The sequence below is a fragment of the Anas acuta genome, chromosome 1 (genome assembly GCF_963932015.1).
Source record: "Anas acuta chromosome 1, bAnaAcu1.1, whole genome shotgun sequence".
In the NCBI taxonomy this organism is placed as follows: Eukaryota; Metazoa; Chordata; class Aves; order Anseriformes; family Anatidae; genus Anas; species Anas acuta.
Window position 1 is genome coordinate 18,636,829 of NC_088979.1, and position 71,472 is coordinate 18,708,300.

The window sequence follows — 71,472 nt, forward strand, 5'->3', positions numbered from 1 at the left end:
AAGAGTCTTGCTAGACAAACCAGCTAGAGGCATAATAGAAGTGAAAGTCATTGGGGAAAAGATGGGAGTCACTACTAACACCATAGCAGCATGGGATAAATGTGTGTGTCAAAATAAGAGCCAAGTGTAAGCGTGTGTCTGGCAGAAGGCAGAGGAAGACCTCCTGCTGATTTCAAGGCAGCCAGCTTTTCACCCACTTGCCAGTGCGGGTCCTGACCAGCCGTGTCTTCTGGACTGTGAGCTTCCTTTGAAGGCACGGGGAGCTCTGCATGGAGGTGGGTTTCAAACATCCAGATCTCTGACAGCTGCAAGTCAGCAAGCACGCCACATGAAGAAGGGAAGCAGCAAGGTAAGTAAATAAAAGGAGAGAGCTAACTGACCTAGCTTAACTGTTCAGTCATCCCAGTATTTTAAGACCATCTACACAGCCATGAAAATTTAATCTAGAAGAGACAATACTGTGGTACAAAAAGTTTATTTAGTCAAGATTTTGTAAACATTTGAGGTAAATTAACATTTACATCAACTTGTTCCTTACAGAGTTTAATACACAAGGCACTTCTTTGAAGACAGCACTTTTTAACCGTTTACTGCTTTTATGGTTATTACAAGTCCCTGATGGCCCAGAAAACTTGTTATGTTTGTTGTCAGGTTCTGTCATGTAAAAGACAAACACCCAGTAAGCAACAAGAAAGCTCTGAGTAAGCTTTCTAATGCTTTACAACCCTTTAATTGTGAGAAACAGCGTCAATGGGAACAGGAATATATTCTCCATCTTAAAGTACGGTCACATTTCTTGCATAACTCTTCAAGGACTAAAACTTCTGGAATTTGATTGGCATTTTACAATGAACTTAAAATGCAAATTTACAATTTCTTTTCCACATCAGTGTTTTTTGCTTATGCAAATAGTCCCATTACCTTTAATGATCTTATTTGCAAGAGTAAAAATAACTTGGATGAAATTGCATTTGCAGGCTCAGAACCATATTGTTGGCTGGAAAACAAAACATTTACCTTTTTCGAAAATCTTCTACGGGTAACAGTGCAGTGTTTCTCCACGAGTAGTTTGTTTGGGATTTAAAAGCAGGCTGTAAATTTAGCTCTTAAAAGACATATGCCACAGCTAGTTTTTGTCATTAAACCTCTACACACACAAGAAGGCGTATCAATAATAATGAACTTAATTCAATAATAATGAATTTACTCGGTAATAATTAAGTTTATGGTGAAAAGCATCTTTTTCCATAGTGTGCTCCCTATATATCCAGCTCCCATCATTTAAATATACAGAGAAACTGATGCTATAGGTCAGTGATCAGGTTTCCTTTTCTTTAATGGTACTGCCTTATGTCTGAAGAGTTCCTGTGTTAGAGTAAGACATTTCTGACATTTCGCTTTTAGGTTTAAGATTTTGGCAGAGTCATTTTTTTACTTCTCATACAAATGTAAACTTGGAAAACAATTTCATCCAAATGTGCAATCTGAAATCAAAAACTGAATGTAAACTTCAGAAAATCAAAAATTACAAGAGCACACTTTTCACAAGAAAAATCAAAGTAAATGAAACAAAAACAACTGGGAAAAAAAAAAAGCCAGCCTGTTCTAATCCATGGTGTTAGTGTATGTATTAAAAATAAATAAATAAAATGAGCTGGGGGGCTCAATGCTCTGCTTTTGCAGACAACCTTTTGCAGACTGTTATCACTCACACGAACTCAGTGGAATGCAACAATTCGCATCGGCAGAGGGGGTGGTCCCATGAATCACCGAAAAAGGACCCAAGTATTCATCTGAGTTTTAAAGCTTGCCTTAATTATTTTACCGATCCTACACTTATGTATTCATACCAGAAAATAATCTCAAGAGCTGCAAAATGTCAGACATTTAATTAGCTCCAAGTGCCTTTGTAAGTGACAAATACACTGAGCCAAATCAATCCCTGGTACCACTTTGCACACAACTGGCTTCCAAATTACACCAGAGAAGAACACAGCTCATCTGCTTCATCAGTGGATACTACCTACTGTCAAGAATTTAGGATTTTTCAATGCCAGCATGGACCAACAGATTCAAGGAGCACTTATTTTATCTATAAAAAACCAAGAGATTGATTTTCATAGGCAAAATATACCACTTTTATAAAGGGAAGGGTCTAGCAGGCTGTTTTCATTTAATCAAAATAGAAAGGGAAGAAATGTGTGGTTTTAAATCATCTGTACTTGGTTTTCTTTTCTATTAACTGACAGCTGCGCTAATTAAAAAAGCTCAGTGACAGAAAACAGATCAACGTGCCCATGGCCAAGAAACTATGTATTTATGTGCGATATGGATATATTTTTACTACATCTGTGTAAAACTATTATGAAGAATGTAATGTTGCCATCAGTGATTTGGAAAATGTGTTTCATAGAATCCCTGTGGTTGGAAGGGACCTCTGGAAGTCATCTAGTCCAACCCCCTTGCTCAAAGCAAGGTCAACTAGTAACAGGGAGATGACTTACTGCGAAAAGAGTAGCACATCATACACCTGGTAGCCTGTTCAAAGAATATCTCTTTTTTTGTTGTTTTGTTTTGTTTCTTTCTTTTTCTCTTCTTCGTAGTTTACCTTAGATTATTATTTTTTTTACTTTAGTTAAGGCAATCTTCCCACATTCTATTAAAAGAGAAAAAAAAAAAAAGAGTTGTTTTGTTTAGTTGATTGATCAGGCATGATTCTGTGCCTCTTCTGCAATAACTGGCTTCAGGTTAGGGGTGTGAATACAATCTTTCAGGACTGTGGCTTGAATGGCCATGTGAGCAGACTAAATCAAAGTGCTATTTTCTACCAGCCCCCTCTTCGGAATTAACTAATGTATAAGAGTAAACAACTTGAAAATTAACAGCTATTTTTGCCAACAGACTCTGTTCTGCAAGTTAGTTGGTGTTTGTACAGTTTTTCCAGAATTACGGAAGATAGAAAACTAATCTTTTTTAATACCAAAACAGGGCAAATACCTTTGATCACTGAAACACTCACCTTTTGATACATTAACTAACACCTATGTACTGAAAATATCTTATTAGACACTAAATAATTTCTATCTGTAATTCTTACTCAGGAAAAAAGTGAAAAGGATTAGGCCTCATCATAATTTTTCCATTAGTTCCAATTAAGATCTGTAGACTTATTGTAACACTGTGCATTAGGACAAATCCGGAGTTTGGTCTTTATGCTTTACTCACATATGTTGAATTCAGCGATAATTCATGAATAAAGCTTAATTATTCAAAATCTGCCAATGGGATTTTTTTCCAACAGATCCCAAATGTGACACAGGAACTAAAAGGAGTGGTAAGCACAAAAGGGGATTTCAGCCAAAACAGTTACCTGGGCTTAAACGAAGAAAAAATTACTGGACTCCAAATGAAATTGTAGGCAACCAAGAAGCTTGACACTGTAGAGTTATTTGGTGGAACTTAAACAAGGTGATCCTAAAAGCACAACCTGTGAGTTGTAGCTTTGCTTTCTCAGACTAGTATTGCCTTTATGTGGGGGCTGCCCTGTCAGATTTCTCTTAGGGACTGCAAAAGACTTGCATTTCTCCCCCTGAACCTTACAGAACAGAAAGAAAAAAAGAAAAAAAAAAAAAAAGGAAAAAAAAATCTTTTACAGCTTTCTGGCAGTAGTTACTCTGCCTGAAAATACCATATATTCCACAACAGCACCCAAACTCTGCAGGCCTAACCACACACATTAATTCAAACGGGCAGACTAGGTATCAGTGGATCCTAAGTTAAAACTCTCTCTCTTAATTCTTTATATACAATATGGATGCAGTCCTGCAAGGGACACTCGCTACGGGCTGCAGTAAGTTACAGACTGCAAGATGCAGGGCTCCATCAAACAAAAAGTCAGGTTTGCTCTCAGGCCTCGATATAAAAAAGCACATATTCCAGGTGGTCTGGGTTACAGAAACACACTCCGGAGAGACTTTGGCTTCATTCTTCAGAAGCATAAAGAAAAGGAAAATACAGCCCGTGGGTTCTGGTGTACTACAACACGGAGATGCATTCTTGCAGCAATTGAATTATTTGGCATTTACCAAAACTTAAAAACTGCTACTACAGCTGCTAATAAGGCTAAAATTTGTGAGAGCTAAATTCTGCCTTTGTTTACATCTAGGCAACTGCATCACCTCTACGTTCAGCACAGTTGCAGGGATCCAACACAGAGCAGGATTTAGCTTTTAGCTTTCTTGCAGAAAGGCGTTTTATGGCTTATAACACAGAAAACTCACAAGAGCATGCCCGAAGCTGAACACCTAATAGTAGGAATCTTTATTGTACTGCTGTACTGACTTTTAATGCAGTGTCTGCCCCAAGATGAGTGGCAGCAGAAAGGCTTCTCACCCACTTGACTAGAAGCAGGTCAAGAAGTCACAGGACAGCACACCCAAGGGTTGCAGAACAGCGCCTCTGACCACGAGAAACTCTGTCTATTCAAAAGGAGTAAAAAAAAATCTTTCATTTTGAGTGGTGGGAACATATTTTAATTGTTGAATAAAATCAACACATCGAGGAAAACATTTAACAGCAGAGTAACTGGCAACTGTAAGTGTTTGCTACAGGGTGACCCTGCTTGCCCGAGGAAGGGCGGCACTGCCAGGCCAAATACTCTGACCACGCGAGGGGCTATCCCAGTGTGTTTGACTGCTCTGCTCCAGTTACAGTGCTTCCAGTAGACAGCAGCCATAGGACCGACTCTGAGCTTCAATTCCTTTGGATTTTGCTTAGAACAGAAGTTGGGCCTAATCCTGTGTTGCTTTGTACCCAAACTCTCACCAGCCTCATCAGGCACGCAAAATTCCAACTGATTTCTGCGAGAGCGCTTGTTACAAAGGAAAGGAGGACTAAGTCAGTGAAAAGGAAAGCTGCACCTTAGAAAAAAGTACCCAGCAGTTTCCTCCATCCATTTTTAAGGGAAATGCGCAATTTTCAAAAGCAGGATTTTAATGTCTTTATCTAAGGCCCCAAATCTACGCTCCTTCTGGCTCCCAAAACTCCGTGTGAATTTTAGTTTTGATTGAATAAGGCCTGCAAGATCCATCCCCAAATCTTGCTCCTTGGTAAAATGAATGGATATTCTGCAAGTGACTTCAGTGGGATCAAAACAGACCCTTTAGCCACTAGCATGTTGCCCAGATATTTTAGCCACCTTTTCTGCAATACAATGTTGTCTAAATCTGTTTTTAGGGACTTGTCAGACACTACAGATTGCTGTTAAAGGACAGGGTAGATCATAACAGGAAATAATGTTGCTTTGGGACTTTCACCATTAGTTAAGTTTCTTTCCCCTTACATTTTCTTGTAAGATCAAAAATCAAACTAAAATGAGTAAGTACACATCCAAGTAAGTTTAAACCTACAGATCAAAATTACTCTAAAAATGTTTAAATACTTAAAAATATGCACTCAAGTTTACTTCTAAAAAGCTTTTTTCCAACAAACTTAAACTGGTATCTAATAGTCTAAAATGCAGAGCTGTACTTTATCCTACTGTTTGTCCACGGGCAACGTATGGGGCCACAATGTCTTGAAATCATAATCCTTGCTTTCTGAAGAGAAATTGTTCTGTGTAATCATTTCTGAGGTGTGTGGTTTACATTCCTGTCCTCTTCTAAGCATGTCAGAAGCCATCTAAAATTATAATCAAACATGCTGAAATGTGTTTGTGGGCTTAAAAAAAAAAAGGTGTGATCATGGTCGGCAAACACTGGATAGAAGGTCAAACCGAACACTTCCTAACAGGTCAAGAGTGAAAAAAAAATAAATTAAAAAAAAAAAAAAAAGGAGAAAGATGAACTTCAAAATGATAAAATCTATTACAGGGGTTACCTAAACTTTGCCCAGCCAAGAGGATCACACTGGCAACTTGCCATGAGCACAAAGGCTTCATTAAGCTGTGTTATACGGAAGAGACTGCCGTCGCCTTGGTCTTTAACATGGCAAGTTGTTCCATAGAGGTGACGGGTGCCAACAGGCAATATGCCATCCTGGGGTTTGCCATCGGGCTCTATTAGGATTTAAGAGGAAGAAAATAAGTCATGGTGTCTGCTCACGAACAGCTTGTGTGAAAAGGCTGGAAGGCAAGGGCGTGAAGGAGATGATGGGCAGGCACATGGGCGCTAAGGGTATCAATGTTCTCAAATCAAAGTCAGCCTCGGGGCACAAGACCAGCTCCCATCGCCGCCTGCTACCTGTGCGGGCCTCCACTACGGCTGCCCTTGGGAGATCCGCCACGGGCATTAAAGAGAGCGGGGTTGGTCCCCTGGCGCTTCGGCCACCCCTGACCTATCAGAAAATGTTGCTATTTTTCCCCACTACAACTCAACAGAGTGCAAAAAAAACAGCAAGCGTCAAAGTGTGAAACCCAAGCCTTTACCCCGCCCGCGCCGGGCCTGGCCCCCATGGGGGCAGCTCCCCTGCCCGCTCTGCCTCCAGCCACCGGCCCCGCTGTGCTGAGGCCACCGCGCTACACGGCCAGGTCGTCTGACCTGGCTCTGCTGCTGCTCGACTTACTGGCCCTGCTCAAGCGCCGCGTGTCGACCAGCAGCGGTGGCTCGTGCATCTCCACCGTGGTGCAGGCGGCCGAGACGGGCCGCTCCTCCGCCAGCTCCTCCTCGCCCTCCACGTCCCACTTGGTGCCGCTCGCCCCACTCAGGCTGGTGCTGCTGCCGCTGCTGGCCGCTGCCACGGGGGGCCCGGTGGAGGGTGGGAGAAGCTGCTCCAGTGGCTCTTCTTGCTCGGGGAGGGGACGCCGGACGCTGCTGGGGGTGGAGGAGCCCGGCGAGCTGGAGGGAGCCTTCCCCTGCTGCTCGGCTGCCATGTTGACCCAGTTCTGCTCGGCTGCCAGTGCGTGGTTTTTGCTGTTGAAGTAGTTGACGACGGCCGGTGTAGGCGTGGGGATGGGCGTCGGGATGGTGACGGGAGTGGAGACGGGTGTGGGGGTGACGGCACGGTGCCTCTCCTCGGGAACTGGTGGAGCCACAGGGTAGCTTGCCACCGAGGCCGTGTTGGATGGGGGCCGCGCTCTGGGAGCAGCCGCGGCGTAGTACGGTGCCATGGTCACCGGGGCCAGCAGCGGCGTGACAGCACGGGTGTCCGGCAGAACGGGAGGGGGTGCGGTGGTCGTCACCACCACGGGTGGTGCCGGCGGTGGCAGGGACACAGGTTTGGTCTCCCCTGTGACCATGACCGGTGTCAGCGTTGTGATCGGCATCTCCAGGCTGTACTGGCTCGTCATGCCCTGCTTGAGCTTCTTCCACCCCAGGTGATATATCTCAAGCATGTTGAGCAGCAGGGAGACAGAGGCCACCACCAACATGAAGATGATGAAGATGGTCTTCTCGGTGGGCCGTGAGATGAAGCAGTCCACGGTGTGTGGGCAAGGCGGGCGGCTGCACTGGTAGACTGGCTTTAGTTCAAAGCCATATAGGAAGTACTGGCCCACAATGAAGCCCACCTCAAAGAGTGTCTTGAAAATGATGTTGAAGACGTAGGTACGGAGCAGGGCGCCCCCCATACGGATTCTACCGCGCTCGTCACGGATTGGGAGCTTCTCCTTCCCCCTTTTGGCAGGAGGATCCTTGGAGTTATTGCTGCCTCCACCACCACTGCCAGACATCGCTGCTCCTGGGTAGTTGCTGTCCTTGACGCTTCCCTTCTTTTTCAGTTCCTCTTCTTTCTCTTTCCTCTTCTCCTCCATGCGTACAATGTGCAGCACATGGCCCAGGTAGATGAGGGTTGGAGTGGAGACAAAAATGATCTGCAGCACCCAGAAGCGGATGTGAGAGATGGGGAAGGCTTTGTCATAGCACACATTTTCGCAACCAGGTTGCTGAGTGTTGCACGTAAAGTCTGACTGCTCGTCTCCCCAGACCTCCTCAGCAGCGGCCCCCAGCACCAGTATCCTGAAGATAAACAGCACCGTCAGCCAAACCTTGCCAATAACCGTGGAGTGCTCCTGCGCGTTCTCCAACAGCCTCCCCAGAAAGCTCCAGTCACCCATCGTTCCAGATTTCTAACCTACAATAAGAGCAAGCAGAGCAAGTTAAAGCATCTCATCATTACAAACCCTGCGTCCCAGGCAGCCAGGGGTCTGGGAGAGCACAGGATGCTCTCACCAGCCACTGCAGGTGTGTCTACACACAATGGCAGGCAAGGCACACTCAGAACTAGAATTTCTGCTACATTTAAATATTTGAACAATGCCATTTCTCTGTTTCTTCCACCTGAGATGCCTCTAGCTGTTCTTGCCTATTTTTAGAAAGGAACAGATGGAAATTAGTTCATTTAATTAGAATATTCTTACTCGTAAAGTGACTGCACTTGTATCACAGTGTGATACAAAGTTTGGCTAACAATCTCTTTTTGTTATCAGGATTTATTTGTTATAGCATTCAGGGGACAAGTAATGTCTCATGTCTCTGCTATTTTAACCCTATACAAACAGATGATTATTCAAAAACTATCAAAGTACAGCTTAATTCTATGAGCACACCATCAACACTGATGTCCTCCAAGCTTACTCGGGTTTGAGTCTGTTTATTTCTGGAAAGAGAATTATTGGAATATCTAAAAATATTGGGGGAAATGACAAATTATGAGAGGAACGGTGGAAAGGTTTCTATACTGTTTTCCCTAATGTCCTTCCACTTGTGGTTAATGTACTGCAAAGTCAATAAAATTATTTCTAAAAAAAAAAACACCACAGCTCAGGGCACTTCAGCAATTGTGCACAGAGAAATAAAACGACATTTTCTTACTTCTGTGAGAACCTGGCATATATTTTCAGTGGCTTCCAATAATTCATATATGATGGGCTTCCCATGTTCAGTTCTAGGCAGTGACACAATTCTGATTTGGAAAGGCTTAAAGATTTTATTTTAGTTTAGTTTAATTTAATTAGATTCCTTGTCAGCTGTCTTCAACTGAGAAACAAGCTATAATTTGCTAGCATCGCTTCTGTTATCCCTGGCTTGTTTTCAGTTGGAACATGCTGGAATACACAAAGTATATATATAAGAAGTACATTTCATTCTCCTAACAAACACGCTTCTACCTTTTAGATGTCAACCTTCAACTGAAAACAAACCACAAAACTTTACTTTCATCTGTCTTCAATATTTTCAGGAATAATTAATTGTAATTACAAATCAGATGCAACAATTAACATGCAAGAAAAATCACTATAAAAAACTCATCCTGCTATCCTTCCTTTAAAAATTTCAGCTTACTTTTGTTGGTATAACTGAATTACACTTTGCAATTTTTAGCTTTATACTTATCTTTTTTGTCTAAGTACCTGCAAAAAGAGTTCATCATTACATGTAGGAAATTACCAGTGAGAAAACTATTTTTGGTATTTAATTTATTGTGATTTCCAGCAACAGTGTTGCTGAATTTCAAGAGGAAGCATTTCCAAAGTCAGTACTGAACTTCTTTGAAGCTCTCAGTTAAGGTAGTTATTTTGTTAATTTTCTATATTGTTCTTTTTGTATAACTTGATTTTACTACAAGGAACTGAGGTACCTGTAATTGCAGAGCAGTATTCTTCCACGCAAAAAGCAACATTTTTGGAAATCCTGGAATGCTAATACACTTTATCTTCAGAAAGTTAATTCAGCATAAACTTCCCTAACAATAGATCTTTGATATCCTACAAAAACACATTGCCTTTAATGTTATAGAATTCCTTTTCCAGCACAGCATGATAAACTGTAAACTATGGTATTAATATACTGATTCTGAAACGCTGATTTTGTGCAGGAATGCTTCTGGTCTTAAAACAATTTCTAATCTTTCTTCTTTTGGAAATACATTCAAGGTGTTTCTAAAGAATGTATTTTTCTCCCTCAAAATATTAACCCATGGCTGCATAAACTTTGTTAGGATATTCTATTTCTTTAACACTAATTTAGTATCTTTATATGATTTTTATTTTTTATCCTCAATCAGTTTATCAGTTTATTTCTATCTTAATGTTGTTCAGCAATTTTCTTATTTTGACTGCAAAAGTTGTTGTGTAGCAACAGCAAAAGGAATAATGTGATATTGGATGGATTAAGGAAATTTAGCATAATACCAAATTCAGCACTTCATTTGTCTCCTATCCTTTGCATTATTCTGTGTCTATCGTTTGTCTCGCTCTTTGTTTTCTGCCCAGATAAACAAAGAGGAAGGTTTAAGTAATAAGTAGTCAAAATTAAGTTTTGTTCTTTTGTTACTAATATCTGTAATAGAAAGCTTCTGGGTGGGGAAAAGTTAGCATGCCAAATTTTCTCTATCTTCAAAAATGTGGTCCATTTTCAGCACTGTCCCCCTTGCTTCCATTAGGCTAGGTACCGCAAACTGTTCTTGACAGACAGATACTGCTTGCTGTTGTTCCCCCAAATGAAGTCAACCTGCCATCCTAAAAAATTATAAACCCTGCAGTGTAAGGTGAACAGACAGCAATTGTCGTTTTTTTAATATTGACACATCAATAAGTAATGTTCACTACAATTAAAGTAGGATTTTTTGTGCTTTTTGGAAGAATTATCTACTGACTAGTGGAAGAACAAAAATAATAAGTTGTAAAAAGCAAAGGAATCAAATTTATTCTCAGTCTTTCTCCATCCACTAATACTACTGAAGATGTTTTTTTCCCTTTTTGCTACAGGCCAGCAATGCCCAGTCTGAGATAATTCAGGACACCAAAGGTATGACACAATGATGCACTTCTCAAAGGATACACTTAAAAGGGATTCTAATTGCTTACATTAATAAAAGATTTATATCAAAGTCTGAAAATCCATGCAGTACACAGAGAAAAAGTCCTTAAGAAGGGAGCGGATACTTCCTAGCATCTAAACTGCACGGAGGTGAAAACCTCAGTGTTCATCTTGGTACCAACTGCAGCAATCATTGCCTTCACCACAGATCTGTATCACCTATACCAAAATATGGGAAGGACACAATTTCCAAAGACAGTGCGAAGATACTTAGCTCCAATGGCTAGAGGGTTTGAAGAAATCCAGGTCCTTTATCTCCCTTCATCATTAACAGATACTTCAGTGAGTAATTTGTAAAGCCAATGTAACGCATCCGAAAATAACACCAACCATTTTAAAGGGGTGTTTTGATATAAATAATGATTAAATGACATCAGACTAAATCCAAGAGCTCACAGACCTCACGGAATATTTGAGTAGTCACCATTGAGTTCAACAACAAAATACCTACATTTAATTTTAAACAGACACTACTCAGTATTTCAGCTGAGAACATTTCCAAGCTTGCTTTTGTAGTATTAAACTTTAGCTGTACAGTGCTGCTTCCAGCACTGTTGATCACAATTTCAAATACAAAGACAGGAAATTGCCTAGTCTCATATATGGTTTGTGAAGGGAGACGTTCTTTCTTCTGTGATTGGAAAAAACACAGTTTAAAAAAATGAAACATCTTTATCTGTATTTAATGAAATTATTGGGGAAATACTTGCAAAAGAACGACAGAGAATCTGTCTCAGAAAGCAACTTGATTTAATAGTACGAAAAGCTAGGATTTCATGCACCTTGGGTTTGTGTCATAAGAACTGGGAGCTGTATATTGTTTGTGTCACTTAAAAAAAATCATTCTGCTGAGACAGAAACTGAAAAATAGTCTATTCATAAAAAATGGCATGGAATTATCTTTAAAAATCAATGTTTTGCCATTGGTTACCAAGTTTAATACAAGTACAAACAGGCTTTGTGGATGTTGCATTTGTTTGTGTGTGTGACAAAGAGAATGATCAAGACAGAGAATAAATTTTAAAAGCCATGATGTCAAATATACCCCTCTACAGGAGAGAAATAATTCTCATCTGGCATTTATAACTTGCCAGTTACTACTTCTCGTTGTGTTTCTGACCCTGTCACAAAAGACGTTTATCACTGTCAAGTGTATGAAATATGATAGTTTATTTATAATTCTACTCATACATGTATGTTTATATAGGCATATATATGTACATAAATACACACAAATAATTACACAGCTAGGCTGCATATACTACCAGATTATGACAGCTGGTGTGTTTATGATTTTGTAATATTGGTATATCTAAAAAAAGTCCTTTAGTAATTATTTGAGACCTAACAAGTCTCTGTCAGAATATGAATTCAGCCCTCATTTTCTTTCATTTATTGTGGTAGTCCATAACTTGGAATTTGGGTTTTCATCTTCAAAATTATCTAGGCTTTACAAACCAGTATGAGAAAAAAAAATGCTGTTAAAAGAGAACACAACTTGCCATACTTCCTTGTTTTTACACTAAAAGATCAAGTAACTATGTATCATTTTTTTATCTCTGGCAATTCATATCCAACGAAAGTAGTAGTCACTCTGCACAAAGTTTGCAGTAGGCTGTGTCATTCCAGACAAACTGGAAGATCTGGAGGGACAGAATGAGCTACTATAATTCCCAGTGAAAATCTAATGGTATCTGGTCACGTACATATATGATACACAACAGCTGAAGTTTCATAATTTGTTTTATAAACTTATTTTGAATGAGGGCTTGAAAGATATCTTTCTTATGCTCACAGTGCAACAGTTTCAGAGGCTTCTATTATCACTTTCATTACATTTTAAACACTTGTGAGAAAAGAATCGCCTGTCTTAAACCCACTGCTACACTGGAGCCCTTTCCTTAAATTCTAGGCAAAACCTCTTGACTTCAGTGAAAGTTTGTCCTGAGTAAAGCAAAAGTGCAAGGAGCCCAGGAGGAGAGCTACGCTCCACCTGCTACACTCCTCTGTTCCCCGGCATAGCAAACCTTTGCTCAGATTCACCGCTCAGAGGAAAAAAGATAGGAACAGAACCTTTTCTTCCCCAGCATACTGAAATGCCATCTAAGAGCTCTACTTTGGAATTAAAAGATGGTGACTTACCAATAAAACAGTCTGAAAGGTGAGAAGAGTGTGAAGCTACGGAAGAGTGGGCACTACGGAATAGCCGTCGAGCGTGAGGGGGACAGTCCCTACATCCCGAGTGAGTGAAGCATGAATGAGACAGATCTGTCAGGTGTCCACATACGAGCAGCCACACGGATCTAAAAACTGCACAGTAAGGAGCGTCCCACCCCCTGCCCCAGATGTACAGAGGAAAGATGAGCTTTTCTGGCAGTTCAAAGATTCAAGACCCTTTTTCACTGCAGAGAAGCAGGCACCCAGAGGACAGGTTGAGGTATGATGGGACTTCAGGCACGTTACAGGAACTGCAAGGCAGACAGTGCCAGATAGCCTGTTCAAACTTCTTCAAGTGCATTTTTGTCTTATGGAAACTAATTACTTTTTTTCTAGTTTAATTCTGAAGTGTTCTGGTGGGATTTTCCCTTTTCCCAAGTTCCCTTAAAGGGAAACTCTAGTTGCTCTGGCTATACAGTTCAATTCCTTCTTCACATCTACATCAGGCTCTTACATAACTAACACGCACTCAGGATTCCTAATAACACCCCAGGCTTATGTGATTTCTTCAGCAAGGCAGGGATGAACCCAAAATACCTCTGATACTCTTTTTGCCTATGGGGGAAAAAAAAATGACACAACTTTCCTTCCTGCTAACACGGGCCAACTTTTGCCTAATCGAGCTATAAATATCTTCTGAAGAGTTTTAAAGAGCATTTACGCATTTAAAATACCTTGCGTCCCTTTAGAGTCCCAAGTGAACAAGTGAGCAACTGGCATGATTTTGGTTAATTCTCAGGCCACAGGTGTGACCGGAGTGAGGCAAAAGCCTGGTCTCTGTGTGGCCCATACAGGTGAAACCCTTGATCGGCCAGGTAAATCAGAGCTGAGCACATGAACTGCCAGAAGCATCTTGGGTTATGTATGTTAACTTTGTCATTCTGTGTGGTACAAGGGTCGAAGTAAGTCTGTCTCCGCGGTACATTTTGGATTTCATTGCTCTCCTGGTGTAAAACTGGCTTGCAACGCACACTGATGCTCAAAAGTTAGCAGGAACCCTTAGGGAAGAAACAACATCCCCTACACACACACCCTTGCTCGGCAACAGCTGTGACAATCCCTGACACACACAGAAATCCGGCTTCCCCCTCTCCCCTGCGTTTCCCGCGGTATTTTGTGAGCTCTGGACACTTCCCCCCGTTACCAGTCCCCAGCCGGCTCCCTCGGCGGCTCAGCCCGGGACCCCCCCCTCCGCCCTACTTACGCGAGGCTGTTTTAATCAGCCAAAGCCCAACTCCTTCGGGGGAGCCCGGACAGCGTCCGATCATTGCTCGTTTAAGCGGGGGGCACAGTAACCCCCCAAATTTTAGCTCGGGCTGTGGAAGAAAGCAGGGGGGGCGCCGCTCCCTACCTGCTGCCTGGCCGTGCCCTCAGCCGCCCGCCCGCGGCGGAGCCCCCGCGGCAGCAGCGGGTCCCCGTCCCTCCCTCTTCCCCCTCCCCTCGCCCGCCTCCCTCCCCAGCCTGGCTCCGGAGGTCCCGTCCTCGTCCCGGGGCCGCTCCGTGGCTGTGGCCGGTACAGCGATGCCGCCGGCGGCCACGGCTCCTGGGCAGAGGTGGAAGCGGGCAGGGCGCCGGGGCGTGAGGGGGAGCGACCGCCGCCATGTCGCGGGGCGCAGCAGCGCCTCACGGTGGTGTACCGCAGCCCGCCCGCAATGCTGCGTTAGGTATATCCGAAATAAAAGTTATTCACACAAAAGGAGTTTGTTTTGTTTCCCTCAGACCAAGTCCGAACCCGTAGATGGAGGCTCAGGGAGCAAAGTGCCTCCCGCTGTAAGCGCAGAGCAGGTTTGAGACCACCTGATGGAACCAAACACACACAAGTCTATGGGACCTGATGCCGTGCATCCCGTGGTCCTGAGGGAACTGGCTGATGGAGCTGCCAAGCCTCTCTCCATCGTGTCTGAAATGTCCTGGCAGTCAGGCAAAGTCCATGGTGACTGGGAAAAGGAAAACAGCACTTCCATTGTTGAAAAGGGTAGAAAAGAGGACCTGGGAAACTACAGACAGGTGAGCCTCGCCTCTGTGCCTGGGAAGATCATGGAAAAGATCCTCCTGGAAGCAATGTCGAGGCACATGCAGGACAAGGAGGTGATCTGGGACAGCCAGCATGGCTTCACCAAGGGCAAATCGCGCCTGACCAACCTGGTGGCCTTCTGTGATGGAGTGACTGCATCGGTTGACGAGGGAAGACCTACCAATGTCATCTACCTGGGCTTCTGTAACGCCTACAACATGGTCCCACATGATATCCTGATCTCCAAATTGGAGATGTATGGATTTGATGGGTGGACCATTCTGTGGATAAGGAGTTGGACTGAAGGTTGTACACAAAGACCAAAGGTGGTCAATAGCTCTATGTCCAAGTGGAGGCTGGTGATGAGTGGTGTCCCACAGGGGTCTGTCCTGGGACTGGCACTGTTTAATATCTTTGTCTATGACATAGACACTGGGATTGAGTGCATCCTCAGCAAGTTTTCAGATGACACCAAACTGAGTGGTGCAGTTGATACCAAACAAGGAAGGGATGCCATCCAAAGGGACCTGGGCAAGCTTGAGAGTTGGGCCCACATGAACCTAATGAGGTTCAACAAGTCCAAGCACAAGGTGCTGCACCTGGGTCAGGGCAATCCTGAACACGAGTAAGACTGGGAGAAGAACTCACTGAGAGCAGCCCTGCAGAGAAGGACCTGGGGGTTCTGGTGGACAAAAGGCCTAACAGGAGCCAGCAGTGTGTGTCTGCAGCCCAGAAGGCCAACTGCGTCCTGGCTGCATCAACAGAGGGGTGGCAGCAGGTGGAGGGAGGGGATTGTGCCCCTCTGCTCTGCCCTAGTGAGTCCCCACCTGGAGTGCTGCGTCCAGGGCTGGGGCCCCCAGCACCAGAAGGATGTGGGGATGTTACAGCAAGTCCAGAGGAGAGCCATGAAATGATCAAGGGGCTGGAGCACCTGTCCTACAAAGAAAGGCTGAGAGAGCTGGGGCTGTTCAGCCTAAAGAAGAGGAGGCTCTGAGAGGACCTCATTGCATGTTTTCATTACTTAAGGGGGACTTATAAAAAGATGGAGAATGACTCTTTGCTCAGTCAGATAATGTCAGGACAAGGGGAGTGGTTTTAAAATAAAAGAGGGCAGATTTATATTAGAACTTAGGAGGAAACTCTTCACGCAGAGGGTGGTGAGGCACTGGAACAGGTTGCCCAGATAGTCTGTGGATGCCCCATCCACATCCCTGGAGGTGTTCAAGACTGAGTTAGATGTAGCCCAGAGCAACCTAGTGGGTGGTGTCCCTGCCTATGACAGTGGGGTTGGAGTTAGATGATCTTTAAGGTCCCTTCCAACCCAAACCATTCATGATTGTATGATGAAGTAAGCCTTCCCACTGCCTGCATGTCCTGTATGAAGAGCTCACAGCCCTACAAGCTGGGGTGCTTTGCAGGCAGCGGTTATGGTCCCGTGTCAGGCCAGATCCTTTCACTGACAGAACGGAAGCAGCATTGCATCAGCTCCTTGCAGTATTTCAAGAGGCTCCTCAAGTTCTACAAATGGCAAGGCTGGGTCTTCAGGGTTTGAGAGCTTATACCTGTGATTGAGCCTATGTTAGGAAAAGAAAGAATTAGGCTTAGTATTTTTTAAAAGTGTTTTTCAAAGACTCTCCTCAGTCAAGAACATCTGTTGTGCTGTTGTGTGCAGACCATTTAAAGAACCCAATTTATTACAACTCTGTCCAGGTGTAAATCTTTAAATCTTTCAGCTAAAAATTCTGAGGAGGAAGAGCTACCTTGACCTAAGCACTAATAGTGGCACTTTGACAAATTACTATCACCAGAGTTGGGTGATACATCCAAAACACAGTGCTGTCACGATTGTCAGTGTTGTAGTATCACAGTGTGGATCCTGAAGCAGTGGGGCAAGGGTGGGAATCCCAGCCCCTGTAATTCCTGACATTACAACTTCCTTCATGCAGTGAAGCCCCTGAGCTGAAAGGTTTGATTTTAGGAAAAAGAAGAGAGAGATCTCACTTCCAACCACCACTCCAAAAGGTTTAATACTATGAAGCACTTGGTGTTTCCATGATTGCTTTCTCAGTATCTTGCAGGTGTGAAGTGGTATTTCCCACCAGCTGTATAAACTGGCCTTAACACTCTTTTGTTAGAAAAATATTCTTGATCAGGAGAGCAGTGAGGTTCTAGAGGAGCTTTTCAGTACCACCACCAAGGATTTTTAAGATAGAATTCAATACGTCTTCAAATGGGGATAATTTGATGCTGTGGCTGCCAACCATGGGACTACCTATCCATGAACAATTTCCTTTCCAGGAATTCCCTTCTGTGTTCTTACAAGAAGAGTTTTGGGCTGTCAACAAAACTCTCTGGGATAGCTGTAGAAAATTCACAGGCAAGCAGGCCAAATCCCCAGGGGAAACCTGAAAGGAGCAGCTTTAAAAATAAAGGACTAATTATGTAGTGGTGAGTACACAAGCATGAAGGCATGTTGAGGAGGCATGAGGGGTTATTTTTTAGTCATGTACCAGAATGTGAGGATCTGAAGCCAAATTAGGAGGGAAAGAGAAAAAATAGGACTTGTCTCCATGAGGAATTTGTTCAGAAGAAAGATATGCTTGGGTTTAAAAGTAGGTGTTAAGAAGTGTCTCTTCCCCTGGACACTCTGACAGTAGGATTCCCAAGAAGGGGCCGTCCTGCCAACTTCCTCATCAGCACTTGTCTTTAAAGGTTTAGAGCACTGCCAGAGGCCACTTCAGTGTGCGCCAAATCCCTAAGTCCTTTTTATGTTCAAAGGCCTCTCTCCATTGTTATTAACACTAGATAGCATCATAAAACTTAAGTCCATATTTATTTTGTTACATTAAAATGCATATTTACATAATTTTCCTCTTCCATCCAGGCCTCCACACAGGTGGCAACCCTGGTTCCTTTAGCAGAAAAAGTGGGATTCAAGGTGGTACTTGGCTATCAGCAGTGCTGATAGTACTTGTATCCACACAGCCTCAAAAAGAGCTATGAATGCCTTCATTTCTGCTCGTTGTGGCACCCTGCATGATATGCCAATAAAAAGAACTTTGCTTGACATGCCACTGTGCTACAGAAGATGGCACCAAAGATACTTAAATGCTGAGAAAGGCTGCTGTTCCCTCAGGGGGCACAGTTTCAAGCAAGAAGTGAAGTCTTCTCTAGTTGTTTTCTACATGGATGAATCAAAATACTTTGGAACCTACTAGCTATTAAATAAATTGGTAATAAAAACATTGGTATTCTGGCTTAATCTCATATTATAGTTACTATTATTATTGTACCAATTAGTAATTAGTGTTCTGTTAGACACTACTGACAAGCACGTTAGAGAACATATTAACAAATTAGAGCTGATGACAGGAAAAGTTATTGTGATTATTTTGTATTATAAAAATTACTTTATATTTGTAATAAGAGTTATTGTGATTTTTAGTTTGTAGGAACAGTTGCTTTCTGGTCATCCTTCTGAGAGCAAAAGCTCCATGTGATGAAGAGGAAAAATTACAACTGTTCAAGCCAGGTATTTGTACAGAGGAAGAATCAAAAAGAGATACAGGATGTGCATAATCTTAAAATAAATGTCACTTTTTGTCACTTGGTCATGGCAAGAAGTTTCTGTTTGTTTTCCAAACTACTGACAGAAAAGTGAGGAAATAAGAGACAAATATTGATATTTGAAATATATTAATGCCTGCCACGAGCCTGTCAGGAAGCAAATTGAGCAGAAAACAGAACAAAAGGCAGAGTTCAGGTAGTTCTCTGTTGAGCTAGTGAGTTAAAACAACACCTACAAGGGCTGAGGGGGGATTGTGCTGAAGCAAGGGACAAGAGGGCAGTAGGTGAGAAGCAGGGCCAGTAGAGAGCAGGGAAGGTACAGCAGCAAAAGAGGTAAAAGGCAGGAACTTTGGCCTTTCTAGTAGTAACCACCTATGAAAATACAGCCAGAGGCTGTGATTTGGAATTGCATTGTGCGTAGCAGCAAATACAACTTAACATATTGCCATTCCCTCCACCCCTTCCGCTCACTCCCTGCAGCTCTTCTTGCCCAACACCATGGCCTACTGCCCCACAGTCACGTCAGCAGAAGCGTTTGTTCATGTGCCCTCCCTGTAAGCCGTATCAAGGAATTGGTCCAGCTAAAAATCAATGCACCAAAGCAAAACACTTGTTTCTGTATCGGCTAAAAGAGTCACCAAATGTGATGCCAAGTGCAGCTGTGCAAACAACCGTGCTGGCATGGTAAAGGTCCTGGAATGAAGGTGCTGTGTTGGATGGGAAGGGAGAGACACAGATGGGGTTAGGGGTGAGTAGGAAGCAATGACATCAACGTTAATATCCTAAGCAAGTGCTACCAGTGGATGCTTCGTAATGCCAAACCACAACCAAAGCTTCTGCACAAGGAAACTGCCCGCCTGATGTTCTTTCCCATTGTACTCAGGGTAAGAGCAAATAAAATGTATTTACCAGGAATATACCTTGAATATACCTTATTGACATACATCACGACTTTGTCACGGCCTCAAACGCCAGATACCTTCCAAAGAAAAGAACAGCAAAAGAAGCGGAAAAACAAGCAGAGCTCATATATGGGAAACTGTCTCTGCAGAGTTCAAGCTGCTGCACAATGCGATGGTCTGGTTTGAACTGAAAGAAACTGGTAACACAAAACATCTTGCTATCACTCTGAAACTTCTGGATGCAGACCGGGCTGCAGGGAACTCCACCCACGGATAGTCAATGGGGCAGGAGAGCTGAAAATTGGTCTGGGTTTTGGTCTTCCTCCTATCACAAGGAAAGCCTGTGTTGTGAGATATAAAACCGAGGCAGAAAGAGCTTTTTACCTACTCTGCTGAGAAGAAAACAAACAAACAATTACCAACTTCACTTATATGAATTGCAATTTTACTTGGATAAAATTGTATGCCACCTTGTATGCTTTTGTCAAGTGGAATTTATTACGGTGCAAGAATGTGATATTGCAATGGCTAAAAGCAGAAAGAAACCCTGCTGACAGAGATCACACTGGACAGACCTGTGCACTGACACGTAGATTTGATTTCATATGAAAAAGACTTTGATTTAGTAGATGAGCTTTGGCTCAGCAAAAAGAGCCTGTACAACTTGACTCTTCAGTTGGGGCCCCCTTACCACAGATTTTAGAAGTTCCCTCTGTCCCATAGCAGAATCCTATAGCTAGACCACCCTCAGCAGATGTTGGACTAGGTTGTCATTTAACAATCTTCAGTGACGATAAGTCCGTCATCTAACTCAGTGCTCAGCCCTCTTCACAGCATGCTTTCTGCAGTGAGTAGCCCACCTCTCATTCCAACATAAGCCTTTTACTTCTTGTCCAGTTGCCAGCAGATATAAAGAACAGCATCCTCATCTTCCTTGCCACAATCTTTTGCATATTTGGGGAGCTCTGTGGACCTTCCTTCAGATGTTTCCAGGCTGGCCCATTTCTTTCAAGCTTTCCTCACAAATTCTGTGTTTTAGATATTTGGTCGTCTATTATTGCCAACTCCAGTTGATACACAGGCTTTTGTAACAGAAGGTGCCCCAAAATAGGATCCAGATAAGGACTTGAAGATGCTAAGAATGCTGAAAGCATTTCAGACATCATATTTTTGGCAAACCTTTAATACATACTGGTATGATATTTTTCTGAGTCAATAACATTATTGACTCATGTTCCATTGATGGTCTACTACAAACTCCAGCTCTTCCCTTCAAAAATTGTTCATTGCTTCAGAACAGTTCTCCATCCTACGACTTTGCAAGTGCTTAGTGTTTCACAACGATAGCCTTTAGTCCTTCCCAACTTCTCAAACTGCGTTGGTTATACCATTTCTCCCAGTGATAAAGATCTCATCGAATTCCAGGCCTGTCTTCCCAAGTACCTGCAGTTCCTCCCAGCTGCATAGTTTATCCCACTTGGTGGAGCCTCACACTTTGACAATGAATCAACTATTAACAACTATTTTACTGCTATATACAAAAGCTTTTATCATGGCCTAGGCAGAAATCATTCCTGACAAATCCATGTTGCAATGTCACCGTCTTCTATCAGATAACAGTTAGATAATGATTCAGTCGGGTTGTTCCTTGGTGTCTGGGTGCACATGTGCATGGATGTGTTTGGTTTTGTTAATTTGTGCTGGAGAGATTGTGGCAGCTCCTTACACCGTATATTAAATGCTCAGTCCTTGGACAGGACGCAACATCCAGGGCAGGGACATGACTAACCATAAGCAGGTATTACGAGAATGATGCAACACACAATAGGTTTGAAATCTTTACCACACAATGATTATAAAATATTTTTTCTGGCACCTGTCATTGCAATGACCTTAACAAACAATGCCTGATTAGCCATCCCTGCTCCCCATGAACACGACATAGTTATCGTCTTTATCTTTTAGTTGGGAAAACTCAGGAACAAGGGGCATAGGGGCTAAGTCCGTACTAGGACTGCTATAATACTTAGAATAATAAAAATACTAATCAAGTGAGACAAGTCTTAGGAGAAGAGCAATGTTGGATACTAGACAGAAAATTTTACAGTCTCCCTGTCAAAAGAAGGTGCTGCAGTCTTGCTAATGGGTGGATCTCTTGGAGGAGTAATTTTTGTATTCTCTTAGAGATTGAACCTCAGTCAAAAAATATCTGCATATCTATGTTTTTAACAACATTTCACGATTCTGGCTTAAACAGTTCTAAAACTGCTATTTTCTTTCACAGCTGACAAGCCTGTATTACTGTAATTGCCAGGAGGACAGCAAAGATATATGCTGCCTAAGCCAGTAAGTGTGCCCAGCACAGCTTGCTCACTGAAAAATGCTGCCTGCTTCGGACCGGCGTGGCTGCAGCATTTATCAGGCGGGGCACTGTGCTGGGCTATGAGTGACATGCTGAAATGCTGTTTGGTTTTAGGAGTGCACAGAATGCACACTGCTGTTGGAAAGCCTGAGAGCAAGGCTTTATGTGAAGAGCTTCAAAGACACAATGAAAAAGCAAATAGAAAACATCATTTAAGCACAGTAATCCATCCAAAACCTGCAGTGATTCATAGCTCGGCTGTGTAAGTTCCCTACCTGTTCACTCTAAACACGTTCCCTTAAATGCTAAGTCGTGTTGGTGTGATAGCACTCCTTTACCAGAAAGGCTGATGCAAGCATCTGGCTGCCTGGCAGGATGCTTGAGAGGTTTTTATTTTATTAGATGTATTGCTGTGGGCATAGAGCAGGTGGGTGTAAAAATAATCACTGAGTTACCGCTGGTGATTTTACGGGGAAGAAAGTACATGCAGCTCCTGAAGTACTTTGAAGATCATTACCATTCGTCTTAGCTAATTAAGTCTTGGATAGTTACCATTACTTTTGCTGTTGCCTTAGCTACAAACAGGTTTAGATGACTGTGTACATACTGTGATAGTGAAAATCGAAGGAAAACTGGAATTAACACCCAGATTAGTGACTGCCCTGGTTATCAGAACAGGTAACCACAAAATACAGTGAAATTCGTTATGATTTTGTTGCCCGTAAGCCACATTAGCCTAGGTTGTAGGGGAAGGAATTGTAATTAGGGAAAATGAGAAATTAAACTCCATAGGGCTGTTTTTAGTAATGTGTTCCTGGTGTTGTGCATTTGCTGTTGTATATTTACTTTTTACCAAAAAAAAAGCAACTTCTAACAATGCTGCTGTTTTGAACTGAACCTCCATGGTACAGCAGTGCTCATCTCTGTATGGACCCTGTCATTTGTCTTTTATATTCTTGCTGTTGGATAGGAAATAATACAGTATTATTACAACACTGTATTAGGTATTTTTATACCCAGGAGTCAGAATGCGGACTTCTGGCTTCCTTTTAATGTAGTCTTTCACCCAGGGGAATATTTATTTGTTTTGTTTTGTTTTCTCTAGATGGGTCAATGAGCTAATAGTGAAGTTTGCTTTGCTGCCCTTCTGACAAGCATAGTTGTAGGTTTGGTTTTAAGGGTTTGGGGTTTAGCCTTGTCAAAGCCAATGGAAAACCTCTGGTGATTTCAGTCAAGGTATAATTCTAGCCTGTCCCACTCTTATACTTCCCAGTTTGGACACCGCATTATTTGACACTTTACATCCTTGCTCTGCTGTACTCTAGGCAGTAAGGAGTCAGCTTTCTTTACAGTCAGGACTTCAGATTTGCTGCCTGAAGTCTTCAGCACTCGTGACCTTCATTCTGCAAAGTCTAGGAGCCACATGCCAAAGGTGTAAACACTGTGTATTTCAGGAAAGAACACACACAATTCCAAAACAGCATTGTATTTTAATCGGTATCAAATCTACTTGTAGGTCAACCATGCAATGTAGCACACAGAAATAGGTGCAAAGTGTTTAGTTTCTATTATCTGAACATTTTTTTTCCCTACAAAGCAGCTTTTTAGAAAAATAAAAACATAAACAGAAATCTCAGAGACAATAAACACCTCCTGCTAGAGCTATTACCCTCTGATATTGCAGTTCCAAATGGAACTCCTCTCTTGGCCACTTCCAGCCACATTCCCAATTTCTATCTTTTTTTTCCCTTACATAAAACCTGGTTGCCAAACTGCTAGCTGAAGATACTTAACCTCATCTTGCTGGCGTTACCAGTTGTGGTGCAGCTCGTTTGAAATTCCAGTTAAAGGCACTCTGGGAAAACAAACTCACCCCCCTATGGAGTGGTTAGGTTGTTAATGAGCTTTTTCCAGCTGCATACGGCTAGTACAGGAAGGATTTACACAACATATTTGATTTCTAGCACTGATCACACATGTGGCCTTCCACTAAGGGCTCATGAAGTCAGCAGGATGTAGCTGGTAGCAAAGGCAGTGTAAGTGGTTGAAAACAAGCTGTGGCAGAAGGATAAAATGCTTTCAGTAGCTCTTGGCTATTAAATGTATTATTGGTGCATACGTTTTCTATTGCAGTAAACAGACTTTCATTAGACACGTTAGGCAATACATGGCACGTAGAAGTAATACAGAAAACAGACACCACAAAAGTGCTTTGATCATGCTTTCGGCAGAAAATAAAAATCTTGTTGTTACAAAAGAAATGTAATACTAGAGCACCGGGAACGTAGATAGCTTGTTCTTTGTGCTCATACACAGAACAATGCAGGAACTTTACCAAGCACAAACCTTGTATGTGCCAAACTTTGTTCTTTAGAGTTGAATTAAGGATGTTTTCAGAGACCAGGTTTCCAGTTTCTCATTATTGACTTTCCATCATTTTGTTCATGCTTCCAAGGATGTTGTTCTTATTTTTTTTTCCCTGCTCCCCTGTTAGAGGAAAGATTTCCATCCGCAGTCAAGCTGTAACACTGGATGCAGCACACCAGCAAGGGGAGCCTGCTTGTGCTCCGCTTCCAGGGCACAGTGAGGGGTCACGAGTCTTAATTAAGGCAGCTTTGTTTATCCAACAGTGATAAACTTAAAAGTATTTGAGGAGACCGATGCAAAAAAGAGAACCTAAGATAACGCTCATTCTTTTGGGAGGAAAGCTAGTTATTAAAGCTAAGGAGAAACAGGCAGCTTTCTAGAAGTGAGTTCAACGGGCAGGCACTTGGGAGGTTCGCTGCACTGCTGCATGTGCTGGTGTAGCTGCCTAGGACAGGCATAAAAGCAGAACACGTTTCAAGACTTCTCTGGAGAAAAGACTGACTCACATAGATCAAGTCAGTAAGGTACAATGCACAGCTCAGCAATGTGAACTTTAAGAAAAACACCAAGTTCTCAAGATCCTCCTCATTTCTGATTGGGACACTGCTATTTCAGCTCTGCAAATTGTCTGTAATTCTTGCTGAACATATGGCAACAAGAGGAAGGGTGTTTCAGTCTCACAACGTGGAATGTCAGAGACTGGGAGTGGTTTGGTGCACTCACTCCGAAGGTACCTCAGAGTGGGAGAAGGTTTCATGAAGAAAAGTTACACAGGATGGATGAGTAATAAGGGGGGGGAAAAAAAAAAAACATTAATGGAAGGAGCACCAATAGGTGTAATCTACCGGGTATCATGCTGTAAGTGTTGAAGCACTTCTGGAAAACAAACAGAATGAAACAATGAGGCAATTTTTCTTGATCTTTACTGAAAAAAATGTTAAAGGTACACAGCTGAAGGAGGCCCAGTCAGGCAATAAAGTGTTATCAAATAAAATCTACTGTACTGAGATTCTCCACAAAATGTTGGGGAGGCAACAGCCCTTTTCTTTCACCTGACCAAAAGAAGGAAAAATAAACTTAATTCCTCCCACTGCTGCAGCCCCTGGGAGTGGAGGGAGGAGCACTGACCACCCCCAGCCACATACGAGTGGCTCCACAGTGCAGGAAAAAACAAATAATAAAAAAAAATGCTGGTCCCCAGCAAAGCTGATAGCATTTGCTAAGGAATTCATGTCTCTCCAGAATGCTTAGAGAAAATAGGACACATGCTATAATGATCCTGTCTGTCTTCTCCAGGATCTGGAAGTTCCTCCCAAAAAACCCTTCATCCCACTTTTGACCAAAACTCTTTGTTTTTGGCCTGCCTCTGAAGCTGACACTGTGTTTGTGATTCCCTGCTCTTTTGTGGGCACTAGAGCCTTCTCTGGGCTTTTCCACTCCCCCTTTTTGAGAAGTGACCATTACAGCAGGAGGCAAACTTGGAAAAGCTGCTGCCAAAAGACTTTTCTCTCTATTTGTGGATGCAAGAATACTGAATTAGCCCATAACCTTGAAATTTGCCTCAGTGTCAGCTTCCCAAGCAGGCTATCATTATAAAAATATGCCCTTTTATTTGTCCTTTTCTTTGAGTGTGAAAATATTGCAGATTGTTTTCTGACACCTAAGAAAATTTGAGGGAAATGGGGAGCTAGGACATCCTGGAACTGGGAGATTATTTTAAAGCTGCTGTTTTCCTGGATTGTTTCATGCAGATTTTTGCCACTAGGTAACACAACTCAGCCAGATTCAATGTCATGCAGATCCCGGACACCGCAAGCATGAAAATAGTAAAGGTGGTTTTCTCGGTGGGCCGAGACACAAAGCAGTCCACTACATTGGGGCAGGGCCACGCATCACACTTCACCAGGCGAGGCATCTGGTACCCATCGTACATGTAGTAGAACACGTACATGAAGACCGCTTCAAAGATGATCCTGAAGAAGATGCTGCTGGTGTACGTCCACCACAGGGGACCTCGAATGTGAATCTTTTCGTTCTTCAGCTCTTCTATATCAATTTTCTCACCGTTTCTGAAGCGCCGTTTCTTCTCGTGCCTGGTGTAAGCTACGTGCATGGCCACCAGCAGCGCAGGCGTGGAGACAAAGATCAGCTGCAGGGCCCAGAGTCTGATGTGAGAGATAGGGAAAAAGTGGTCATAGCAAACATTTCTACACCCAGGTTGAAGGGTATTGCAGACAAAATCTTGTTGTTCATCTCCCCAGACTCTCTCTGCAGCCACGACCAGGATCATGATGCGGAAGATGAACAGGACCGTGAGCCATATCTTCCCGATGCTAGTGGAGTGTTTGTTTACACCTCCCAAGATGGCCTGCAGAGATCCCCAATCCATCTTCTCTTCTGTGTCCTTCTACCTGTAAGATGACATCAAACACCAAATAGTCACTTTTCAAGGGGCAAAGAATCATTTCCAGATCTCCTATCAACAAGAGGACTTCCTAGCACTCACTTGAGAATCATAGTATTAATGAAGGTGGCTTGCATTTCACTATCTGTACATTCATGGATTCAAACAGCCTGGTAGACTCTCTCCTTCCATATATTTACAAATATCAAGGTGTGCTTGTCCCAATTTCCTAACAAGGCTTTTGGTAGGCAATAAGTCACACCTTCGAATGTATTTCCTCCCTGCATCCTCTTGTGCCATCCTTCCCTTTGAGATATTTCTCCCTGTGGTTGGCTCTTGTTGCTTTGCCTCACCTCTGTGTTTCCCAAAGCAATAGAAAACTATACCACTGTATAAGTTAATGCCACATCTGGACAAAACAGATGATTTTTATAGAATTTCTTTGCCAACACCACAGCCCTAGAAGACTGGGCTGTACTTGCTTTGCCTCCCAAGTAAGTAACACTTGGCCATCTCTGTCAGAAGCCCTCACTCCTCCCAGACACCTCCAGCAGGCCCCGAAGGCTGTCTGCTGCAGCTCAGACACATCCTTTCCTTGGCAGGGCCTTCATCACTGTAAGTACAGGGTTTGATTATGTCAGTGGTGCCAGAAACCTCAAGCCAGCTCTGTTGGGCCACATGCATAGATAGCACTAACCGGCAGGCACAGGAAGGCACTGCAGAGCCTGCCCTGCCACATTCATCCCTATCTCATCAGAAAAGGAGACAAGCAGAGCCAAAGAGTTGAGAGACAAAGCCCTTAGCTAAAGAGTTTATGTTGATTTTCTAGATGCTATCACACCCCAGTAAAATACACAGGAGACTGAATGTCAGCAAAGTCCTATTTCAGCTTTCCTCCCTTCCTCATACTCCTGAGGAAAATCTATACCTTGTGAAAAAAGAAGCTTAAGTTCTGCAGAAATCAGAGTCCAGCCTCATCTTTCACTGGTCAGCAGCCATTTGGAAACTCTCCCTGAACTGGGCAACACACAAAATCCTTAGCTGGAAGCTCACACAGCTGGGAGCTGCTCTGTGAGGTTCGAGCTCCAGCCTTGCATGGGAGCCACAGAGCCCCTTCTGCCCCGGGGCAGTGCACATGCTTTAGGGTGAGCACGGTACCTTGCAACACCCGGCTGGTGAAGTCTCCAAATCCTCTAGCTCTCATATAACAGGAGAAATAAAAATAAATACAACTTCTTCACGCCACTGCCATTAGGGTATGACCGAGGGCTCAGCGTGCCCCAACGCATACCCTTGGTAAGAGGGCCTCGCTTGTACAGACAGGCCTCGAGGCATGAGGAGCAGGTCACACGAAGAAAGGTTAAATTGGGTAAAAGAAAATAAAAAAGGCTCGAGAAGGTGCCTGCGATTCCTCCCACCGTTGACAATCTCACACTGCCGAGACCACCAAGGCTTTTATGCAGCTTTTGATGATGACCTGAACCCATGGCTGCGATCAGGTACCGGCATCTTTGGGTTAAGATTTCCTCTTATTTGTGTGTAATCGTTAAAATAAATATGGAAAAAAAAATAAGGAGAAAAATACATATATATATACACACACATGTATATTAGTGAAGTATTTTAAAAGGGCTAACAGGGACTGAAGGAAGGTTATCTGAGTGCACACCCCATCGGGATGAACAACCCAGGCTCTAAGAGCGGGCTCACACCGCAGTTTTGAACCAGAGCTGTAAAAATTTGGGGAAAATCAATAATAATAACACTACAGCACAGCTACAAGACACCCCCCTGCCCAGCTGCCCCTTCCCAAAGCGCCCCTTCCCTTCGACCCGGGTCCCCGGCAGGCACCCCCTAACCCCAAACCCGACCCCACGGGCGGGCAGGAGCCGCTGCGGAGCCTCACCTGGCGGGGCTCAGCTCGGCTCGGGTCCGGGTCCGGCGGTGTCAGCGGAGCGGCCGGTGCCCGGCTCGCCGCCCCGCGGCTCTGAGGTCCCTCCCCGCTCACCTGCCGCCGCTTTTAACCCGCCCCGAGCCCGCCTCCGCCCGCCGGGGCCGGGCCGGGGAGCGGGGCCGGGGCTGGGCCTCAGCCAGGCCGGGGCTAGGCCAGGCCGCCCCCCCGACACACACCCAAAACCCGAGGCACCAGCCCCTTTTCACTCTTTCACCCCCACTGCTGCCCCTTCGCAGTCTTCTCAACACCATCGTTCACAGCCCAGTTTTGGTTTCCTGTTTTTGTTTTTTCTGTGGCCCAAAATCCTGTCAGAAAAGAGCGCTCTGCTGCTGCTGCAGAGAGGGTGTGAAAAGGCTGGGAGATGGGGAAGTGCCGTGCCCATCGCCTGTGAGATAATAAAAACTTCTCCAAGAACATTAAAGCGCCGCTGGGAATGGTTGTGTTTATTTTGTTTTATTTGTGTGTGTTATCTGTCCCGCGTATTGTGCTAAGCACGGAGCTGGGGTTTATGAGGCGTGCCTGGAAGTAGGAACGCTTTCATCAGCAGTGATTCAAATGTAATTTAAGCTTGATCTGGTAATTTGTATAGATAACAATTACAGAAAACTAGCACTTGTGTGTGTGTGTGTGTGTCTGCAAAATGGCCAAGTGACTTTGCTTCTGCACTGGGAGGTGTAGAAAACAGTCAGATATGTAAGGTCTTGAAGAAGAAGAAAAAGAGGAAGAAGAAGAAGAGGAAAAAGAACAAATGTCAGAAAGAACCAGCTATATTTTATAAAACAATACCAAAGTCTGAAAAATCTGACATCAGTAACTGTAATGCTCGAAAGAAATCCTTTGCTCATGTTGTGGGTTGTAAGATAATGCAGAAATGAAAGCATTTCATAAAAACTGGAAAATACTGTTGTAATTTTCTCAATGCAGAAACGGTTATTATCTTATTTCCAGATTTCAGAATTCTTGGCATCATCTTCCAGTAATCTGCCTTAGAGATTTCCAAAGGTTGTGTCTCCATCTCTTCATTTCACAGCCCATAGTCACCTCCAGAGGCTCTGTCTGGATGAATACTTATAATAGCCTTTGGTTCACTTTCTGGCATTGCTTTGTATAATGTTTTGATGTTGCCTGCATCTGGATTATAAAAATATTTCACATTTATCCCATATATATGTCAAAATCCACAAAATCATAGAGTAATTATCTCAAAAACTTAACTACGTATTGTGAAACAACAACAACAAATATTTAAGAGCTGTTTTTATATGATTTCATGGGACACTCTTGACTCCTCACCACTAGGAATAATAGCCAGTCATCGTTTCCCTGTTCAACTCCTCTCTGCATTCATGAATGCAGAAATTTTTGTTGTATCCTCTCCATCCTTTGTATTTTGCACTGGAAAGCCTTATTTCTTGCATCCATGTCATGCAGGAGCTGCTATATACTTTTATCATCATCATCACAAATCTTTATGCCTTTTAATGAGAATGGTCCAAGTACTTGCAGTATGCACAGTTTATATATGTACAAAACAATGCTTTCTGCTGCATTCTCCATCATTTTCTTATAATCCTTATTTACTTGTTTCCACTTTTCAGGCATCTCAGAGCAAGGAGTTGACTTTCCCATGGTCACTCCAATTTTTTTTCCTAAGACTTCTAGCAGGTAGAGCTGGTACCTCCTGGGGTACATACATCTACTTGAACAGGTATACTTCAGATTGATTTTCCTCATTGTGTATTAGTTTACACTAGCTGACACTGAGGTTCATTTGCCATTTTATTATCCACTATGGATAAGATAACTATCCACTTATGGAAAAGATCTTCTGCTATCCCTCATGGCCAGGTTTGGTTTTGATTATGATGAAGCATCAGGTTTTTAATGTACTATTCACAAGTATTTTGATTTTTCCTAAATCCTATCTGTAGCAACCTCCTTACTCATCACTCCTGTTAAAGCAAGGCTCTTTCAACACCTAGCAACTTCCTTGCTACTTGTCACGCAGAATTATTTTTGACCAACTGGAAATATAGCTATAGAGTCAGATTGTATTTTGGAAATAGTTTTCATTTCTTCAAGGCTGAGCTAAATATGTTACACCTGACATTTTTCACCAACATCAGCAATAAAAGTACCTTCCCAGTTCAACTCAGCATGTGTAACCGGTTTGTCTCCACATTAATTCTTCAAACACTCATTTTAGTCATGCTAAGACCAAAACCACCACAGTTTGATAGTCTTTGAGCTGTCTGTTTGGTCTACTTCGATACCTTTCCACACACATTAGTGTCTGAAACACGCGTCCAAACATTATTTTCATGTTCACGTAAATTGCCATCCCAGCATTTACACAAATGAGCATTCACATTTTATGCAACAGTGCCTTGACAAAGTCAGGCTAACACAAATACCCGGTCATAGGAGCTGGACTCTGTAAAGCCCTGCCCTCCAAGTCTCATGTATGGCACTGGATTCTTAAAATGCACCACATAGACCACTGAAAAAAAGAAGCCAGTGCAGTAGACATCAACCCTTCCTTATGCTCACTGACCAGCTCAAGCAATTCAGTAGGTTCCTGGAGAGGGTCACAGTGCCTAACTGTGCTCCACTGTCCTCCATGAGTTAGACCCATCTTTACCAGATCACTCCTTAAAATTACTCTGCAAAGTTGTTACATGAAACAGCTTGGGCTCCTTCTGATCTATTGGATGTGTAGAATAACAGAGAATTTAGACCAGTTTAATTCAGCTGTAAAACAAAACAAAACAACAGTGTGACACTTTACAGTGATACTTCTGAAGTGTCAGTAGCAGCCTGTGCCCTTGTTTCACCCCCTTCTGGCATCCAGAAGGATTCAGTTTTGTAGAGTCTGTTTGCCTTTTCTCCTTAATTCAGACGGGTTTGTATGGCTGCCTCACCATCCCAGGTCCTTCACCCAAGCCATGCGGCTCTGGAGGACACCTTCCTGGCCAGACCTCGCAGCTTGTGGGGTGTCCACAGGCCCACCTTCCCCTGGCCACATCTCACATGAGCTGCTGGCATGCTTGTGCACAAAAGCTCAATCACTTTCACAAATAAAACAGAGTTGGTGGATAGAACCTATATTTCTTATCTGTTGCTCTAAAAATGTTTTGGGAGAGGGTTGCAGGTCTCTTGTCAGAGGTGGGATAGTCCCTTTCTACAGAGGGGTCCCGTTTCACCCCCAGCTCAGTCATGCAGTGTTCTGCAGGCCCAAACGGAGGAAGGTTTGTGAGGGATGACTGTGATGTTCTTTGCTTCTAGGGCTGTGCTTTCATCTGTCCCTCAGAAATCATCTCCCCTCAGGGGAGAGTGGGCGCAGGGTACAGGACAGAACTAGTGGCAGACCTAACTTTTGGCTAATTCCTGTCATTTGTTATGCAAATTGCATACCTGCAAATGAACTATTAGAGTTTAGGCTGTTAGAGTTTTAACAGGTTTGCCAAGAACGCGTCAATCTTTGATGCTTATCTGAGGACCTTTTGTTCTTCCATATCTCCTGGAGCACACAGAGCTTAGAAGAAGCCCACATTAATTTGCTTATTCAGAGATAAGAATAAGAAGAAGCCAGTGAGAGAAATTGGTGGCAAGCACTGAAGACTGGGGAGAGAAATTGCTAAGGGCAAAGGTGATGAAAGCTGTAAAGGACAGAGAGTGGGCAGCGGCTCTGAAGGACAGGCTGGATGCCACCAGTGGGAGAAGGGCCCATTCTGTACACCCCCACAGAGGGAAGGGGGGGACGTGGGAGGAGAGCTTTCAAAATAAAGCTTCTGCTGTAAATCAGTGGACTCAGTGACAGGAGCTCAAGCGAAAGGGTGGGGAGAGCAGGCAGCATCCAGAAACGATGGATGATTCCACCGTGGAAAGTGGGCTGGATTCATGTTTTGCATTGTTTCAATTCAATCTGAGAAAAGTGCCTTCTCTGGTTCCTTTTGTCAATATTCAAATCACTGACTTACGTGACTAATCCAGCAGTTTGCTGAGGTCTCAAGTGCAAGTCCTGAATCAGATTAAAAACAAGGACAGCATGATTCAGTAACGACTTGGTTGCACCTATGTATGCATCATATTAGCCCAGTCATTTATTGAGTGCAAATATATGGTGGGAAACACTTCCTCTTGCTCACCTATTCGAGGACAAAGTAATTGAACTGCGCTTGGGAAGGAAGAGTCATGAGGAACTAAAGGCACACAGATAAAACCTCGGGCTCTTAAAAAATATATAAAAAAAAAAAAAAAGTTAAAAAAAAAAAAGTGACTTTTACAAAGAGGTTTCCAGGCAGAAGCTACACGCCAAAATGTGCCACCCACAGATCTATGCTGAGTGACTGCTGTGGTCTGAGATCACATCTGTTTGCATGGCTCTCAGGGTCAGCTGCAACCTCAGGACCCTTTGGGTGTCATCTCCAAGCACAGTGCTTCTCCCTGGAGCAATGGGACATGTGAAGCCATAGGAGATGCATATGGGCATAGGAGATGAAATAAGGGCAGGTCATCTTCTCAGACACACTATTTCTTTTTCGATTCCTCATTTTTTTTGCATTCCCAGATTTTAGACTTTTTTTCACTTGCATTTCTGCTACTTGTCACTCATCCCATCAGATGGCTCCTTCACAACTCAAGGCCAAAAGTTCTTTCTTTATTCAAGAAGAAGGTCTCCATCGCCACTTAGGGGTGAAAATAATTTAGGACTCTGCAAGGTGGTCATGTGCATAAGTTGGAGAACGTTTAAAACCTGCTGATTTTTGGTGGCCATCTGTACTCAGTGGAGCAGATTCAAGGAGAGCATAGCATGACCGGGTCACATACTGATGCTGGTGGGAGAAAATCTTCAGTGCCTGGAGAGCATTTGGGCACCGAAGCATGCAAAGCTACGTGCAAAGCTGGCACTGGTCCTCCTATGCAGAAACAACACCAGGAGGGCGCCCATGATGTCAAAACCAAGCAGGCAGCTGCATGCTGAAGCTTGACTGCTGTTAGTCAATGGGCAACAATTTGGAGCTGGAAAGTCAACTGAAATTATGCAAGACTGTGAGACTCTGGTTTGTACAGGAAGTAATAAAGGAAACTGAAGCAGTAGGCTTCAGGAAGGGCTGTGTGACCAAAAGCCATTGAGTATATGATGAAAAAAAGGGTATATTACCAAATTATGCATGTGCTGAGAAGGTAATTGGAAGCTTACCCCATGAAATAACAGAGGCTGCACTGGGGAAGTACAAGCCATGAACAAACCTTAAAGAACACAAAATAGGTGAGGCGGTAGTGTCTGCCCAAATCTGCCCCTCCTCTTTGGGAGTAGGCTGTTTTGAGTGAACGCTGTGTTTCATCAATGTCTACGCTGGACACCAGACAGCATTCAGAAAGGGTTCAAACAGTGTGTGCTCATTGATGCTCCGCAGACTTGAAAAGATAGCAGCGATGATCTGTACACCACCTCATAGCAGCAGAGCGGGGAGTGAAGGCAGATTGGCAGAACGATTCTGCTGACCTGGAACAACCAGAGACAAAACCCAACAGCAAAGGACATGAAAATGCTGCTGAGCTGAGGGCAGCTCTCTTTGTCAGAGGGAGGCAGGGTCTGCTTCTCTTGGGGCAGGTGGGGCTGGACTATGGCGTGGTGTTGCTGCTTGGAAGGACTCCTCTGGGTTCATGGCACATACAAACCCCAGACTGGTAACACGAGTCGCAGACAGTGCATTTGAGATGTAAAAGCTGATATGTAAACACAAGAATAAATCCAGATGAAGTATTAGATACTCGGGTAACACAAGTTAAATTAATAAATAAATATATTTTAATGAAATAATTTTTCTGCAGTTGACTAAAATGTCCTGAGGCCAGTGAGTGTGACCCTTTCTGTGCCCATATTTTAATTTGTGCTACATTTCTTTGCTGCACTTCTGCAGGTGGTAAATGGATGCTAAGTATAAGCAGGTGGACTTTCAGTATTTGAGGGACTGGTTGATAACGACCAATGCTTATGATTTAAGACCCACACTCTGATAACTTTGGTCTACAATAGAAGACAATAGCCAGACTGCATGAGCTGTTCATAGAAAGAGTCAGCAATTAATGGCAGTTTAAATCATTGTGAACAGCCTCGGGAAGTGTGAAGTGGTTGTTGCTTTGTATTCATATAATTTTTATAGTCCTTGCCTGTAACAGGTTGGAAAGGAGTAAGGATGTTGGCTCTTCCCTGGCTTTGGGCAACAAGAGGTGGAGAAGACTGAGAATGGCAGTATCCCTGGGGTACAAGGGCTACTGGTGAAGAAGTCCCTGGACCCCTCCTCTGCAGCATGAACTGTCTGGCTGCTGTTTCAGCCTCTCCTTGACATCTTTATACACTTCACAATAGCACTTCCAATTCTGGCTTTCCTAAGGGTCCCATTTCCTTGCCAGAAGGGCAGTGCCTTCTCAGCCCTGTCACTCTCCCAATCTTTTGGTTAGCAGCTGCCACAGGATGCAAAAACTAAGAACTTGTCTCAGTTCTGCATTTCCTTTTGGGGAGGACCAAGGAGTCCCCAGTGTGCAGAATGCACCAGGGAGAAGAACGGCTGTTCCCTGGGCCTGGCTCAGGCTGTGGGAAGGGACTTCAAAGCTCTTTGGGGAAACAGTTGTATTCAAAAAGATAAGCTGCAAACTGCTAGGATCTTCCCTGGAAGGTCTTTCCAGGATTTCTGTGGAAATGCAGGTGTGTTGGAGCTGCACAGAGCTGGGGGAAAGAGCTCAGGAGGTTCCCTACTCATAGACTAAAGCAGCTGGACTTGGACCAAGCCAAAGGGACCAGATCATTAAGGAATGGAGCAGTAATTACTGCTAAATTCATTTAGGGCTGGAGCTTCCCTCCCCTGGGGATGATGGAGCCCCAGGGAAGGTGATTGTTGCAGGCACCAAGGTCTCTTCTGTTGGTTGCAGAAAACAGCCAGACAGACACAGGACATATCCCTTTCAACCAATACCCCAAGAAAATGAAATAATAAACTCCTTGGGCCAGGAATGTTTCTGCATCTGCCCTTCACTTTATTTAAATACAGCATGAAGGGCAGGGAAAGGTGGACGTCCAAGAAAACCATTGTCTTTTGCAATGTTTGCATTACCCAGGTACTCTGAGCACTTGAAGGCTCCAGCTAAGCAGGTACTTGATGACTTGCTGGGGTATTTTTACAGGCCAGTAGATCATTTCTTTTGTTAAGAAATACGTTTCTGACAGGTTACTCCTCACTCTTACTCAAAATTCTTTCACAATGCCTAAATGTTCCCGTACAACCTTACTTTCTTACGAGTAAATGCTGGCAGAATAAATTGGCTATGGAAAAACAGATCTATTCCTTTAGTATCTGACCACGTAAAACAGTTTGAAAGAGGGGCTGAATTTTGGGAACCCTGAAGGGGAAATGCCAAAGCCACACGCATTAAACGATTGCAGCCTTTTGTGAGCTGGACCTTCCTTGCCAGAGCTGCTTTTGTCTCAGCCCCCAGCCACCAACTTTACAGCAGCTCCTTGCACACTCAGCTCGTGGAAAAAAATGTGAAATGAATCAGGACTAAACTGATGAAGAGGTGTTACTGCTAGGTGTTTAATTGTTATGTGTAGAGTGTCAGTGTAAGGGTGCTCGTAAATCAATCGCAGCAGTTTCTGTAATTTCAAAGGAGATAGAATCTACTGGAAAGAGTCCGACAGACAATATTTCCGTGAAGCTACAAGGAAATTTGAGGTGGGATTAGTATGTGCAGTTTCCCGTTCCCACCAGGGACTGCTGTAGAAACATTTTATTTCCAAACTGCAGCCCACAATCACAGGTGAGTACATTCTTCCTTGTGTCAAGACACGTTGCATTGTAGTGAAGCTTATTGTACATGCTGGGAACAGGAATTTTGCCTATAAATCAGCAAAATACACTTGCATGCCTATAGCTCCAGGGACATGAAATGTTGGCATAGAACAAGATTGTTCTTGCCCTTTTAGCTATGCGTAGCTCCGGTTTGCATACTTAATTGGATTTGCATCTCTTTTTCTTTTCTATGGCACTCAGCACACTTCCAGCACTACCCACTAGCATAGTTGTACTGCCTGCTGATGTGAAAATCACAGCAAGATCGATAAAAACAGCCACATAGGTTTGTCTTTTTTCCTTTAGCTCATTTGAATTGTGATATGACAGAGCTGGGACCACAATCTGGCTTCAGGAATAAAACATGTGCTCCCGTTGAAATTCAGGAAGGCAAAGCAAGATATGGGGAGAGTTGCCTAAACTTTCTCCAGTATGCTACAGGCAAGATTTTTGATATCCAGCACTTTTTGGTGAACGTGACATTTCTATACCATTTCCTAAGATAGCTAAGGCTTGTGAGCCATGGCCCTGGGAGCTGTGCTCTCACCTCTCTGAGGTTCGACACCACCAATGGCCCTTTAGAGAAGACCTTCTCTGGCATGAAAGTGACTGCCACACCTGTTCCCACCAAAGGCTTAGCACCTTGCTTTCTCCTAAGAGCAGCTGCTGGTGCTGATGATTTCATGCTAAATGCATAAACTGTCCCCGCAGCAGAATCCCAAACCATGGATCTTCTCTTTTGAGAAAAGAGACACCTGTCTCATTTATAGAACAGATTTTGGCTACTGCACTACATGACTGTCTACAACTACCCGAAAGGAGGTTGGAGTGAAAGGGTGTTGGTCTCTTTTCTCAGGTCACAAGCAATAGGATGCAAGGAAACAGTCTTAAGATGCACCAGGGGAGGTTTAGGTTGGATATTAGAAAGAATTTCCTCAGGGAGAGGGTGGTCAAGCATTGGAATGGGCTGCCCAGGGATGTGGTGGCATCACCATCCCTGGAAGCATTTAAAAAAATATGTGTGGACGTGACATTAAGGGAGCTGGTGTATGATGGGATTTGGTAGGTCAGGTTGATGGTTGGACTTGATGATCTTGAAGGTCTTTTCCAACCTGGCTGGTTCTGTGATTCTGACTCCATAGCACAATCCAAAACAGTGGGGTGAAGAAAATCAGGAGATTCACTTCAGCACTGTGTTCCTATCCCTGGTGAAAATAACAGTGTAGAGACACCCTTAGCTTTTTCCAGACTCACCCAGAATTCAGATTTTGCTTTGCTTGACCTGAGAGGACTCGAACCTTTACCTCATACTCCCAGCAAAATGCCATAGCCACCAGGCTGCAGGTAGCCCATGCTGGTGTTGCTCTCCACCCTTCCTGCACAATTTATTCAGCTGGGCAGAGGGGAACAAGTCAGAAGGACAAAAGGACAGGGGAGGGAGTGAGACAACTTGTGGGAGATGATTCCTTAAGGACTGGGGACTCATCTGGGAAAGGGGAAAAAGCACTGAATTTACCCAATGTTCAAACTGGTTTAGCATCAACAAATGAAGCTAAAGTAATGTAATGTAAGTTTTAGACGAATTGAAGTATATCTATCACAGTTTCACAGAAATTTATTGCGATAAATATAATGTTTAGTTAATCTGATCAGCTTTTCTGCTTTAGACATAGCTCAAGAAAAACAGATAGTCCTTATCTCTCAAGCATGCCATATCAGCCAAATCCTGCTTCAGACTTGCAGACTGGCCATGCAACTTCTTGAAGTCTCTTGGCCCTCTCATTTCTGGTATTTGCTTTTATTTTGCTTGTGTGCAAAAAAAAAAAAAAAAGAAAAAAAAAAAAAGTAGTGTGTTTTCCTAACAGTTCCATTAAGAAAAGATGCATTTGCTGCTGGTTTTGTAATGACATTTAATGCACGGTTATTCTCCAGTGATTAATTTTTCAATGGTTAACTGGATAATGCCTTCCAGCTTTTCGGTGAAGGAGGCCACGTAAAACCAGAACTGCCAGCAGCGAGCGTTAGCTTGCTGGGCACTGAGTTAAGCTGGTGAATCACGCATGCACCAGGCAATGCTGCACGTCCCCAGGCCCAGGGGAGGCCAGGCTGTGTCCTCCTTTGGCTGAGTCCTGCAGAGAGGATGCCTCAGGGCAGAGTGTGGCTCTTCAGGGGTCTTTGGGGGTTTGTGAGCAGCTGGTGGGATGCTTTCCACTACCCAAACCTTCAACTGCTGGTCCAGGCTTTCCTGCACGGTAATAAAGGCATTAGACAGGTTTGGGATGAGATCCAAGAGACTCTTCGTGTACTCGGGATTTAAATAAATATCAGACACCTACGTTCAGAGCTGCAATGAAGAAAACCCCCATTAAGCTGCCACCCAACCCTCCAGGTATTAAATTCACCCAGCACCTTCCAGCATGAGCTGCGAGTCCCCGGGCACCCACAGCTTCCTCGCATCTCCTGGTGGTACCAGGGCCTGGCTGCCCCTTCAGAGGGCAAGGGCAGCCATGGATTTTGGGGTGTGAATCACCCATCACGCTGTGACTGAACACCTGCCCACAAGCGAGAAATCTTTTTAGCTCCTAATTAGCACAAGGGATTTCAGATGGAAGTACCTGCTTTCCCTGGGATGGAGAGCAGTGCTGGCAGGAGAAGAGGGGAGATGCCACGAGCCAGTGGGAGAAAGTGTGGGCAGGTCGGGCTCTCCCTTTGCATGCTGCAAGCTGCAAGCAGCCTCAGCCGTGACACTGAATTTTGCAATAAGCAGTGAATAAACACAAAAAATATCATGTGATCAGGCTTCAAGGAAGGAAACATGAGTAGCATGGTATTCCCCTTTGATCCATAACTCCTGAGCCCCCATGAAATTCAATACAGTCAGTGCAGTTCCAGCATCTGACCCTCTGTGGGTATCATCATCTGCCCCCCTCCATGCCAGCATGATTGGATGACATAATTATCAATTGCATTATTAATTTTCTCATTTATACCTCTGAATAATTTGATTTCTCTCTGTCATCACTAGGTGCAGATCAGAGCAGAGGCAGGCAAGCCAGCTCTCACCCCTGACTCAGTTCAGTTCATGGGAAATCAGGGCCTTGGATGGGGAGTTCAAATTTTTCCTAGAAGTGCATTTTAACTTCCATTGATCTTCTACCCTTGTGTAGCTGCTAAAATGATCTTTCACCAAGGATCCTCAGTTCTTCTCTGATCTTGACTAGTTCACTCTTGTAGCTTGATGATTTTGTCTTCTCTCATCCTCTTTAAATACTGCTTTAACAAGATTAATAACCAGGGATGCCAAAACAGAATTGAACCTTCAACCCAGTGTTTTAAGTGTTTGCAGGGAGTGCTAATTTATTCCGTTTTAGTACAAAATATTAACAATGTGTCATATTTGTGCACCTGCATAAATGCCTATATATGTATTAATCACTTCATATAGAGAAAGCTTCAACAAAAATGCATGTGAGGACACAGGACAGCCGTGTTTCCTTGCAGTTTGAGTGAGAAGAGGGATGTACAGGTTTATGTTTCATTGAGGAGTGGGGAAATGATGTCCAGTACCAGCACCCCACTGGTGGTCTGGTGTCCTTGGTGGAGCTGAGTACCTGGCTGCATGGCCCCCTTGGGCCAGGGGTTCCTGGGGAGCTCAAAGCCTCCCAGACAGCTGCAGTGCGTGAGGTGTGAGCGCTCCTGCTCCCTGCTCCAGCCTTATCTGCACTGAGAAACTTTACGGGAACTAGTTAAATTTTGACTAGATAAGAAACCGGATACTGAGTAACTGTGACTGTTTTTTCAGACTGTCTATTAAAGCTCTGGAGGATGCTTTTAAACTATTCTTTATTATCACCGACTGAACTTGTCCTGCACGCCTACCTGGGAGATAGTTTGATTAAACCCCAATCATGCACCCTATTAACAGCAGTAAACTCTTCCTCTGGTGTCACCCAGGTCTAGCAAAACACTGTGAGAGTCATTCCAGGTGTTCCTGTTGTGGACTTTAGTGCTGGGGACGGTGCTTTGCCTGGAACAAGGGTTTCACCAGCTGCTTTCTTTTCCAGCCTTCCCACAGCTCATCGGTGGCACCAAAGGACACGGTCTGGTTCTTCCTGGAGGTTGTCGTCATGTTTTACGTGATGTTGTTGTTGTGTTTTTGTGGCTTTGTGAGCTTGACTACACATCAGCATGGGCATGCTGGCCCATGTTGTGCTCGGCCACTGCTGCTTGCAGTGGGTGGCCTTGGTGGCCAGGAGGACTGCTCACCCAGGTGGCAGAAGTGCTGCGAGGAGGTCACAGCTGCAGTGTGCTGTGGGCTCTGGTGTTGCAAAAAGGGCTGTGCAGAAAGAGGCTGGGTGGCATCACTGAGTTTTTAAGGAGTCACACCCTTCCCACAGGCCAGGCCCAAGCCCGGGAGATCAACAGGGATTTTCTGAGTGGCAGCGAGGAACCGTGGATCAAGCCCTGAAACTTCTGCAAACACTCAGAAAGTGCTGATGTGGCTTTTGCAGGAGGAGGCTGGAGCAGAAGCTCTGGTGTGGGCGGGTGGCATGGAGGTACCCGGGTGGGGACAAAGCACAGGGAGCGGTGCTGCTGTCCCTGTGCCTCTTGGCACGGATGAGGCAGGGTGCTGGCCATGGCCCTTGCTAGGGCTTGAAGGCTGAGTCAAGCCCCTGCCAGAGCCTCTCCCTGTCTGTTCCTCCCACAGACCCACCTGCCCATTGCTCTGTGTCAGACAAGGCGTTGGGAGAAACCCACCTGAGCCCTGCACGCTGAGGAGGCAGCCGTGCTCCATAAGCTCACAACAGGGGTGCGGATTCCCCATCAGGGTGTTTGCCGGGGTGGAGATGGCCTCTGCCCATGGGCCTCCCTGTGGGACAGCAGGTGTAGGATCTCAGATCCAGCAGTGGCTGCAGAGGCTGTGCTCTCTGAGAGCAGAGCAGATTTTTTTCTGTGGTGATTGCACACCAAGCAACTTCACCAGACACAGGTTACATCAGAAAGGGCTTGGGGAACTCTTAAATGCATGCCCCTCTGGCTGCCCTCTGTGGTAAGAGCAGCATCAGGTAACGAAGAAAAGAAAAAGGGCAATCGCTCTTAGCCAAGGTCCACAGCTGCTCCCTTTGCAAATCAATAAAATTTTACAAATCTTAATCTGAGTTATGAGTGAGCATTACCAAGATCCACACAGAAGGGACTCCTCGTGGGCAGGCTTTCCAGGCTTGCTGTGCCATGGTCATCACAAGTGGCAAAGGGAAGAGGCATCAAGGCAGGGAGTGCTACTTTATGAAGGATAGAAATAGGTTTATTTCAGAAGCACAGCAATAAAGCTTTGGTTTAGTGAGGGGTATAAAGCTAAGAGTGGTATTTAGGAAAGCACACCAAGCAATTGGGAGCAGAGGTCTGCCTCAGGTTGGTGGTGGCAGTGCTTTCTGGCATGCTGGGGCAGCGTGATGGTAGGTGACATGGTGGGACACTGTGGTACGCAACCCCAGGCCCCTGCTTGGGGCATCCACACTCTGATCTGGTGTGGATCCACACAGCAAGGTGCTCACAGCTGTGGCACTGGGCTGGGGTAGAAAGGTTAGCGACACAGGAGGTTGAGAGGGGTTTCAGAGTGTCCCGCCGCTGGTCTGGTTCGTGGTTTTGTCATCTGGGGTTGCTGGGAAGGGGTTAGGTCAACAGATGAACAAAAGCAGGGTTGCAGAGGGTTGGGCTGAGAAGAAAGAGGGACAGAGGAGAGCATGCAGTGGGGCTGGAGTCAATGGCTGCTCTGTGTAATGGGAGCAGAGCCCAGCAGGCACAGGGCTCTGGCACTGCTCTGTGCCAGTGCGGCCTCACCTCCAGTACTGTGTGCAGTTTGGGGTGCCACAATATCAGGACATAAAACTAATAGAGTGTCCTAAAAAGGGCTACGAAGATGATGAAGGGTCCAGAGGGGTAGATATACGAGGAGAAGTTGAGGTCCCTGGGTTTGCTCAGCCCCGAGCAGAGCAGGCTGAGGGGAGGCCTCATGGCGGCCTGCAGCTCCCTCACGAGGGGAGCGGAGGGGCAGGCGCTGAGCTCTGCTCTCTGGGGACAGCGACAGGACCCGAGGGAACGGCATGGAGCTGGGACAGGGGAGGGTCAGGCTGGGGGTTAGGGAAAGGTTCTGCATCCAGACAGTGGTCGGGCACTGGGACAGGCTGCCCAGGGCAGCGAACATGGCACCGAGCCTGCTGGAGTTCAAGGAGCATTTGGACAGTGTTCTCAGACACATGGTTTGTTTTTTGGCTGGTCATTGTGCAGCCAGGAGTTGGACTCAATGATCCTTGTGTGTCCCTTCCAGCTCAGGACAGTCTGTGATTCTAAGAGCCACTCAGGGCTCCTGCCTGTTTGATAGGAAAGCAGGGGAGGGGGGATTTGTAGGAGAGCTTTCCCAGCGGCTCTGATTAATCACTTGGCACCACAACCAATTTAAGCAATCTCTGCCCCAGGCATAACAAAGGGGAAAGTCACAGGGTGGGGTACAATGCCAGGGACGGGCAGGGAGAATTAAGACATCTCCAGCAAAGAAACTCACTGAACTGCCATGGGGTGGTGGTGTCAGCACAACACAAATTGCCAAGTCACCAGTGGGTCAGAGACCCCATAACACCTCATGAGGCCGTGGGATGTGGCAGGCAGTAGGAAAGTGACTTGGAGAAACCAGAACAAGTGCCTGCTTTTGCCAACTGTGCCAAATACTGCAAGCTGCAATTTCCTCGTGATCCTATGTACTTTACCTTAATGCAATGGGAAATTGGGAATACAGCTCAGAAGGCACTGAAAATTTAAGGGACTTTTCCTTGGCCGTAACAAAAGCCAGATGATGTTTCGGATAGAGTGCTTGTGGTTAGGGTTGCGCAGTAGTGCGACAGGAAACATCACAGCTAAACACATCTCAGTCACAACTGGTCCTCCCTGTTGAGTCAATAAATTCACGCTAGGGTAGCCTTGGACAAGCTCTAGCTCCTGTCCATGGTGTAGGTTAGACAGGGACTGGCACGTTTGTTTCTGGTCCAACTGGCTGCCCGGACACTCCAGCAGTGGAGAAGGGTTGTTTCTGTTGGCACCTTATCAGATCCTACTCATCACACATGAACCAGCCAACCCAAACCCACTTACAGCACCACCATATGTACAGCTGTGCTGACGCACAAAGGTTCACATACACCCAATTTCTTATCCAGGTTTAAACTAACAGACATGATATTCTGGAGGAAAACAAACAAACAAACAAAACAAACAAAAACAAATCAAAACAAAAAAACTAGAATAAAACAATTGTTTGAAAAGGTGTGTGGGAAATGAAAATACCATATAAAGAGCTACTGCTATGTTCCCGTTTGGGGTTTAGCTGGCAAGCCAGCCTTTGTGATAAACCAAGCAAAAATACTTATGCCCCATCTGAGAATGATGCAATTTACCTTAAGGTGTTTTCCAGATTTATTGACATTCAGCATGAGGCTATTTCAGTTTGATCACCTCAAGTGATGAGGCATGATCAGGCATAATAATTAACCAACCTCCCTGTGCAGTGTACAATTCATGCCCAGATGAAAGTCCACAGCTCTGAAATAGAGCTCTGGATTGAAAATAGCTGTCTCTTCACACCTCCAGCTCAGCACTGCATGAAGCCTGAAATCTGTGTTTGTTCTTTGACAGAATGGGAGGGAGGCAATTTGCTGGGCAGGGACGGTGAGGTGCTGCCCAAGCACTGATCTTACCCATTGTAAAGGAGCAGCTCCAGAACAGTAATTGGGTTTATACCATTATCAGAGCAGTCCATGTAGCCTGTACTACTGGGAGCAGCTGCAAGGCCATCAGCAACAATGCCTACAAGGGAGAGCTCTTGTATTGCTTCCTTTCTGCTTGGATTTTCAGTCAGCAGAGAGAACGATCCAAGCGTACAGATCTAGTTTTGTACTTACTCATTTTTCCCCCTCAAGCTTGTGTGCAGATGCATTTAGAAAACTATCAATAATTTCTTTTCAGAACAGTGATTAATGAAAGTAAAAATGCAGGGAAGACCAGGAGTTTGCCAGTAGAAGAGAATAGATAGCCATGAGTTTTGGGTCTCATCTGGGGACAGAGCTGATGTTAAGTATCTTCTCTCACTGCTTCTTGTGCCTGTACCCTATTAGGATCCTACATAAAGAAAAACAAACCCAAAGCTCTTAGAACACAGACACAAAGTAAGAAAGTGAGATGCAGCAGAAAAACAGAATGGAAATTTAAAACTGAAGGTGATTTATGCACCTGGTGCAATTGCTGCTCCTAGGGATACCTGCACTGGCCCTTTGAAAAAGTTGCTTCATGATACAAGAAGCATGATGCTAACCCCTTTGCTCTAGTATGAAAGAGGGCAACTACAAGGACTGTTGATTCATGACTTACTATGAAGAGAGGCAACTGAAAATAGAAGAGAAAGCACCATAGCTAGTCTTACTACAGTCACCTCTTTGATCTTCCAGGATCCTTTATGTTCAACAGCACATCCCTCCCAAAACCACTTACCATCATACAGACAGGAGTTATACATTTCCCCCCTGTAGTAGAGGTACAACAGAATCTGGATATCAGCTCAGGCTTGGAAGGAGTGGTGTATGCCCATGTGTACTTTGTATGTAAAGTTCAAAAACAGAATCTTTCATAAACTGCTCAAGATTTCACTAGCAGTCACATGTAGCACTAGCAGTCACATATAGACTCTCATTTCATTGCCAAAGTTTAAAGTGTTTGCCTTTTATTAAGACTTTCTCCATTTCCAGTGTTTAAGATACTTTTCCATGTCTTTCCAACCAAAGAGGCCCTCATTTCATAACAGCACCAGTCTACCACACAAAAAAAAAACAAAACAAAAAAGTTCCATGATGTGATATAGCATAAAGAATTAAATACAGCTAAAACATTACAGAAAAACATGTGTAAGTGGAATATTTACATAAAATTATGTATGTTCCTATAAAACTGGCAGTATGCAATGAAGAGATTAATAAGAATACGTGTATCTTGTCTGCTAGATGCTTGAAGTGGGTCTACTCAGACTGCATCTAGTATTGCCATGCTGTTTTTCTGCATGACTTTGCACTCAGAACCTAGCTACCCCAATTATCCACTACCTGTGGTGGGTTTTCACACAGCTTCCCCCATAGCAGGGGCTATGCAGGTGCCTCAAGTTACCTGCCCAGACTCAAGCAGTGCTTGCAAAGCTGTAAAGATGTGGCCTAGCACCATCTTCTCTCTGTGAATATGGTATTGCAGGATTTACTTGCATAAGCCTACTAGTCAAAACATAGTCAATTACTTACTGTAACACCTTAAGTAACATGGAATCTTTACAAAAATATTTTAATTGTCAGTTTGCAAGTAAAAACTATCACTATAACAAAATATCTTGTAACATTAGAATGTCTATCTTGGAAAGAATTTTGTTCTTATTGCTGCTGCAGATACTTTACAGAAACTGTATCAGTGTGAAGGTATTAGGCAGTTTCCCGGTTGTCAGCTAGCTTGTAAGGATGTTCATAGGAAGATACACTTCTCTATTTAACCCTCATATAAATTTCACATGTTTAGGCTGCCCTGGCTTTTCTTTCCTCTCCCAAGAAGTGCATAATTGACACATGCTACTACATAGCAAAAAATCACACCCGATGTAAGTTGTTTAGTGTAACGAATTTCATTTGCAGCCTTTAGACAAAGAATATTTACTCCAAAAAGAGTAAGTACCAACACTGACACTACCTTAGCTACTTGTAAATCCTATAACTGTGTTCTGACAGCTATCAGATATTAGCTCATTCATTTCATTTTGCTTGGTTTCTTCTTTATTCTCATGGTTGGGGTGATGTTTTGCATTTCCAGCTTTTTTAGATCTCCTGAGAAAAAATTTTGTCAGTAAGTAACATAATTCAGCCACATTTAAAAGAATGCAAATGCTGGACACTGCAATCATGAAAATAGTAAACACTGTCTTTTCAGTAGGTCGAGAAACAAAGCAGTCTACCGTGTTGGGGCAGGGCCAAGCATTACATTTCATTAAGCGAGGCATTCGGAACCCATCATACATGAAATAAAATGCATACATGAAGACAGCTTCAAAGATCAGTCTGAAGAAGATGCTGCTAGTGTATGTCCACCACAGGGAACCCTCAATACGAAACCTCTGGCTCTTGATTTCTTCGATGTCCTTGTACTCGCATTTCTTGTCCCCCTTTCTGAACTGCCGTTTCTTCTCGTGCCTCCTGTAAGCTACGTGCATGGCCACCAGCAGCGCAGGAGTGGAGACAAAGATCAGCTGCAGGGCCCAGAGTCTGATGTGAGAGATAGGGAAAAAGTGGTCATAGCAAACATTTTTGCAACCAGGTTGCAGAGTGTTGCAGACAAAGTCATCTTGCTCATCTCCCCAGACTCTCTCTGCAGCCACGACCAAGATCATGATGCGGAAGATGAACAGGACCGTGAGCCATATCTTTCCGATGCTGGTGGAGTGTTTGTTTACACCTCCCAAAATGGTGTGCAGTGATCCCCAATCCATCTTCTTGTTTTAATCGTATGACCTAAGACAAAAAAAAAAAAAAACAGATTAATCAGGATGGGAAACAAACTCTATCAAGCATAGATTACATGTATAAAATAAAAGCATTGTACAATTGCAGTGCATTAACGGGCTGTGGTAACATCTTGTTGATAGAGTGGTCTTACCTATAAGCAAAGTGACACCATAACCACATTTCAGCTGGCTGTAATTCATTACATGATTACACAGATGGAATCAACTTCATCTAATTTCAACATGTATTCGGCAACGGAAAATATCCATTAGTTACATCAATGAGGAAAAATCAGGCACGGAAAATTGATGAAAATGGCCTTAAAAGCTACAACAGTGAGTTTTGATAGCAGTAATAAAGAATAAAAAACAACATCAGCATAACATCTACCTTTTGACTGAAGTGTAAGCAGTATGAGAAACTACTAGAGCCTCTGGAATTTTCAGGGTGTGGTGGGGAAGCTCTATTAAAGTTACAGAAAACTGAAGAAACGGGAAAACAAAACCTGTATGATCCATTATCATAAGAGAAGGACCTTGAGGAGCTGCTTCTACCTTACATGAGAAGGTCTGGATAACCTGATAACCTGCATTCCAAGTTTTTAAGGATGTGGCTGTTGAGCACTCTGCACTGTTAGTTGTAGAAGATATTGTAGAAGTAAATTCCACAATACCTTGAGGGAAATCTTGGTCATGATCCATCTTACCTTGAGGTGGGTGTTAAAATCAATATTATGAGATTTATCCCCAAATTGTGTTTCTCTCCATTAACTACAAAACATAGCCTTGAGTAACCAGTCAGAAGCAGAACTTCATTCTCCATGTGCAAGTGACTTTCCCTTATAACACTGACTGGAATAGGGGAGACATCTAAGAGGCTGGGAGAAAGCTGAAGTCAACATTTGAGAAGTTCAAACAAGCCAGCAGTAGCTCAGAGGCTCTTCAACAAAAGCAGAATTTCAGAGCACTGTAATGAGTTAAAGAATCACAGGATCACAGAATGGTTGAGGTTGGAAGGGACTTCTGAAGATCATCTAGTCCAACCCCCCTGCCAAGCAGGATCACCTAGAGCACCTTTCACCTTTGCCTCCCCCATGCCTCCCCAGGAACACCACAATTGTTTGTGGAAGCCAAGCAAATCCAGCCAACCATTCACAGAAAGCGTTAAGAGGCATTCCACACCTCCACCCCCTCCAAACAGATTTACAGAGAGGTAGTTTGCACGTTACTCTGAAATTAAGAAACCAACATTTCTTGTGCCCATCAGGCAGACACTTTAAAGGACTCATCAACCTCTGTTCCGAGCTGCCTTGTCAAGACATTTTTCAACTTTATGAATTCCATCACCTTCCAGAGGTCATCTTCCTTTGGAATTTACAGCACAGGGCACCAATAAAAAAAAAGCAAGCAACACATTTTCCAGGTTTTTGGAGAAAGGTCAGTAGCCACTGGTGCAAAGGCCACTGCAGTTATCACGTGATGTAGTTAAGATTTTTTCTTTTTTTAAATAACTCTGAGGTAAGTGTTGCACAAGGAATAAAATGAAGATATCTCTCTGGAACTATCTTCTGCATTACACTCCAATTTTGAACAATAGGAAAAGCCTTACTGCCTTCCAGCTGAATTATATACACCCTGTAAATCACATGCAATACAAAGCAAAGAATATGATAGCTCAGGCAAATTGAGGAAATTTAACCACGATATGAATACAAGGTCATTTTTACATGCTTATGCACACTGGAGTATAAGTCCTGCACAAAATGGGCACCATGTCAACTGTGGCATCACACACATTAAAACCCCATCATTTAAGTCTACCAGACTCCTTGCATTTCTTGTCTCAGCTGTCAGAAGAGTGCACAATGACCATCTCCTTACAACATGAAAGGCTGAGAAGCAGAACATGTGTACTCCCTCCTCATATTTCATGTGCTTTCCTTTATCGACATACACCAAAACTGCTGCCTTGCTGCTGTTGTCACTGATCTGCTTTAGCACAGCCCCACAAACCATTTGAAAGGCACTTAAAAAAAAAACAAAAACTGTGCATTGCAATGCATGGGGTAGACTGAGCAGTCAGTGGAGAAGAGTGGTTGAGGAAGCATCACTGCTGAGGACAGACTATATTATGAAACTACATCATCCACCGGACTTGTTCCATCTCCTTTGGGAGTATGTTGTGCTTCAATCCTAGCAAAAGGATATTTGTACCTGGACGTAGGCAGAAAAAGCCACTACACTTTGGAGAGGCAGTCTTTCTTCATCTGACCTGATTGGCAAGTAAAACAACCCTCAGGCTCATTGAGCCACTTCCTCTCTTTCCCCTCTGAAGTCTTTGCCTTTCATATCTGCCCAAACCTTCCCCTTCACCATTCCCACCCCTTTCCAAGTCCTCCAACTATCTCCCCTACTCCTCCTGCCACCGTCACGTTCTTCCTGCTGCTTGCAGAGCTAGTCACCAACCTTTGCCCCTCCTTGCCTTTGACTCAATTTTATGCCGGTGGGGAGGCATGTGACTTCTGAGACATTCGAGAGATTGATAGCAGCACTGATCATCAGATACTGCAACCAGTAAAACTCCTGAAGAGCAACACAGTTGAGATTGTAGGGCCATAGTCAGGCAGCCTGAATTCCAGCCAAGTACTCTGGAATCAGTGCTTCCTACTTCAAACACCTCTCAACAATGTAGTTTAGAGAATGTAATAAAGGCAATTCAGAAACTGCTCGCAATGCCCACCTTTTTCTCCAATAAAGAAACAGTGACAAAAGAAGAATTTAAGGTAACTCAGAATGGCCCTTCACACTATTAACCCATCGATGCAGATGGCTCCAGCTAGACATCCAGCTTGGGCTATCTGTAGCAATGCGATGGCTCATTTACTCCTAACTTACTCAAAAGCTAGGGTGTTGACTCACGATCAGAGGTTATCTTTCTTCCAAATACTTGCTTTCAAGAACATGTTACTAGGAAGTAAAATATTAACTGTCTGGCTGACCAAAGGAGAAGAAAGCAGGAAAGGTATTTCCCCTTAACGGATGCTAACTCTTATTTTCAGAGTCACTCCAGATACTATTTACATGTAGGCCAATCCACCTAAACATATACAAAAATTACAGGTTGCAGTCAGTGACTTACCTGCTTTGCTCATCCCAGAAGTAAAGCACGGTATAAGAATTAAGTTAGACGCACAAACTTGGGTGAAATTTGGACAAAAATAAATTGAGAGTATGGATTGGGAATGAAAATAAGAGAAGAAGGTGGGAAGAACAGAAGACAAGCTAGCAAAGCTGAGGAGCTAAGCATTTAATATAGCCTCATATGAAGATGCATTCTAAGTGTTACATTTTCTTAAAAAATAAATAAATAAAACTGGGCACAAAGATAAGCCTTTCCAGCTCTCAGCATAAATCACTCCCCTGTTGTCAGATGAACCTTCGGTTCCTCCATCTGAGAAATTAGAGGAGCAGGATAGTACAGCTGGCTGTTTCAGTAGGAGTTTAATGGTATCTCTAATGATCACTCTCAAGATCACCGTGCTCCACCAAAGACACCAAAGAGCTAGCAACGAAGGAAGTAGTTCTAGATGATCACACAACCCATGGAGAGGCACATGAACTGTAGCTCTCATCTTGCTGCTGTCTAGCCTATAACTGGACCCAAGCTTGTTAGGAGAAAAAAGCTTTAACTATTTCCCCAACTTCTGGGCAGGTCTTGAGCTCCATGCTGCCAGGACTAGACAGGTTACTACTTAAAATAACTCCTGTAAGTCTACACTAAACTGCAATCACAGCATTCTGCATACACCCACTGAAATCCCTACAATTCACAAGACCAAGGACAGATGCCTTTAAGCACCAGCATTTAGGAATACAGCTAGTTAGCAGATGCTTCCCCCCCACACTCTCTTAAGAACTGTTACACTGAGAAATCATTAGTCAATGGTTAAAGCCATGGCTTCAGCATACACAGTTTAGAAGTACAGCAAAGGTGAAAACAACGTAAAATACATTATTAAGAGTACCAAGAGTCACCAGTTTGGTGTGACACTGCCACTTTCCATAGTGCCTCCAGATACAGATATAAGATCAGTAGTCTACAAAGAAATGTCACTTTATTCAACATAGGAATGCATTAGCTGAGATAAACTTTAAGCAAAAAAGCACTCACTGGTCTTGGCCAGAGAGGTAACTCAGATGCCTGAGAGTGGCAGTTCCAGCACAATTTCATCCAAGAAGAAAGCTTTGGAACATCTGATCTGCTTCAGATAAAAGGTAAAAGCTATTTTATGGCCCACAGACACAAGGTAAAAGCTATTTTATGGCCCACGTTCACACAAGAACGTATTACTGTTTGTTGAGGTACAACACCTGTTTAACAGCTCTGCTGATACAATCTTCCCTTCAGGTCTTGATCTAGACAGTTAGGTTGGAAGCACCAGTGAGCAGAGGGGCTGCCACCAGCACCAAAGTGCCTTACAGCTGTCTCCTATCCAAATCTGAGAACAGCCAAATCTGGATTTCAGCAGCTTGTTATCAGCATAACCTAGGCTCTGTGTTTGCAGAGCGAAGTTATTTGTAAGCAAGAGTGCAAGTGTGAAGATTATTATGTTGTTGAGTTAGTTCTGGTGCTGTACTGAAAACAAAACACAAAGTATTACCAGGACAGATCCCAGGAAGCTCTTAATAAGAAGATATTTAACTTCTTCCAGAGGCAGCACCCTTTTATCTCACCACGAAAGGCTGGCACAGCAACCACAGCCCTTAGCTGCCAACTCCCAGACCACCTACTTACCTTTAAGTCTGTGCCATGCCTCAGTTTCCCAGACACCAAGTGGGATAACAGCCTCACTATCTCACAGGGTTGGTCTGCCGTGCCCCACTACAACTGTGGGCTGCACAGATTCATACTTCATTATCAGTGCACTGAGACAAATAAGTAACAGATAAGTAACCAGCTTCAAGTTGAAGCACAGAGCTTAAATCCGTTCAGCATGTTCCCACTGCTGAAGAACACAGCTCCCCACATTGCTATAGCTTCAATGTGGAGTACACACTGTAAGATGCAGCTCCAATCTAGAGACTGTCAAACCAAAATCCTTTCATTTCACTATTAAACTTCCAGCTATTTTAATTTTACAGCAGGGTATTCAGAATGTTCCAGCTGCGTGCTCCTGAAGTGTCAACAGCTCTACTTTTTTACTAAGAAGTAGAGTAAGTATCAAAAGAACAGCCTAACAGTCACAAAAGCCTGCGAAATTTTCTCTAGTAGCTCCTAAACTTTCTTCTGAACACCTATCTGCAGATCACAGTGGAAACTGGAGAGCAACAGAAGAGCCAGGACAGACAGGAGTTACAGTTTATCTGATTTGACACAGGAGCAGGCAAGGACTAATCAGGAACAGGAAACCTCTGACAGCTGCAGGTCTGAACACAGCAAGCATTGTACATTTCTTCTACTCAAGTTTATGGCAACAGGATGCATATTTTGCTCTAAGCCTCCTGTAAAACCCAGAAATAGCCTTTAACACAACAAATTATGACCCCACACACATGCAGTTAAGTGTTAAAAACATTGCTAAGTAATTATCAACATTTAAGGGCTCCGCTCCACACCGATTGCCGCGTTAAGCCTGTCCCATGTTCATGCCCTTACAGACTTTAAGCCATTTCCCAAGCACGTTCAGAAACATGTGTAGCTCCTCCTCCAGCCCACTACTGTAAATTAAATCGAGAATTAGCATCCTCCAAAGCATCTCTGCACAAGATTCACTCCGCTTGTGGAAAAATGGGCATCAGAAAAACCAGTCGTGCCTGAAGGCATAGCACGGCAGAAGAATTCCAACTGGAATTCGGCCCGTCAGCCATTTCTGAAGGAAAGGTTGGCAGGGAAAGACAGCTTAAAACTTCTTGCTTCAAGAAGAACTCAAATTCCTGAGAATCATTTCTTTACTGATGTTGGCACCCTATTTCCCCATTTTTAAAGAACATCTTTGGTGCACTATGCCTTGCTCCCAGTCATGAAAATAGCAGCATTATTTGCAGAGATTTTTTTTTTTAAAAACTAGTTATTTAATTCTTATTCCTTCTCCCCCACCCGAGGCAAACATCCAATATTCCCCTCTACAAATTCGCCATGCATTGGCAAGTTACTGTCTGTCACACACAAAGCTTGCACCCTTTCAGAAATACAGAATAAGTTTATATACGTGATGATTTTATACTGCAGACTAGTTTTTCTTTGAATGGGTATTTTGTTAGTATCTCTTTTCACAAAAACAGAGATAGAAATCCAGCTTTTCCTTTAAAAACATCTATTACAGGAAGAACCATGCATGAGGTCAGGAATAGAATCAGTTTTCAACTTTCTTTTAGCTATTAATAGATGTGTGTTTTTTTTTTCTCCCCACTCCTTTTGTTTTGACAGCACTTTATCTTTCCTCATGTATCATCACTTCAGACTTTTCTTTACGCAAAAGACTGTTTAGTCAGGCAAGACTCAGTTCTCCTTTTAGATAAGTTATCCGTCATCACAGCAATTAAAAGCAGTGACAAACAGAAGGAAAAACAGCAGAAGAAAAACAAAAAATCAATCCATGCTCCTGTTTGCTGAAGCTTCTCAAACCACTTCTTTCACTGAAACTGTTCACAGGAACACCAAGAAGAAAAACCCAACTTATAAAGTGTCCTTTATACTGACAAAGTCAACTGAATGAATGAAATGCTTTTTAGAATAACTTAAACCACAAATTGCTGCTAGTTTACCATCTGTATTTTTTCACTGTATACTTACTTTTCGTAAAAATTAAATGAGGCCACCCAAATAATCTGTCTGGGTTAGACTTCAAGTGATGCAAAACAACAACATGGGCAGAGGCCCAAGCTTCAGAAACCTGAGACAACTAGCCCCATCAGGAAAGAAATGAATATTTCCTGAGATGTATCTCAATTCATGACTTTTTATTGTTCTGTTTTTAGTCTCTGATATGTAGTCCTTCTACCAATGAAGAGACTAACAGTTCTGGGGACTGAAGTCCTGATGGATGTGCTCTAAAAGGAACAATCTCACAGCTTTGTAAGCATGCTGTAAATCTCACCTAGAAAAATACACTGTAAACCCCAGCTGGCATATGGAGGTGTCTCTTCTAACCTTACCGCAGAAGGCTGAGGCTTGAGCCACCACTGTCTTGTCCTCAGCTGTCTGTCTCTACATATGTCTGCACACCTTTCTGCCTGCTGCTTTTCCTACCTTACTTCAGGTCAAACCTCTCAGCAAGCAGGGTTTCCAGGCTGATCATCAAGGGAAGCTAGAAACTACGTTAACTTCACTAACACAAACAAGGATGATACTGTATTTTGTTCTACTGTTAGCTCAGCACACATACATATGTTGTGGTAAACACAAATACAAACCAGACCGAAACCCATATACCACTGCAAACAAACCACACTCAGCAGCAAGCTTGCTGGTGATCGAAGTCAGAGAGCCAGGGTTTAAAAAGAGCACACTGAAGACAAAAGGCAACTTCCTTCTTTCAGCCCTCTGCCTGCTCTCAGAATATTTCCGTGTTGTCTGGTAAAATGTAATAGAGCGCAAGACAAAAATACATCCCTATGTGGTGGTGGTGGGGGAATAAGAAGTAAATAAATGAAGAAAGGGATTCTTCTTACTCCTCTTATCTCTTCAACACAAGAGATAAGAGGAGTAACACCTAGGAAAGCCCAGTGACAGGAAAAACAGCCGTACGCTGAATGCCACCCAAAAGCAGCCGAGTACCATCCGCTTCAGCGTGCCAAGTAAGCACTCCTGCTCTTACTCCAACACGTCTCTTGAGTTTTATGGAAACAGCACTTGAGCACTCAGTCCTGGCACGATCCCGTCCACCCCGACACCCAGAGATGGGTTTATTTCTGACTCAAGCCTCTCATTTCCTACCCCGCTGTGATTCTGAGGAATGCTTGCCGTGTGTGCCCAGGTGCTCTGCCGGCTGCCCTGATGCAAGCTGTTTGTCTCGGTGCAGCTCTCGGCAGGTATAGGTGTGTCGCGAATTACCTGTAATTGCGGAAGCCTTTAGCTCGCTCGGGGTTGGAGCCGGCCGGGTGCTTCACATAACGTGCTCGCCGAGAGCTGCTGACTGAAAATTGGGGGGAAAAAGAGAGAAAAAAAGAGGTTTAAGGAACTCAGGAGCACGCTGAAACTGAGGAAGGGAAGAAGCTGAGGGGAGCCCGGGCAGCGCCTCAGGGCTCGGGGCCGGGCTGAGGCGGCTCCCGGCCCCTCACCGGGCGGCCCCGGCCCTCGCCTCACGGAGGGCACCGCGGAGCCGCCCCCCCGGCGGCCGGCCCCAGCTCCCCCCCTCGCCCCTCACCTGCCCCGGGGGTGCCCGCAGAGGGAGAGGAGCGCCCCGGGAGCCCCCTACCCCGTTCTGGGCTCGGCTGCGGGTCCGGCGGTGTCAGCGGAGCGGCCGGTGCCCGGCTCACCGCCCCGCGGCTCTGAGGTCCCTCCCCGCTCACCTGCCGCCGCTTTTAACCCGCCCCGAGCCCGCCTCCGCCCGCCGGGGCCGGGCCGGGGAGCGGGGCCGGGGCCGGGGCCTGGGCATGGGGGCGCCCGGCCGCGCGGCGGGGCCCGGCTCTGAGGGGGCTCTCCCGTGTCCCTGCCCCGCTCCGTCCCCCGCCCCGTGCTCTGCCTCGTCAAACCCAGGCCTTTACTTATGAAAATCATTACAAAATGACTGGCAAACGGCAGCCGAAAAGCCCAGAGCCGCTGGCTTTCCGAGGTTTGTCCTAAAAGGTGATTGAAATGCTACAGCAGCACCCGAGAAGCCTGCAGGCTTCCAGCGGGCTGCAGATCTGTGTCACTCCAAGACCTACTTTGCAGAGTTTTCTGTTTCCAAGGCATACAGTTGCTGAGGAAACACTTCAGTTTCTTAACCTTTGGGTTCAAAAATCCCTGCCTGAAACTTGGAGTTCTCCATCTTGCACGCATGCACGTCGAACTAGATGAATGGTTTCTAGTCCTCCACCTAAATTTCTGCAGAAAACATACAGCACAGTAGTACGTTTCCTCAGGGTTTGGACATGTGTTTGCACTTGGTTAGGGTACTGGTATAAGGGTTCAGATGGCAAACCACTTCCAGCTGAATCCTTCTGTCTTTTATTTCCACTTCCTAGAATAATAAAGTAAATAAATAAATCGAAAATCTTTTGCAAAAGTCAATAGTTTATTTGATCACATGCTCAGGTTTAAGAGGTAGAAGTGTCTGGCACAAATAACTCAATCCTGACATTCGAAGGAAAAGTGCCGTCAGCTCTGGTTCAATCACCCCCTGTCTCTGTGGCACTCATCCTTCATCCTCGCACTTCGCTCCACACAACCTGCATGGTAGAACCACAGGGAAATTCATGTTGGAGGGGATCTCAGGAGGTCTCTAGCCTGACCTCCTGGTCTGAGCAGGATCAGCAATTCCTTCAGACCACTCAGCCATTACTCAGCATCTGCAGGGGCTCGGTGCTTGCACCAGCTGGAGTCGGGTCACTGCCACATCTGCAGGACCGGGCCCAAGATACATGATGCTGCGCTGAGCTAGACAGGCATAAATACCTCAGGCCTGAGTCTTCCGTCGCTCACTGCCTTCTGTGGAAGTTGTGCATTCAGACGACGTTCAAGGTTCACGCATATAGCGCGTACGAGGAAGGGAGGTGCCTCAGGACCTGGCCATGTGGCTGTACTTTGTGAAAGGGAAGCCCACCTCTCCGTGTAAGAAAAACTTTGGAGGAGACATCTGGGACTTGTGTTTTTCCTTCTCCAGTCACGTTCCAGCTTGATTCAGTGACCTCTAAAAAGTAGAATGTGTCCCCTCTGTTATTCCCAGGTCAAAACTTTTTAAAGATTGTGTATATTTATCTTCAGCAGAGGATTTTGAGTTTGTGCTGTTTCGTAAGTCCACATTTATTGCCAAAAAAAAGTTTTTTTACAACAGGAAAAGTATTATGAGAAACGCGTGAAGCCAAGACAGTGAAATTACCTGAAGGAGATGAGCCACGGGCAGGACATGGCACAGATCTCTCCTATCTGCCTTGCAGGCAGGTCTTTCCTGCACTGCCTTCGGGAGGGTGTTGCAGTCAGATGCCAACATCTGGCCTTTCTGCTAGAGCAAAAGCCCATAGTTCTGGCAGCAAAAAACTCTTCCATGATGTTCTGTGTTCCCAAAAGGAGGCAATTTCCAAAGCAGTTCTGTAGCTGGAACTATGGTGGGAAGCAGCAAGTGGACTTGATGTGACTGGGGAGCAAGGGGCCAGGTTCTTCTCTGCCAGGTCATTTTTTTCACCTTTCTATGTACTTACACACGGTGTCAGATGCTACTTCTCCCACCTGGTAATGTCAGCCTGCTGTTTGACTCCAATTATAAGTAATGATGCCAGGGATACGAGAACACAAAATGTATAAGTGCTGGGAATTTAAGGAACATGAAAAGGGTTTTATAATCCTATGATTTTCTCTTTAATTATGGAAGAAAGGCTGAAATATAATTAGTAATTGTCTACATATTGGAATTAAATTGTATTTATTTTTTTACAGACGAGGAATGGCTTATGTGTAATTTAGTCAGCATAGAAGAAGTACTGCTTGATAAACCTGTGAAATAAATACATGTAAATTCATTACTTTTGAGCTATGACAACTCCTCCTCCTGTAAGAGCTGCAGCTGTGCATTATAATGTGAATGAGTAAAGTCTTTTTGTTGACATAATTTTTAAGTTAAAAGGGGGAAGGAAGGGAAGCCAGTCTCTTTGCCAGTGCATAACATTGTCTAGAAGGTCATAGTCGCAAGTAAAGCTGGATATCCTACAAGAACATTTGCATCATTAGCAGCTTTTTAAAAAAGCTTGTGTAGTTCAAGTTTTTGTTGTGACCACCCTAAGCAAACCAGAGCTTGAGACAGCTGGAACTTCCAACTGAAATTTTAACATTGTTTTCATATAGTTCATCAGACTGAAGATTTGCACAAAACTTTTCCAACTTCTCAGTATTTTTATAATTCAGAAGGAATGAAAAAAGGAGAAAAAAATCACCAGGAACTTCCTTTTCCATTTTCCCATGGCAGACCTCAGGTCAAGAATTGCACTGAGGACTAGAAGTGGGAGTTTTTTCCTTATTGCAGATTTCTGGTTCCTTTCCAAGCCTTCATATCTCTATTTATACTCTTGTAGCCTTCTGACTATTTTAGCCATTCAGAGGAGGAAAAAGTGCACGGTGTGACAGTATTGTGTAGGTGCGCCTCAAAGTGCATGCTCTCTCATGGCACATTTTGTTTGGATGCAACAGGCATTCATATGGTGCTGATACTATATACAAAATCTTGAATGTAGCACCATCCCTCTTGTACGCTGCTTAGGAATCTGCTCTTTTTGACATTTATTTTAATTTATTGGCAGACACTCTTACGGGGATTGTATTAGCCCCGGTTTACATACTCTTTGGAAATCCCAAGACCTCATCTATCCAGAAACGACACCCAAAGAGTCACTTCCTCTGCAGTGTAATTACTTTAATGAAAACGTGTGGTGTTATAAAGGTTGTCCATGTAATTTAGCTGCTCATTAACCATTGCAGCTCCTAAAGCATTTGTACTGCTACTAATGCCTGACTACTTTTCCCCACCAGCAGCGACCTTACAGGTACTTTCACAGAACAATTGGGATTGCACTTTGTTTGAACAATGGGGCAGATGGCTCCTACCCATATCTTTTTGAGCTCAGGTTGTCCTCATCAATGAAACTTTCCCTTTTATTTTCGGTTAACTGATATTCATGGCATAGCCCAAGACATACACACCCCAGATGGAGTGCTTTCTTGTAGGGTAACTGCTTGTGGAGATAGAAGGAACAGAAAAAGACCAACACCACAAACTCAAATGATAAGGGAGACCAGTGAAAGGGGATGAAAAGGGTTCCTTGTACCGCTAGGACATGAGCAGCCTGACTCATGCCAATCCATGTGATTTGTAGTGTTTACTTCAAAAAAGACACACACAGACATTTCAGTACAAGTGCCCTAATAGCCATGCTCATCTGGGACACCACTGGAAAGTGCACCTCTCACTCATCGAAGGTAGGGCAGGCACTCGCCTCTCAGGTGATTTCTTAAGCTGACAGCTCCGGATATCCAGCATCACCCAGATTTGGAAGGGAGGGCCTTCCCCATCCTCAGGCAGCCCCGTAATTTTCACAATGCTATTGCTAATTTGGAAGCTGGCAGTTTCCACCTCCCCACCCCTTTGGTTTATTACAGATATTTCATCAGACCAGATGTAGTCTGCCGTGTCTTTCTTTACCTGCTCTGGGCGAAGGGGGACTAGGAGGGCTGTCAGCAGCGATGCACGGTCGCTGCTGTGATGTTTCTCCTGAAGCAGGCAGCTGCAGCGAGAATCCCCCTGCTCCTGTGGCTGCTAGCCCGGGCTCCGGATGTACCACGGAGGCTTCCAGCTGATTTAATCAGTTCGTTGTTCTCTGGTTTGATGTAATAAGTTCATTGTTCCCCAGTTCAACTTAATTGAGTCATTGTTACCCGATTTAACTGACCGATTGCTGCCTGGCTAGATTTAATTAATTGCCGCCTGACTTGCTGAATATGCAAGCTCCTGCTGCTCGCTGCCAGCAGGGCTCACAGCTCCTAGCCTGGGCTGCCAACCTCAGCACCCTCCCCTCCAACAACCCTGTCCTCTCCTGGGACCTGCTCTCTGATCTGTAGCCGCAGCCTTTGGCTCCTTTCTGCTTCTCCTTTTTGTTCCTGTAGCTCTTCCTCAACCCAAGGAGCTTTTCTCCCTCATCCTCTAATCCTCTTCATCCTTTTCCTCTGCTTTTCCCTGGCGTTTGCCCTGGGCCTGCCTCCAGCCTTCCTCCCAGAGCTCTCCCCACTGTGTCCCAGAGTAACCACCCCTGCTGCGGTTCCTCTAAAGCTGCTCCTGAGCTTCCCTGAAGGTTTTGCATTTCACTTGCTTCATGCATCCTAGATTGCACTTCCTATAGTAGGTTTATTTTTTATCCTCTTCTGCCTAACAGTCCTACACAGGCAGCAGCACTTGCCTGGTGCTTTCCTTTTTCCTTCACTTCCACTTGTTGCTGGTACCCAGCTTTCTCTTCCGTTGAGGTATTATCCAGAAGGCTCTCCCTTGGTTCCCATTACCTAGCATCACACAGGCTCTTTGCTCTCCTTTCTTCCTTCTCTGCTTTGGATCCATTCAATTCCTTCAAGATTTCCATTTCCACTGTAGATGCTCCTTATCTCTAAAATTTTCACCCAAAATACTTTTCTGATGATAACTCAGGTTTCTTACTGACCCTCCATTCTTGGGCCCCAGTTCATGTCCCCAGTCTCCCCAGATCTCCTTGGCTTATTCCTCTGCAATGTCCTTCTGTCTTCATTCAGCAGAAAAATGAGGTGTAGGCATTTCTTGTCTTCTGTCCTGCTCTACTCCCCATCTGATGCTAGGAGTAGACATGCAATTTGCAAGCAGAGTTTTTCAAGGCAGGTGTGTCTGGTGGTAAGTCTGTATTTATGTTAATGATTGGGGTGAGCCCAGGCTTCCCTTGGCCACCTCAGTTCAGTGCATACAGGTAAAGTCAGCTCTGCCTGAACTGTCAGTCTAGTACGCACAACATCTTGTGTGATCATACAGCCCTCCTGGCTTTGCATTGCCCAGGCCCTGTTGGCCACATCACTCTTTCTGGCCCATGCCTACTCTTTGTATTTACCTGTTTTCTCTTTTTTCCTCTGTTAAGTGTCTTGGAAGAGAGTCCAGGAAGGCTTCCTTGTCTGTACAGAGTAATCCCCATCACTCAGTGGCAAAACAGAGAGGTGGCTTCTGTATCAACAGGAACAGATTTGAGGTATGTTGCTCATCCTTCCTCTGGCTTTCTCTTTTTCACTAATGTGACATTTTTTTCTTCCAGAGAGAATCTCACTGTCTGGGAGGGACCCCACGTGGAGCAGGGGCAGAGAGAGACCGTGAAGGAGCAGTGGAGACGAAGCGCCAGGGACTGACCGCAGCCCCCATTGCCCTGCGCCGCTCGGGGGTAGGAGGTGGAAGAGGGTGGATAGGAGGTGGAAGAGGGTGGATAGGAGGAAGGTGGTGTTAGTTTTGTTTTTAGTTTCTCACTACTCTAGCTTGTTAGTAATAGGTAATAAATTTCTCTAATCTAATCAGCCCCCATTTCCCGTTCCCCTGAACTACTTGGGGGGAGGAGGTAGGTGGTTTTGGTTTGTTTTCAGTTCTCACTGCTCTAGTCTGCTAGTGATAGGTAATAAATTTTATTAATCTCCATATGGTGAGTCTGTTCTGCCTGTCATGATAACTGTTGAATGATCTCCCTGTCCTTATCTCAATCCTTGAACCCTTTCCATCATATTTTCTCCTTTTTTTTTTTTTTTTTTTTTCTTTGAGGAGGGAGAGTGAGAGAGCAGCAATGTTGGAGGTTCAGCTGCCCAGCAGGGTAAAGCTACCAAAACATCTCTCCGGCCCATTCTTCTAAAGCTTCCCTCCAGCCTTCAGGAGATCTTTACTCATCCTTCACTGTGTGGCTAATGCTCTTCAATTTCACTTGCAGTGAATTAGCCTGTCTCTGCATTGCTTTTCTGGATGCCAAAGCCATTGTATTCCTATCATATTTTTGTTCTGCCTCTGGTAATTAGATACCAGATTATACTGATGTTGAATACCCAAGAGCCTTGGATGACTGCTTGGGAGAGCTGGGTCTTCGTCTTTTTGAAAAACAGCCACACAAGTGTTATGTTCACCAGAAATGTTCATCTCTTTGTTTCCTCCAGCTACAAATTCACTTAAATTTGTCTCTTTTTCTTGCAGGCTCACACACAGTATAACAACTCTCTAGGGAAAACCTCAGCAAGGTAGGCAGGGCAGGATGCACAACTTCTGTATATTCTGGTTAATGCAACCCGGTCATATCCCTGCTGCTCTGTCACCCATTCTCTCCCCTATATAAGTGACCCCCTTTTAATTCATCTTTACATGTCCTCCTATTATGAGCTTCAGACAGTTTGCAAGATTTACAAAGGTTGCCTGACTTTCCAGAAGATGCAGATACTGGCAATCCCTCTCCCATTACAGGTATACATAGGTATGACACCCAGCCCTGTTCTCATGAAAGCTGCTGCCAAACCTCTCAAAAATGTTATGAGAATAGGATTGGTCCACAGACACTTAATTTCATTCTCCAGTACGGTAATTAAAATAACATTAAAATTAGATCTAAAGTTAGACTTTTTAAAATTAGTAGATGTGAGACTCTTCTTGACATCTTGCAATTTGGTAAGGCATCTTTGTGATAGTGGTTCCATTAAAAAGTCATCACATCACTGAGCTGACACATTAAAAATATGGATGCTCAAGTGGCACACAGATTAAGAAAGACAGAAACGGGGACAACTACCCTTTAATGTACAGCCAGCTTTTCCACCTGTATTTGCAAAGCACCCCTGTGGCAAGAACAACAGCTGCATAGATAGTAACATAAAGAAAGTATTTACGGCCTTTTGCCTTTATTTGGTGTGAGGTATTTTGTCCTCCAAAATGTTAATGACAGCCTAAAATTGTTCCCTTCTTCAGCCCCACCCTGCCCTTCAAAGACATCTGCAGTTTGGGAAAACATTGATATGAAGCACTACACGCTTTCTTCAGAAATTGCAAATGAAGTTAACCCATGCAAGCCATTTCACTGCAGTGTTACAGGCTTTCACTGGTATCACTGTATTGATGTAATTACCCTGTTGTTAATATGCTTAAATAAAGAGAAGGGGAGAGAGAGAAAAAACAACAACAGCAACAACAACAACAAAAAACAACACTTCTACAAGATTATTTATATAAGTGGTTTTAACTCAAACTGAAAAAAAAAAAAAAAAGTTCAGATGTAACCATTTCAAAGGACTTGCATCCAATAATTGTTACCTGCTGCTTGGTGACATTCATAGGGCTACAAAGATGGTGAAGGGTCTAGAGGGGAAGATGTATGAGGAGCAGCTGAGGTCCCTTGGTTTGCTCAGCCCCGAGCAGAGCAGGCTGAGGGGAGGCCTCATGGCGGCCTGCAGCTCCCTCACGAGGGGAGCGGAGGGGCAGGCGCTGAGCTCTGCTCTCTGGGGACAGCGACAGGACCCGAGGGAATGGCATGGAGCTGGGACAGGGGAGGGTCAGGCTGGGGGTTAGGGAAAGGGTCTGCACCCAGAGGGTGCTCGGGCACTGGGACAGGCTGCCCAGGGCAGTGAACATGGCACCGAGCCTACTGGAGTTCAAGAAACATTTGGACAACGCTCTCAGACATCTGGTCTGATTTTTGGATGGTCCAAGAGTTGGACTTGATGATCTTTGTGGATCCCCTCCAACTCAGGATATTCTGTGATTCTATCATTTTGTGACATGGTTCTTCCCTTTGGGTTTTATGTAGCTCAAAGAGGTCACCCTGTTACCCGAAAAGTTTGTGCCATCTTCCAAAACATGCAGGCACAGCACCTTCAGGTCTCCAGGGCTGTGGAGCACCTTAGCAACAGCAGCAGCAGTTTTCACAACTTCCCTTTCCACCACAGCATCATTTCATCTTTCCTTGTCCATGGTAGAAGATCTTAATGAACGCAGGACAGCTACTAACATGACAACCCTTAGTTAACATCAGTACAGCCACTTAAAAGGGCCAAATCCTATACCCTTTACCTTAGGTATGCATATTAACAAAAAGCCCATTACCCCAACGCATATGAACAATACCACCTGCAAAGGTCACCACAGTATATTCAAGAGTTGAAAATTTTCCAGTTAAATCATGCTGGTAATTATCTTTTTTGACTGATTGGGGTGGTGGAATACCCCTGATTTGGAAAATATTGTTAGGCCTGACCTGAAATAGGGCCAGCTTTCAAGGGACTTTCTGGGAAGGTCTCTTAGAGGCAACATTTCTGAGGGTAGGCCAGGTTTCTGTGTAGGTCACAGAAAGCTAAATTAGTTTGATCTCACATTCCTTACACACACATGCAGATTTCAAAAGCCAAGAAGCCAAGAAGCCACATGCTGGATGTAGATAACAGCAGAAGATGGCCAAAGGAGTTTAGCCACTTGTGTCTGGTCCTATTTGACAGTAAGAGACACAGATTTAGGAAATAATACAGAGCCATATAAATACACAAACTGTCCATCTTCCTTACTGGTTCAGTCAGGAAGAGTAAATATGTAGGTACATCCCTCTAGTTCGGCTGCTTCTGTTTCACAGCATCCAGGTGTACTGCAAAAAAATGGTTTCTCTCTGAAGATTTGCCTTTTCTCCGGCTCTATCATTATTTGCTATTATGTTTACAACTGTTTTATGCATCTCTGCAAAGTATCCTGCAGGACAGAGGCTCCATGTAGTAAACCTTAAATGTGAGCTGATACAGGCCTGCAGAATTTAGCCTTAGTGACCCAATGCAGGGTCTGTATGAAGTGCAGGAGCTTATGAAGTACGAAGAAAGCCATAATGAATTAGCCACAAAGTTCCCGAGTGACTAAGCTCCCTCAAGAATTTTTCTCTCTTTTTCCATGTCTGCTTCCATGGCTACTTACAGAAACTGCACAGTAACAGTCTCACTGTTTTCATGTATGTTTTGTGCTTCTATGTATGTTTCAGCCATGAAAGACAATGCTTTGTTTTGGCAAAAAGAATTATTATGTAAGTATATTTATGGGCCTTTGACTTTGCCCCATCAGTTGGTAACTGCAGCTGCATATTCACTAAATGGATAGTAATATAAGAAAATAACTTCAAATGCCATCTATTACATTGTCGTTTTCACTTTGTAAATGATCATATCTGAGAAATATCACTACTGAGGTTCTTAACAGCTGATGTCAATCTTTAGAGCTTCAGTTGGGTGTTTTTTCTGCTGTCTTTGGAGATCTGAGCGTCTGACAAGGATATTTTTATCCATCCACAAAATCATTCAAAGGGATGGTTTGCATAAACAGGTATTCACCTATGTGTATGTTTGCATAATCAAGCTCTAAACAGGTAATGGCATCTGTCCCAACCCCATGTGATAGAAATGCAGAAAGTTGCCACTGTGCTCAAATGCCAAATGTTCCTTAACATCTTTGGCCAAGGCGTAAAAGTAAGGCTCCCTGCTGGAGAAGAGCTGAAACTCCACCAGTAATTCACATTTTTCTTCACGACTTAAAGTGAACTTTACCCATCAATTTATTGCCTGTTTCCAGACTTCCAAGAATCAGAAGGAGCAGGCTCTCCTGGAGCTGCCCAGCTCTCCCTGCACAGCTGGACCAGGCTGATCTGTCACCGTGAACCACGATGAGGTCTGTGTGACGGAGGTTCCAGGTTTCTTATGACTCTTATCCTCCCACGTCCTCTTTCCTCCTACACATCCTGCTGCTTGTCACCTGGGACATGTCACTGCACTTGACAACTTTTAAAACCTTAGTAAAGGCCTGTTCTCGCAAGCATTTTCATTGCCTAAACAGCTTAAAAACAGTGGCAAATAATAATGGATTTCCTTGAGGTATTCCAAATAGGTCTTGACTTCAAAGGCATGATTTGCAAAAATTTTATGTCAAGTGCAAGATTTTGTGATATCAGCCACTGGATTTGAAGAGGAGCCATTCCCAACGTGTGCTCACAGATGCATCTCAAAAGCAAAACACTCTAAGGAAACACTCCTTATGCAAGTTGAGTAACCTGAACTCTGAAACACATCTACGGGCTGAGCAGAAAGCCAGCATCATCTTCCAGCTCAAGCACTATTGTCCCCAGCTACGACACTTGCCTAACTTTAAAAAGACCTAAGGTGTGCAGATGCAGTGACTAATTGAAAGTCTTGTCCCCTCTACCTCTCATCTGAGAATGACTAAACTGGGCTGCCAGGCTCTGCAGGAAGAGAAATAAGGAAGGGGACTTCCCAGCTTTCATCCCTCCACAATGATCCTCAGTCTGCGTGAATCAAAGCCATGGAGGTAATCTCTCCTTCACAAGGATCCCCAAGCGGGATGACCCAGGGTAGTCAAACCAGTCTCATCAGAGTCGTCCTGGTTAAAATCATAGCTTGGCTTTGACTTGGTCAGGTACACCTCATGCTTCATGAGCTGTATGAGGTCCTACCTGAAGAGGTAAGAAACATAACCCCCACCCCGCAGGATGTCATCACAGAAATCCTGTGGGATGTCTTCCATCCCCTACTGCATGTGGGCCTTGGAGAGAGGGTGCTGCAATCAGCCAGTGACGATTAGCATCTTTCTGGCATTTCTGTCAGGCCTGTTAATACTATTTTAGGCATTGGAATAGGCTGCCCAGGGAAGTGGTTGAGTCACCATCCCTGGAGGTCTTTAAAAGACGTTTAGATGTAGAGCTTAGTGATATGGTTTAGTGGAAGACTGGTTAGCGTTAGGTCAGAGGTTAGACTAGGTGATTTTGGAGGTCTCTTCCAACCTAGAGGATTATATGATTCTGTGATTAAGGAGTTTTCATTCAACCAGCACTATTGGTTTTCAGTGGCCAGTGAGTGCCATTTATCTAATACCTGCTCAGCAGAAAGGGATGGACTCCCTTTCTACCTGGGTCAGCCCACACTAACAAAAACCATCCTGGGCCACAGCTGCTCTTAGTGAACCTTGGGCTAACACACAAACACGCTCCCCCTGCCCCGGTGCTCAGCCTTCTCCTTGTCTCTCTCCTCCACCAGCCCTGCCAAGCTGAGTGGGCAGGGGTTGGGCAATGCAGGGCAGTCACACCCTCTGCTTTTCGCGATCTGGCATAATGATGTTATTTTCTAAAGCAGCAGAAAGGCCTGTGGAGCACCTGTGGCTCCTGACGGATGCAATCTCCTTTTTTTTTTTTTTTTCTGCTGCTTTGTGTGCATGTCTGTGTGGTAATCTGCAGTGTGGGGATTACAGAGCTGACTCAGGCTGTGGGAAGACTTGTTGTCTCCTGGCACTTAAAGGCCCCCATTGAATCCATGCTAGACATGTTTAGGTCACAGGGGAACCTCTTTCCTTGTCATGCAGCAACCAGTTTGGCTCCCCAGGAAGGACTCTTCCCACTTATCCCATCCAGCCCAGTGATGGACGGGCTCCTGCATATTTTGTCCTGCCCATCATGCCTATGGGACCTCATCCCCCCGGCAGTACACCTCGCTGGGACTCTAGCACTCAGCGGTTTGTATGGCTGGGGATAACAGGCCCTGGCCACCAACTCCTGTGGCTGCAAAACTCCAGCCCCCTGGGTGTCCTCACAGCATGAGGTCTTCCTGCGTCACTGCATATATAATATATAACCTCATGCATTGGGTTTATGTGGCAAGGTTTTGGTAGTGGGGGGATGCAGGGCCCATCAGCTCCCCCATGTTAGATAAGGGTCAGTTTCAGATGGCTCCAAAGGGGCCTGCTGCTGGCCAGAGCTAAGCCAATAAATGATGTTGTTTGTGTCTCTGTGAAATCAGATTGAAGAAAGGGGGAAAACAAATGTTGTGCTACAGCAGCTGGTAGAGCGAGGAGTGAGAAGCAGCCCTGCAGCCCCCAAGGGGAGTGCAGCAGGAGGGCAGGAGGTGCTCCAGGCACAAGGCAGCACAAGTTCCCCTGCAGCCCGTGGAGAGGCCCCTGGTGGAGCAGGCTGTCCCCCTGCAGCCCATGGGTCCCACATGGAGCACATCTCCACGCTGCAACCCCCCCATGGGTGGAGGAGCCCCCGGTGGAGCAGGTGGATGTGGCCTGGAGGAGGCTGCGGCCCATGGAGAGCCCCCGCAGGAGCAGGCCCCGGGCCGGAGCTGCAGCCCGTGGAGAGGAGCCCACGCAGGAGCAGGGGGTCTGGGGGGAGCTGCCCCCACCCGTGGGGGACCCGTGCTGGAGCAGTTTGCTCCTGGGGGATGGACCCCGTGGGACAGAGCCGTGTGGGAGCAGTTCCTGAAGAGCTGCAGCCTGTGGGCAGCCCCCGCAGGCTCAGTTCGGGAAGGACAGCATCCATGGGAGGGACCCCACGGGGAGCAGGGGCAGAGAGAGACCCTGAGGGAGCGGCGGAGATGAAGCGCCAGGGACTGACCGCAGCCCCCACTGCCCTGCGCTGCTCAGGGGGAGGAGGTGGAAGAGAGTGGATAGGAGGAAGGTGGTGTTAGTTTTGTTTTTTGTTTCTCACTGCTCTAGCTTGTTAGTAATAGGTAATAAATTTCTCTTATCTCCCTACACTGAGCCTGTTCTGCCCACGACGGTAATTGTTGAGTGATCTTCCTGTCCTTATCTCAACCCTTGAACTCTTTCCATCATATTTTCTCCCCTTTCCCTTTGAGAAGAGGGAATGAGAGAGCAGTTGTGGTGGAGCTTGGCTGCTCAGCTGAGTAAAGCCACCAGATTGACCCTTTTCAAACTGCTTCCTTCTCTGCCTTCCCCCATCCCATGCAGCAAATCTTTTTCATCCAACATTTTCAGGATCTCCCATGGCTGTGGAGGAGGAAAAATTTGCCTTGTAGCCATGAAACCAGATTTGCTTTGGTTGTAGATTTTTCTCCACCCAGTGAAAACAGCAAGGAGCTGACGTTTGTTTTGGACTACTGAGTTCAGCTTTTCCATACAAGATTGTCAGCCACTCAGCCCAGCCAGGGCTGGTGAGATGGGCAAGAGGGGAGATGATTGACTGAATATAGCTAAAGGAACATCCCTGATAGAAGATATGATGTGAAATAGAACCATAGAATCATTTAAGTTGGAAAATACCTCTAAGATCATTTAGTCAAATCACTAACATAGCAAAAGACACATGAAAAATCCTAGCAAAATCCATATGAAATCCATAATCCAAAATCCATATGAAATCCATATGAAAGCCAAGTGAAAAGCAGACCCAAAGGCATATTAGACTGTGTTCTGGTCATGTATACAGTCCTCTGCCAGGAGGAGAGAAAGACTAGAAAAAAGGGAAGGGCAGGTATGAAATGGGATTGGCAACCATCGTCAGCTTAACCAAAATGGGCACTTAATAATGTTTGGAAGTGACTCAGATTTTGATGCTGTCTTTTAATTTGGGATCAATGCCTGCATAGATTGCATGGCACATTGGTGGGAGGAGTGGTAGGAGAACATAGGTGGCGTTAGAGCAGGATAATTGTTTATGTTTGGTGCCAAGCCAAAATTCACATTGCACAAAGGCCTAAAATGCAAGTTTGACAGAACAGTCCAAATAGAAAGGGAAATTTAGCCAGTGTGTAAAGGTTGACCCACACCTCACTCAAACTGCTTCCTTTTTGTATGTGTTGCCTTAAATTTAACAAAGCAAATCCCATAACAGCAGTTGTTTTCAACGAGGGCAGGTGGATTCAGATCTTGAAAAAACAGAGGTCTCCTGCACAGAGGGAAAAAAAAAAAAAAAAAAAAAAAAAGTGAATAATCCCCATGGGGAGTTTCTGTGGGCAGGATCTGTCCACGCTTACCCACCTCCCTATTCCTGTGTTTCCTCAGTTTCCCTGCAGAAGATGAAACCACAGAAAGCAAGCCCTTTGATGGGCTGCTTCCACTGTGCCACAGGGCTAATGCATTACCCCAGCACGTTCAGGATATGAAAGGGAAGCCAGGGTGGCTAGGAAGCCTTTTAACTCTTCTCAATTATAAATGTTACTGTTTAACTTTCAGAATCCCAATTCCCTTGGGGTAAATTGCTGCTTCTTTCTCTTCTACCACCCAATGTGAGTGTAAACCTGTTATTAATGGCACTCCTTTCCCATGGATGCATTTTTCTAGGTTCAAGAGACTCTAGTAAACTACAAATTTCAAGGGGAAACTGGAGTCTTTTTTTTTAATTGAAGCACCCACATCCTGTGTTTTATGAGAGCAGAGGAGTTCTCTCTATTCCAGTATGTTGTCCTTTACCAGGACCCTCAGAATCGGGGACTCCTTCCTTTTCTGGTACTTCATACACATCTCTGCCCTTTCTTCAACCATAAAATAACCACACCAACAAGAAAAAAAAAGTCAGTGCCTACTTGTAAAACTAAATTATATGGTAAATTAACAAAAACAGATAATAAACCAGAGGTAAGTAACTCTCTTCCCCTGCCTTTATGAGAAATGAGTCTGATTCATTAAACCCCCATCCCAAATGTAAGCAGGAAGAAGAGTTGCAAGGATGTCCAGAGGGTTTTATTCTGGACCAAAACTGAGGTCTCCAAAGCCTGTGTGGTCTGCGGACCATGCCACCAGCTGAGTAGGGGTAGAAAAAGTTTTCTCATCTTGCTGGTTTGCTACCTGGAGTCTCACTCTTCCAAGCAGTAACCAAGACCTCCCTTCCCATTTCTGCTGGCTCCTAAGAGAGCCTATTTTATTTTTATTTTCTTCTAATTTTTGTAAACGTTTGCTGTGAAAACCACCTTTCTGAAGTGGATACAATCCATATATAGCCCAAACTCTGAATCACCAGAACTTCCCCATCACTGAGGGCTCTCAGGCCCTTTCTGTGCCTTTGAGGACATCTTATCAGGATAGAGTAATGCTGATGGAGGAGAGGGAATCAGACCCTTGCATTTTTCATGCCTCCATGGTTTTGTCATGACACTTATCTCCTCTTACCTATTGACCTTGTAATGAACGTGTACAAGGTCTCCCAGACCCTCTTGGGAAATCAGACATCCACTTGCTTTCCCACTCAATTTCCTAGCCTAACCCCAGAAAACAAGAGTTCCCCAAGGCTTTTCATTCAGGGGGCCCTCTGGCATGTGGCTGGTGTCTTAAGAAGGAAAGCATTACATGAGCTACCCAAGGCTCACCTCAAGTAAACCTCTTCCTTCTTTGCAAAGCCAGGGAAAGGCTTTCAGCATGGCAGTAGCTAGCTGGGGGCTGCTGGCACTGCTGAGCATGTACGTACCTGCTTTCAGGCTGCTGCAGAGCATGCGCAGTGCTCATTGACAGCTCAGGTCCTGCAGATCGCAACGTCCCAGGGTAAAACCTGGGGACCCAGATCCCTGAGGGCCCGGTAGAAAGTGTGCAGTAGTTGAAAGAATGGCAGAAGTGCACAGGCTGGTTCTGAGGAGGTAGCAAAGGGACTTAATGAAAAGAAAAACAAAACAACCACAAATCCTAACAAGCATGGGATACTAATTTTAAGAAGTAATTCACGTATTACATATTGCTTAAGGGCAGAATTCGTGCTGCCTCGCATACTTTCCCAAGTTTGCAATGCATGCCCTTTGCAATGCAATAAGTAGGTACTTTTTAACACTTTCTGCATCCACAAAGCTGTCTGTGTAACCCAGGCCACATCAGATCTTCACAAGGCATGATTTCAGGATTTTAGTGTTGTGAAGGAGATCCCTGATGAGACCTATCCTTGCTTCCCTGGTGATACCCATCCTTGCTCTCCCACACTGAAGGGTCCAGGCTACAATTGCAACCTCACTGAGGAGGAGAAGATGCCCACTAAC

The 71,472-nt window shown here is 44.5% G+C and overlaps 3 protein-coding genes across 5 annotated transcripts; all 3 read right to left on the minus strand.

Moving 5' to 3' along the window:
- Positions 1-459: 459 nt before the first annotated feature.
- On the minus strand, positions 460-14,565 carry GJA3 (gap junction protein alpha 3). Its single transcript, XM_068671024.1, has 2 exons — positions 14,236-14,565; positions 460-8,067 (listed from the first exon to the last, which is right to left on the minus strand). Exon 2 carries the CDS (start codon positions 8,048-8,050, stop codon positions 6,515-6,517), a length of 1,536 nt encoding a protein of 511 aa, XP_068527125.1. The 5' UTR covers positions 8,051-8,067; positions 14,236-14,565; the 3' UTR covers positions 460-6,514.
- A 10,583-nt stretch (positions 14,566-25,148) lies between these two features.
- Positions 25,149-28,696, minus strand: GJB2 (gap junction protein beta 2). The gene is made up of 2 exons (XM_068671037.1): positions 28,554-28,696; positions 25,149-26,654 (listed from the first exon to the last, which is right to left on the minus strand). The coding sequence occupies exon 2, from the start codon at positions 26,630-26,632 to the stop codon at positions 25,955-25,957; it is 678 nt and encodes a 225-aa protein (XP_068527138.1). The 5' UTR covers positions 26,633-26,654; positions 28,554-28,696; the 3' UTR covers positions 25,149-25,954.
- Positions 28,697-45,199: 16,503 nt separating this feature from the next.
- LOC137850740 (gap junction beta-6 protein) lies at positions 45,200-55,550 on the minus strand. 3 transcript variants are annotated; one of them, XM_068671049.1, is made up of 3 exons: positions 55,397-55,550; positions 55,084-55,165; positions 45,200-47,037 (listed from the first exon to the last, which is right to left on the minus strand). In XM_068671049.1, the coding sequence occupies exon 3, from the start codon at positions 47,013-47,015 to the stop codon at positions 46,224-46,226; it is 792 nt and encodes a 263-aa protein (XP_068527150.1). In that variant the 5' UTR covers positions 47,016-47,037; positions 55,084-55,165; positions 55,397-55,550; the 3' UTR covers positions 45,200-46,223. The 3 variants fall into 3 exon arrangements, with proteins under 3 accessions (XP_068527150.1, XP_068527157.1, XP_068527167.1); XM_068671056.1 differs by having other exon boundaries at positions 55,448-55,496; XM_068671066.1 differs by lacking the exons at positions 55,084-55,165; positions 55,397-55,550 and adding an exon at positions 51,826-51,849.
- Between the last annotated feature and the right edge of the window lie 15,922 nt (positions 55,551-71,472).

Bases quoted from the DNA above. Each gene is read 5' to 3' on its own strand.
- GJA3 (XM_068671024.1), bottom strand. From the start codon at position 8,050: ATGGGTGACTGGAGCTTTCTGGGGAGGCTGTTGGAGAACGCGCAGGAG.
- GJB2 (XM_068671037.1), bottom strand. From the start codon at position 26,632: ATGGATTGGGGATCTCTGCAGGCCATCTTGGGAGGTGTAAACAAACAC.
- LOC137850740 (XM_068671049.1), bottom strand. From the start codon at position 47,015: ATGGATTGGGGATCACTGCACACCATTTTGGGAGGTGTAAACAAACAC.